At 31.9% G+C, this 72,089-nt stretch overlaps 1 protein-coding gene across 1 annotated transcript; it reads right to left on the reverse strand.

Annotated features, from left to right (window-relative positions):
• Window positions 1–20,592: 20,592 nt before the first annotated feature.
• On the reverse strand, window positions 20,593–50,653 carry Smp_123010 (putative cationic amino acid transporter; the record flags this gene model as incomplete). The annotated part of the gene is made up of 15 exons (XM_018795966.1): window positions 20,593–20,654; window positions 25,831–25,939; window positions 27,191–27,375; window positions 29,061–29,221; window positions 30,289–30,429; window positions 31,971–32,075; window positions 33,510–33,612; window positions 35,035–35,174; window positions 39,454–39,676; window positions 40,912–41,047; window positions 42,698–42,837; window positions 44,438–44,593; window positions 45,510–45,638; window positions 50,366–50,485; window positions 50,524–50,653. The coding sequence occupies 15 exons, from the start codon at window positions 50,651–50,653 to the stop codon at window positions 20,593–20,595; spliced, it is 2,040 nt and encodes a 679-aa protein (XP_018650225.1).
• Between the last annotated feature and the right edge of the window lie 21,436 nt (window positions 50,654–72,089).

A 72,089-nucleotide genomic window follows, 5' to 3' on the forward strand; every position in this document is an offset into this window, starting at 1 on the left:
TTAACTGAATCAAGGTTGCTTGTTGCTTCGGTAAATATGACAGTAGAAAGTTACGAGTTATTTCAGTATAAAAACAGAACTGTATTTTTCATGATATGCTATTAAGTCCAGCTACATTGTAAGCCATTTAATTAGCTCAACTAAAATGAACACAGTACTTATTCTTCACAAGTGTTTATAGTTAGACAAACTTACATTGGTAGGAATATTTTAGAAAAAATAGCTTTGTAGAGGTGATTAATCCATTTGATTCACTACCGCTTGCCCAAGTATACATCCTTTTATAATCTAAACTTGAGAACTCATTTAATTTGTCTGATTTTGTTCAGTATATCAAAACTAAAACTATTAGCCTGATGCAACAACAACTCAAATTGAAAATACAATGTTTGAATAAGTGGCTTATTGTTAAGCTATTAAAATATAAGATTAGTGAGGCTGAATTCTAGCTCAAGTGATTTATAATTTTATTTTAATAGCTTCTGGTTATCAGAAAGAGAATGATATTTTTCCATAGAGTGTCTTTAACTGTTATAGTTTAAATTCAATTAATATTATTTGTTTGAATCTTCCCATTGATGCTTAGGACTGCAACTGGTCAGTCTCTTATTGGCCATATATGCATACTGTGCGTATTGGGTTCGAGTTCCAGAGTGAACATCAACTCTGAGATGCAGATACGTCCAGCTGACGAGTCCCAAATATGACGAAACGCGCGTCCTGGATTTCACTGCTAGCCACTATCCATATTTGCTTACAATGTTATAGTTTAGTTTGTTATCCACTAAATATATCTTAAGTAGATTTTGGTGAAATATATACAATGTATCACTTATTATCATTTCAACATGTTTAATCAGACAAATGTAATAAATTGTAATGCGTTTTTAATGGTATTTTTGTGTTCAGAATGTCATAAAGTAACATTTTAAGTACATCATAATAAATTTTTTATTACTACATGTACACAAATCTGTTTTATAGAATAGATAATCTATGGTAGAAGAATTGCTATATTCACTCGTTCGTTGTAGATGATACCTGAACCAAAAAAACGGACTAATCGAATGTATAGACAATTCCTAATGTTTAAAGTCTGACTAGATACATACAACGCACTACTCTATAGTAAGTATCTACGGGTTAAGAACCTAGGATATTACTATCTTTCAGCAAGCAGTGACCTTTGAAGTTCAATGAATTCCTAGTGACATAACACTAAATGAGTCATACAAAAAATATGTAGAGTCATATTTTCTCATTGTCGGACATTGACAGGAAAACTCTCAATTTCTGTTGGATATTGAATGATTATTCAACTAATATTAGTTCATCAGTAAAACTGTCTAGAAATTATACCTATTTTAATAAAAACATTTAAGTAAATAATATGGGAAGGAGTTTTGTGAATATTATAGTAATGTTAATAGTTGAGTTTATGAATCTATTGAAGCTAGACCACCATGGAAAACCTGGAAGTACTGGACGGCCGTTTCGTCCTAGTGTGGGACTCCTCACGAGATTCGAACCCATGACCTATCAGTCTCGCGCGCGAACGCCTAACGTTTAGACCACTGAGCCGGCATCCAACAGTGTTACTGTCTAACTTCAGCCGATCCACGAAATTGAGCAACACATATGGAACGAATAAGAACAAACTCAAATAAAGAAAAATCGACACAGGATACCATTTACTTATTCATCAATCCATATTTACCATCTCTAACAATTCATTGATATGTCAAAATATGACTGACATTTCATTTCTTTTCCAATTGAAGGATTGTCAATTTAATTAGTGCGACAAATTCAATGTGCACGTTCTCTCTCCCTATACAGATATATACCTTTAGTCAACATATAATTTCACTTAATCATTTAATTAAATCAAATCTAAATTTATTTCAATGTATACACCAAATAGCTGTCAAATATCAAAATCACATTAAAATGAATAATTGAACATATCATAGTTAACTACATTTTTATGTCTCTTTTGGAACTCAGTATATATGAATGCTTGTACGTGTGTGTGTGTTTGTATGGGCACAAATATGTAGCATTTCAGTGGAATAATGATATTTATTTCATTGAATAGAGGTTCATCTTTCTTTATAATTTTGTCTTTCTACATACTGATATTTCGGTAATGACAATAATCATCATGATGTACATCATTATAATCGTCAATACTTTCATTACTACTATTATTGAAGTGTGTGTTCTAAATAACTACCAAATATGACAAATTGAAATCGGATTACACACAGTATGTTTTTTATTTAGAAAAAAGACCAAACTCATACCCTTTTCAAAGGATAATGATAATAGGTATACAAGAATACAATTATTCTTTTGAAATAAATAATTAATGTTATTGCTTTGTAGCTATGTACCATTTGAATTGATCAGAATTCTAATTAAAAGTTGTAGACAATTGAAAAAACTTACTAAAATTAATTAATATGAACATTTTACAAAAAATAAGATTGATTAGTAATTTCATAGTTGAAATCATGAGTCAGTTAAAGCTAGACTAACATTGGAAACCTGGAAGCACTGGACGGCCGTTTTGTCCTAGTAAGGGACTCCTCAGCGGTGCGCATCCACGATCCAGCTCGCGTGATTGGAACCCAGGACTTAGAATTGATTAGATCATAGAAAACTAATGTTAGAAAAATGCAAACGGTAGTAAAAATTAAGATCCGTTGACTATTACTGCTTTTTAGTAAAAAAAACAAAACGTTTGAAATGATTAGGGTCAAGCGAAACGCTCACAAAAATATGATTAGATTCAGCGAATTAAGCAATATTTAGCTGAAATTTGAATTATAAATTTTATCCTTAGTTACCAGGTCTTATTGATGCATTCTTCCAAGTAACTCATACTATAAACGAACGTCTTTTGATTTAGTCTTTTAAAAACCAATAGAGATAAATTCTGAACTTGAAAGAACAAATTTTCTTTTGGTTAGTTACTGTTTATCAATGTATATTTGGTACATAGTCAAGAATAAAACCAAGAATGCTTCTTTGGGAGTCTAATGTATATCATGAAAAATGAGTATTACTCTGTTAGGTTACCGGTGAACTTTATCAAAGGTCAGTACCTTTTCGCTGTAGATTTTAATGGAAATTTTTAATATCTGAGTCAGTGTAAATACTTTAAAACAATATTATAGGTCAATTAGGACACATCATAAATAACCTGGTTATTAGAAAATAAAATCTGATACATTTCATGCAGTGATAAAAGAAATCTGATTTTGCCAGAAAAGTTAATCTAATCTTATCATCCCCAATAAGTTTTGTAGAACGATTAAATCTTTATCTGGGTTCCATTGATCATTTAAGTGGTATCAGTAAATTACGAAAACTGCTATCAATTATTCATTGGTTAGTAGCACAATCGTCATGTAATGAAATCGATTAAGTTACGATTGACACAATAAATCATAGATGATGTTTAACTAAAGGTTACACTGTATTATACAGAAAGTGAAAGTACTAACTGTTAAATATTCATTTATTCGCTTCACAACACATTGGACTTATTAAGTCTAATTGTTCTGGGTTGGACTTCATAAAAAGTTAGGTACATGTGTTAAGTAGGAGCTTTGGTCGAATCCCAGTGTAAACGAACTGTAATCAATAAACAAATTTTTCCATCTTTCGGATCTTATGTATTATCCGGATTATTTTGACAACCTACAAAAGCCTATAAGAGGAATACAATATGCTCTACATAGAGCATCTTAAGCTATTTGTTTGGTATCCTTTGTTTATCTGAGTTGATCAAATGTCAAGAACACACTTTTATAGCTGAATTAGATAGACGCTTAGATCAAAGCTATAAATTTACAACTTAAATACGGAAGAGTGTAAGTAACACTTATGAGAATTGGTGATATCAACAGGTTTCTCTGACAGGGATCTGTAGCGTATTGGCTAAAAGGAGAACCCATTAGGTCTAACGATGTTCAAGTCACCTACTCTCTATTGTAAAATATTAACAAGTTTCTAAGTTTCTTTCTACTCTGCGCGGTCCTCTAATATATATTAGTAGATATTAAGTAAATTAGACGTTTGCTGATTGAACTGGCTAGTGTTATAAATTATTTAAACCTTTTATATTCTAAATATGAAATAATTATGTTGAAATTATATGAAACGTAGTTAGCTGATATATATTCCAATTGCCTGATGGTCGAGGAATTATGAAATAACAAAAACTCATAAGCTTGTCGGCATTATCGGAACTTCTGAAAATGAAGTAGTACTTCTGAAGTGGCAATAATATTATTCATATCGGTATGTCACGAACTCATTTTATTACCTAGTTTCATCCCATTCAGTTATTATGCTAGATTGGTTTTAGATTTCCTAACTAGTGACTAGATTAGTGAATCATAAAGAATTTACACGCTTGTGAAGAATTTATAAGCTCAGTTATGAGATTAGTAAGTAATATGTAGGTAAATAGGTCGAAAATTGGATTTTCGTGTATCGTGTATTATACTACCGAAGGACACATTTTGTCCAGATTTCAGATAAAAAAAACAAACCAGCATCGGATTTCATCAGCTAAATCATAATGATCTAAATACTAGATAACTATTCAGTCTACTTATAACTCACTTTATCGGCTAAACAATGAGTGGATAGGTTTGTTTCATACAATTGACCACCTACCAACTAGTGCAAGTGATATTGCATTACTCATTTAGTTTAGTAGTATGTTTTCGGTTAGATTATATTTTCTGATTTTTTATGTGTCAAATAGCACTTTTCAGTACCAGTGAGGCAGTTATCAGGAGAGGCGCCTAAGTCAAATAATTCAGCTACGAGAAATATTATGACCACATTAAAAAAAATTGGTGATGGAGAAAATTATCTCATCTATCACCGACCTCTTTTCGTTTCAAACTCCATTGATTGTGGTTTAGTCAAAATATTAGTAACTTAGCAATTTAAACCATTTCAAACAGAATACTGATTTTCTTTTCGAAAAAAAACCAAACGATTTAAGTACTATCCTAATCTAAACCAAGCATATAACCATGATGTAAATTGTAAATTTATACAGAATTTGGCAGGAAGATTTATTTATTATAATACTGTCTATTTGTTTGTCTTTACTGTTCTTTATTTAATGTCTATCTAATGACCTTAACTCATGATTTGAAATGACTGATATATTTTCGTTTGTCATTACAATGTAATTCAGGTTAAATTTATGATTCAATGGATTTCTCTCTTTTATTCAATTTAATCATTTTAAATTATTCAAGAGAAAACAATCAATTGATTAAACTGTGTACTTTACATTGAATCTCTTCAGTTAAATCTGGATCACTTTACATTGAATCTCTTCAGTTAAATCTGGATCAAGTGAATGTAGTCAAGATTTTGAATTTGGTATATCGGTAAAAAAAAAAGTTGTTCTATGCTTTGTGTGTGCGTTGATAAATGTTATATATATATATATATATATATATGCGTCTTTGCATGTTTGCCTTAAGAATTTTAGCAAAACTTACGAATATATCGTGTTCTATTTAATGGTTATCAACCTACTTAAAATCTATCATCATATTGTTAGACTATTCTGCTATAACTTTAGTTAACAGACTTTTTTGAAAAGACAGTTATATAGTCGAATTTCAGTAGTAGATTAAAGCTAGATTAGCAAAATTTCTTAGACTTATTAATGAGTTGTTGATTCATAAATCAACTTAATAAATTCTGTAATTAATGATACAATAGATTCATTTTATTTAACTTGCTATAATACAAATATAATGTGAATGAAATATAATTAAATATATGACCACGAAAGTGAAAACAGGCGGAATTCAAACGATCAAGAAGAAGTCCCTGTTCATGAGCCTACAATTCAGAGGGGATGCGGCAAGTGAAATACTAACACAGAGATTACGCAAAACAATCCAAAAATCTTACAACTCCGGTGAACTACGTTCAGTGTTTTCTAAGCGCCCAATGGTGACATCAAGGCTAAAAGATGAATTACCTAGAATGACCACCTCATTTTGTATTTATCAGTTCGAATGCTCCTGTGGAGCAAGTTATATTGGTCGAAGTTCTAGGAATTCATATTGTCGTGCTCACGAACACCTCCCAGCGTGGCTAAGCAAAAGTCTGGCGAAGAAAGTGAACAGCTCAGTATTGACCTATTTAGTCCAAACTAGTCATACTGCCAGTATGAACCAATCCTTTTCAATTATTTATAGGGTCACTAATTTTTGCCAAGGCTTGTTGGGCTTAAAGTCCTTCAAACGGCTGAGGCAGTGGCCATCACGATGAAGAAACCGGAGCTATGTGTACAGAATAAATATCTCCAACCCCTGCTCCTCACTTGGCCGACCACAAGACCAATTAATCAATAGTAATCTTAGCTATTGGATGACCTAATTTGACTATGTACTTACGACCTTTAGTAGTCAAATGTAATCGTCTCTCCTATCTTTATTCACAAATCTTTGTATTATTATTATTATTAATAGTTAAACATCATTATTAATCTCCCCCATACATGGTCCATTTGGAGGACAGCTGACAGATGCATTTCCAGTAAGGACCGGAGTCAGACAAGGCTGTCTACTCTTCCCATTCCTCTTCCTTCTGGTGATTGACTGGATTATGAAGAATTCGACATCTGAAGGGAAATACAGAATACAATAGACTTCTCAGAATCAATTAGATGATTTGAACTTCTCAGATGACCTAGCCCTCCTCTCTCATGCACACGAACAAATGCAGATGAAGACAACAAATGTAGCAGCAGCCTCTGCATCGATAGGCCTCCACATTCACAAAGGAAAATGCAAGATTCTCAAATGAGACACGGAGAACACCAACCCAATCATACTGGATGGCGAAACTCTGGAAGAGGTGGAAACATTCACGTACCTGGGGAGCATCGTTGATAAACAAGGAGGATCGGATGCAGATGTAAAGGCGAGGATTGGCAAAGCAAGGGCAGCATTTCTACAATTGAAGAACATATGGAACTCAAAACAACTCTCAACTAAATTCAAAGTCAGAATCTTCAATACGAACGTCAAGACAGTCCTACTGTATGGAGCTGAAACGTGGAGAACTACTACGACCATCATCAGGAAGGTACAAGCATTTATAAACAGTTGTCTACGCAAAATACTCAACATCAATTGGTCGGATACCATCAGCAACAGCGTTTTATGGGAGAGAACAAACCAGCTTCCAGCTGAAGAGGAAATTAGGAAAAGACGTTGGAAGTGGATAGGACATACATTAAGGAAATCACCAATGTGCATTACAAGCCAATCCCTAACTTGGAATACGAAAGGGAAGAGGAAAGGAGGAAGGCCAAAGAACACATTATGCCGAGAAATAGAAGCAGATATGAAAAGGATGAATGTGAACTGGAAAGAACTGTAAAGGAAGGCTCAGGACAGAGTTGGATGGAGAATACTGGTGAGCGGCCTATGCTCCTCGACGAGGGGTAACAGGCGTAAGTAAGTAAGTAATACATGATCCATTCACTTCGCATTGATCTCTCCTTATTACGTCTTACCAATTTTTCACACAATTTAGTCTTCCACTCGATCGAATTGTAATTGCACTATCATATCTCTCTCATCCTATCTGACCCATATTTATTCTGATCACAGATCTTAAATTTTCACTTAACATATATACATATTCAAGTTAACCTCCTACATGAATCATATCAACAATAACAATCTTATTCTATTCTGTTTGTTAATCGTAAGTTTACATGCTTTAAACTATGTACTTTGCCTTTAACCTGACCATTTTTCGGATTATTAATTTGTATATATAATTGTAGAACCTGAAGAGAATTTATCGAAAAGAATATTCTTCGTTCAAATATTGGTCTTTGAATGAAATATATTTATCGATCTTTGTAATTACAGTGCATTAATAGATAGATTCGAAGATGTATATAAGTCCTTTCATAAATCATTTGATCTTTGTTTTAAACAATACTTCACTATCTATTTATTTGTTAGACCACAGTATCGAAAATTCTAACGTACCTAGAAAGGGTTAGGTTGGTTTAGTGCAAAATGGTTCTATTCCAGTGAATGAATTATCATGAAGCAATAAAAAGTTTGGTCAATATCTGAAGTTGTAAATCTAAATTTTTATTGAGCTTATCTATCACTAACACATATGTTTATGCAATAGTATAGTAGTAGGTGATAACAGTAACATTTAATTGTTAGAGACATATGAGGTCGAATATATGAACTTGACTAATGACACTTATGATAACTCTACATGTCATCATAAGTCATAAAATATTAGTAGAATCCCTGTTATATGAAACGAAAGTTTCGGAAAAGTGACTTCTATCACTACATTGCTATCAGTAATATGTATAATACTGGTTGTTAGATACTTTATATCACTCGCTTTTTTTAACTTCTAAATCTTTCACACAAGTAAGTTCGATTTACTAGTTAATAGTCTAATATATTCTAATTTGAACTTGAAAGAATCTAGGTCTTGTTCAGCGAAATGTGATATAGTTATTGTTATGTAAAGGATGAAAATAGATAAAAGAAAGTATATATATTAGGTGTTCGAGAGTTTCTTAATTGTACCAGCTTGATTACTGTTAAGATACTATTAATCATAAACTATTCTATAGACTGACTGGTAAAATCTGTAAGTAGATGAAAGCCCGTTCTGTTGTATTTGATGAATTATGATTTTTCAAACATTTTGTGAGTATTTGAGTTGATATTCTTTTTTGTTCGTCAATTGCTTTCTCATTCTTTATCAAATCAATAGTATCATATGATGATTGCAATGTAATGAAACGAGTTAATTTCATTGCTTTGCTAAATGTAATTTAAGTGTATATACAAATAGAAATACATTAATAGAAATAATAATTATGCATATAGTACTTTTTACAAAATAATCAGTTGTAAGACGTTGAATTATTTAACTTATTAAACCTATGCTTATTTTATTTAAAATGTATTTCTGGCTCTCTCTCTTTCTCCCTCCTTCATTCGCTCACTCTCACAATCTTCTATTTATAATTCACCAATCTCACATTAACCCACCTTTAAACCAAAGCATTAAATGTATTCAGGTAAAGAGAGTATGATTTATGACAGGAATGATAGATAATATAGTAAGATGTAAAAGAAAGGTCAATGCTGTTTGCCTTGAATAGTTCGTCGAGTATGTATATGTATTGATGCATGTGCTTTAGTGTATTACTTTTCGTTTCCAAGAACTATGAGGAGTAAATAAATTATAGAGATAAATAATAGAAAAAAATGTGGAAAAAACACTTGACTTTTGCTTGTGATTTATTACGATTTCTATGATTACGATATTCTATGTTATCTCCCTCCATTTTCATTGTAAATTATTACGATGTATATAATTGAATAATAAATTTTTGAAGTTATTTCAATACCTGGATTTGAAATATATTTTGCTTTTAGAATGTGCCTACTTAAACAAAATAAAGTAGGTAAGTAAGTTTAACTCAATTTCGTGAGTAAATTTTTCAAACTGTATTCAATATAACAAACAGTTACCAATATATATATCATATGGAGTTTGAATTTTTAGAGGAATAAGCATTTGAAGTGTGATTTTTATTTAAATAACAGTGGTGGAACTTAATAAAAAGACTGTTTGTGTAAAGTATTTTTAGATTCCATGTTGGAAAGTTTAATAATAACAGTATGAAAAACAGTAATAATTACAAAAGATCCCAAAGATTATCAAAGAATAAAGACCGATTTGCAGATATGGTCAGATTGATATAAAAGGAGAGGTAACATTAAAAGTAAGGATGGATCATATACATATGTATTGTTAATTTGAAGTACCCAACATTAGATTTGCAAGAAAGTGGCATAACTGTAATATATGTGTTGACGAATGACAACTATTATACGAATGCAAGGAAATTTATATTAAGCAGTCTAAACCCTTAAGTGATCAGTTTTTACATCACGTTGTTTCTGTGTCCAGCATTTGCAATTTATCTGTAGTGAATAGCAATTGGTTGAGTTAATTAACGAAGAGACAACGAGTGTCACTATTCTGGGTAAAGTATCAGTATATTAGTGTAGGTTTCGCAATTCGACTCACTTCCATCGTCTAAGTATACTTTGAATGATATCGTTTTCTTACAAACAAGGAATTAGGGAATAAACGATGTTCACATAAGTATGAAACGTGTAGAGTCTGGCTAGTTTATTAGAATAAAGCTATAAACAAATTTATGATATCTATAACAAGATTTCTATCAAGATGCTAACTATTTCTATGATTAGATAGAAAAAACCCTATCAGATAACTATTACTTACCTTTTTATCACCATTATTTCTGTTATCTTTGAGAATATCATTTTAAAGATCTCGGAAGTATTCTACTTACTCTTGAATATTCTTTTAAATTCAGTAATATCCTAGTTACCAGGTCTTTTCCTAAACGAAATATTGAATAATAAGATAATCAGTAAGCGGTTTAAAGTTTATATTACAATTCATTCCTGATGTTAGATAACTTTTAAAAAATATTTTCTCCTAAAAGCATAGTATGTGTTAAATCTATCGAAGCGTACAAATCACTTAATTGAGATTCTCGTAAAATCGAAGTTCACAAAACAATGATTTGTCCGAAATAGCGGTTCTTTATTGAATAATATACATAAACTAGTCACAAGCATCAAAGTGTGAGGTGTATTTGGCGTTTACCGCTTCCTTATGTCAGAAATCAAAAGGGGCTTCGATAGTGCAACTGACACCCGTTATCTGTGTCTAAACTTGATAACGGTTTATCAGCAAACAAAATTTGGACTAAGAGCAAGCAATATGGAAACTGTTGCATTTAAAAAAGGATCAAGTGATCGCACAAAATTGCGAACGACTGCTACAAGGATTCTAAGAATTTAATTATAATGATGAGTACAATAAACGTTATGACAATATGTAAATATTTTACAATATTGCACGATAAACTTGCGCTACAACATACGTGTAAAAGTTGTTAGGAATACAACTGTTTACTCAATAATAATAAGTAGTATAAAACAATACATAAAAGAGCCGGAGGGAAGTGAATGAAGACAGAGAACGTAAAACAGTATGATTTACTTTTCAATAAGAACTTCACATTACTATTATCTTAAAAGTGGATGAAATAGCTGAAATTTAATTGTTATTTACAGTCATTAGATTATAACAATCAATTTGGCTGATCACTCCACCTAAACTGAAATTCGATGAAGGTTACATTTCCTTTCTTCTCGTTTTCACAAATAATTTAATAGTAATTATTTGTTATTTTCAACTTGACGAATAAATATCATTGTGTAATAATAATTGCTAAGCATCAAATTTGTATGGCAAATTGTATAGCTTAATCATAAAAGTGTCATTTTAATAAATTTTGTACACTATAAACGTGTAGACTCTTAATTTCAATTGATAGTTAAAACAGTTAATTAAAGCTTAATCTGTGAAAACAATAAATTCAACTCGTGATGTAAATACTTATTGATTAATGAACTATGAATTGAACGTGTAATAAAATAAAAAAGATATCTCATTTAGAGAAGCTGGTGGTTACAGCTTCCAAATGACTGGATATATTTTATGAACAACTGAAAAGATCACCTTTGATATTTGGTCACTAGTGTACCGTCTGCAAAATCATTCATTGACGTACATAAAGTTCAAAATATCTTATTTATTTGAAGAAGTTAGAAATTTAATCAAGTGCCTTTATTATTTGTCATGTTGATAATGGCCATTTACAAGATAGAGAAAAATATTTAGTGAATAATGAAGCTTCAACCTTGAAGCTCCGTTAATTAGTTATAGTAATGAAAATTAAGATTATGCATAAGATATGTTGATCTACTCCTTTAAATGCCATTGTTTATGAAAGTTACGCCGTATCTAACTGTTTTCTTCTGTACTACATAAAACTGGCTCATTATTGGTCTCTTTTTTATTACACTACCTATATTCCATATTGTTTTGAAAAGCTATCAAAATCAAAATCCCAACTTTTGGTTTTTAAAACGAACCTGATCAATAAACCTCTTATTACCAATCTCTCTTCCAGACGAAGTTAAAACTCTTCTATTTCGCTTTTTAAAATCTCTGAGCTTTGCGTGACACTCAGCAGGGGTTTAACTGACGACGTTCTTCTCATTATATCCTTTTCATTTCTAAGATATCATGGGTGAGAATCAAACTCGACAATTGAATTTTAATTTCACTTGACCAGTTGGTAACCAACAAAACTTGTTTCATATGTTTCACATGACTTTTAATCTTATAGATTGTGATCAACAATGCAAATCAGAAACTACGTATTGTCACATTTGGGACTCATCTCCTAAATGGATTTGTAAACTAGGGTTTCAACAAACGAGCTATATCGAGGCCATTCGCCGATGACAAAAATGCCAAAAATTCAGACATGAAAAAGTTCAAACTTTTAAAACTTTTAGTTATGTTTGTTTTGCGTGAATGTTTGTATATTGTAAAATGTTTGATCCTTTGCCAGCCAGTTGTACTTTTGGTACCAGTTTAATTGTAATGCTTGAACTAATGATTCAGAGTTTTGATCATTTGGCAGTTGATTTCACTGCATTATGGAATGTCATCTATCAATCAGCATTATATGCATAACTTTAACAATAGAGATCCAATATATGTTCATAAAAATTTTATAATCGTCCTTCATGGCATTTTTTTCAAATAATCATGAAAACTATTAATTTTTTTGAACTAGGTTGGTCATCATCAGTCATTTAAACACTTGGTAAAATTGTAGGAATATATTATTTGTTTTGTAAAACTAAGGAACTATAAGAAATCAAGTAATGTTAAAAATATTAACGATTCAATATCAACTCAGTGGTTCTCTTACTTCCTCAGATGGATTCAACCAGTTGAAAGAGTGGTCGGTGTGCACTACTATGTAGTTTTATACCAAAATCGAAAAAACTACTGAATGATGTTCAATTTTGATTGGTTATCTAGTTAATTTTCATTCGTAATGTAGTTTAACTTGAAAAGAAATCATTTGTTATGGATTTTTTAATTGTAACCTTAGTCCAACCAATCTTCAGACATCTGTTACTCAGAGAGGTTTTAGATAGATATAATCTACATAACTACTAGAAATCTATCTTAAAACAGCCATCTGACAGATAAACAAATTGGTTAAAACTGTATAATTTTATTATGTATTATGTAAAATAAATTTGTAACCTGTTGATAAGGTTACCTAAACTAAACGTGTTACTTAGATTGTTTTCTTTATATCTATCATAATTCTCAGTAAAGAACATATACAGACGATGAGAAAAGCCTAGCACAATTTTATATTTCGATAAAAAGTTGATTACATTAATATCTGCCGGTAAAATACGATACAGCTAGTTAAACTACCTGATTTTCACGATAGTTAATATATAAAATATAGAAATATCCATAAAACACGTTTACATAATAATACTATTTTAGCTTGTTGACTGTTGAAAATCGACATGTATCAAGTTACTCTTCAAAATGGACATAAATTGCCTAGTTAACAAATTATCGTTTATTGTAATTAACTCTTGTTAAGTGACATACATCTGACGCGAAGCTTAGGATGCCGAGGTCAGTCCAACTGAGAGTGGAGGTTGGTGTATAAAACAATAGTGAGTGATCACCATGTCGTATTTTAAAATAACTAGGGATAAACTATGTTGAGCATCCTGTCCAGAATAAGTCTAAATAGAAGCCTAACGATTTTAACGGGTTTCTGCGGTTTATATTTATATTCACCGATCACTTAACAACAACTAATCACATGCTATTTACTCCCTAGTAGTCTTTTAATATTATCAATGCATTTGCAATGTAATCACTAGACGAAATGACTCAACAATATCTTGCCATATATTAGTAGTTTAGTAGTTGAGTAAAAATAATGGAAGCTCAATCTCTAGGTTTCATGTTAGTTGAAATTTTTCAATGAACCGTTTTTGAAATCTTCTGGTAAATGATAACTAAAATTCATCCTCTTACTATGGATAATTCGATAATGGAAATGATCTATGTAACGACAGGTTAAACAAAAGAGCTGGTGATAAGTATAGACTTGATAATTAAAGGGAAATTAAATTTCTAAAAGTTATTGTTCAGGTTTATTGAACCAGTTAATAAATCCGTCAATAACCTAGAAAATATTTACGTTTATCCGATAGGGGGTTTTCAGCAGTTGGTTTTTTTTCTATTCATGGGATATTGCAGTTTCTATGTCAAGAGCAGCCAAACGGGGACCTTCTAGAACCTCAGGTCACAAGCTAGTATGATTGTGAAAAGGAGTATTACCGGATGTAAGTTGGCCATATATACTACTTTCTATTAAATTAAATATTTATACTACACCCCAATGAATCTTTTCCAGTGTGTTGATATATGTACATCAAAACTGATTTTTCAGTACAAAGGATTTTGAGATCTTTTGTTATTCACTTGATAATGAAAGTTATCCACTGTCACCTGATTTATTATTTGATTAATCTCACTCACGAATTTTACGCGTTCAGTAAATGACAAAATGATGACCGATACTGTAAGAAAATGTAGTCTTCAGTAGCACTACGACTATTGATCTTCGTATTACTTGTGAGTGGTTTCGTAATATCAACCGACTGTTAATTCCACTTTAGTTATCCACTGTCATACCCAGATTTTAAAGACGTATTGTAGTGTGGTCTACTTATATCCATATAAGTAGTATATGATGGTCAGACATAGGATGTATTTTGACAGAAGACCGATAAAGAAAGGACTGAAAGGAAGAGCAATTGGTAGGAAAATACACAGACAATGAAATTAGAGAAGATGAACTGATATTTAGAGGGGAAACAGTGAAGATTGAGACAATTGGTTGTTAATTTACAAATTAACTGTTCATTGAATGGTTATCAGATATTAGTAAGATAGTTTGTAATTTGAACTTAAATACATTCGATTGTCCTCCAACTGGTGTTCTGTTCACTACAGTATAATCACGTGCGTAATTAATTAATATAATTTACCCTTTAGCTCATTATTCCTGTATCCAAAACAATTGTTAGTTTGAGATAATAATAGTCGTATCGTCAAATTACTGCATCTTTTTTTCTATCTCAATCTTAATAATGAGATGTTTTATTATTCTTACTGACTTATAAAATATCAATCTACTCTTTCACAATATCTAACACAGAAAATCGATTTCATGTGTACAGACATAAAGCTAATGAACTTAAACGATTTTTCCGATTTCATAAAGTTCATTTTACAGATTTTCTATTATATCTCTGAAGGGAAGTAAAGTAAGACAAAATTCTAATAAATTTTTCGTCATTCAATTGTACATATATTGCTATTGATTAGAGCAATTGTGAAAAAAGATATTCTGTATGATGCCTCTTAGACTATAGCTTAACAAAGTATACTTTTTAACACAGGAGACAGGATAAAATTCAATTTTATTAAGATTGCTTTTTGAACTACTTAGAAGTAGGTATGTTTAAAATGAGGTATTATTTATATATATACCCTTATTATTAACATAAGGGTTTGTGGAGATTTTTGAGTCTCTTCGTTTGCATTACAGATTAATCTTAGTTGGACAACCGATCAAAACCAGTAAGAAGTGGGCAGATATTTAGTCGTGACATTTAACAGTGATCATCCACGACTTCACCAGGGATTGAAATCAAGACCTTCGGTCTCGCTGTACGCACTCAACTTTTAGGCTTCCGATCAGACATTTAACGGTTTACATGTCTAATAATAGGGAGAAACATTTATTCAGTCCCCCTTGATTTTCAGTGTTAGTTTAAATAAAATCAGTCCGTGATGAAAGCCCGAAAATACCTCATTATGTTAATTTTTACATCAAGATTTTTAGTACTTAACCAGTACGACTGATTAATAGAGTCATATCAATTATCACAAATGACTAGTTTTTCATCTGAATTCATTGTGCCAATAATCTAGGTGGTTTACATCTAAAAGATTTCATGGAGTCAATGAAATCAATTCCTCATTTATCATAATCGAGTTCAAAGTGAAATAACAGCCTGTGAAATGTACATGAAAATTTTTTCAGACGACAAAATTCAATATGTTAATTTCTAAACTGTCACTATAACATCATAAGATACCATTTAAAGCGTCTATAAACCTAGATCATGTGAATTTAGGTTCTGACCATATATATATCTTGTAACTTGATAACAACGAAGTTTCAGTGTCTAGTTAACTGTTACATACTTGTAAATTGAAACTTGTTTTAAATGTTCTAAAATGTAAATGTTGAGAAATATACCGGATGTATGACGTGAAAGCTACGCTATAAATGCAATTATGTTTTATATACGATAAACATTAATTTTAGGTATACGCATTCCAATCAATATGTAGATTGTGCATTCTCAGAAAGGGACAGAATTCCTAATTCAAATATCAAAATGTTGAAAAAAATGTAAATCTCACAGATATGACAAAATAATTGAACAGGCAAACTAATAATATATTGATATGTGATCATACATTTTAAGCAGGTATGGGCCTCATAGCTTCAATCCAGGCTGTTTTACCTACTACCTTATTTTATTTAATGGATACAAGATAAACTATGTGAAAATATAGAGTTAAACCATCAACCACAGTTTCTAATACTTGTGTGGTTGGCCTAAAGGATCGAGCTTTTCCGTCCAGCCTGTTAAGAAGCCAAGATGAACTCTAGTTCTCCTGAAAAATAATATAAAATCACCCTTATTGTAGGATATATATATATATACTTGTGAATAAACTAATCGATCCTGGCAACAGTCATATGCTTGCCTCAGAAATTAAACCACGTATATAGAAGTAAATACATTATATTTGTTAACGAAGATCAACTTGTAACTTTTGTTCTTTTTAAATTTCAAAAACTTTACTGTAGTTTTTTTTGACTGATTGAAATTCTTTGTGTTTAACAAAATTAAACAGGTGAATTTATTATAAAAAAATTCTGTGGTATAAATAAAACTATATCACAACTATGGATGTAAATAGTAAATGAGAGGATAACAATAAAATCACAATAACAGCATGTTCATGTCAAAATGATTAGGGTTTGTAATGAAAGTAAATTACAGAGCTAAACCGATAAAATCTAACATATCAAATCTTAGATCGTTAATTGATATTCAAAACTGATTGACGAATAACTTGGAAATTATCATAAGCTGTGTAAGAAATCAGTAGATAGTACCTTGATGATAAAAATTTATAGTCATGACAAGAACAAGTAACAGAAACTAACTTGACCAACGGTTAAAATGACAAAATATTCGTTAGTGTTCCAGAGAAAAATAGATTTAAAGTTCACATGGTATATCAAAGGTGTTTATGAAATTTTAAAAGTAACTTGAAAGTGTTCGAGATTTAAATGACAGCAACTATATATATAAGTACTAGCTAATGTAAATTCAAAGAAATCTGTTGCTCTAACCCAAACTTCTGGACTTAATCATTTTCTATTGGGAATAATTGTTATATCGAACACAATTGGTGGAGGGTTGAGCTGTTAGAGCTATCCTACGGGAAATTAATGCCTATATTTTATTAAATAATTATTAGATTCTTAAGTTGTATATTAATACTTTCCTGTTTCTAGGCTCCCTTTAAACCATAAATAACTACTTGATCAAACAGGCCGTGATAAAAAGCAAGCACTCGTTTATTTTACGTTTATATCAATAATTCAACATGTAAAGTCATTAATCACGTTCATAATGTCTATTCGTTCTAATTTTATTATAAATTGTTCCATAACTGAACTTTGGTTTCTGATCAGCTGATAGGTCGCTCAAAGTCACCTATATAGCCTACTTCTACTAATTTATTTAGTAACAGATGTTTGTCAGATTTTATAGTTGAATTCATGAGTCTCGCGCGCGAGACTGATAGGTCCTGGGTTCAAGTCTCACAAGGCGGGATTGTAGATGCGCACTGCTGAGGAATCCAACAATAGGACGAAGCGGTCGTTCAGTGATCCCACGTTTTCCATGGTGGTGCAGCTTGAATTGACTCACGAATTCAACTATAAAATTACTAAAATCTCCACAAAACCCCTTCTGATGTTTGTCAGATGACAAAGCTCAAAAAAATACTTCAGCATGTTCTGAATATGGTATAGCAAATAAGTAATGTCTGTAGTAAAACGAACATCAATTTTCAAGATATTTCAGCATGATAAAAAATGTAATAGTAGTTGTTTTACTATGTTATTTATATTCCTAAACTACTACTAAGGGAATGAAACAAATGATAAAGATTTGGCTCTTATTCTTCGTTATACTATACTCGACCACATTAGAACAATCAACGAAATATATCATAAGAAACTAGCCAAACTATTTTTAAATTCAGTCGCTTGTTGGAATTTTTTACTATTACACGATGACTTTATTCACTGAATCATAAAAATACCTAATGTAACTCAATCCAATTTGGCTTTCATTTTTATACTTCACAGCAAACACCATTTCGGATAGACTATTGATTTGGTTAACTATTTTATCACCAATACATAAACTAGCCTACAGGACATTATTTACCAGTGATCAGTAAACATTTGTTGATAATGTATTTTGATCCAGTTAAAAAATAAAATCTCAACGTAATTTTTTACTATGATTGATCGTATATATTCATGGAATCCTGAAATTATAAGGAGGAGTACTTTTTTATCACTTTGTATGTTGATCTATGTAATTCTACATATGAAGTAAGATTTTCAGCCCAAATGTGATCTGGCAGTATAATTTAGGGTTTATTCATAATTATGAATGTGAAGAAAACCATGCAGTGATGACACTGTATTTAAATTACTCAAGCTTTAACTCGTGCTGATTTAAATCTCATTATATTTATCTCATTTCGAACAGTAAATTAATATTACCACGTCACCCAATGAATGCCTAGTTCAAAGCCGGTCACACAAAATTGTACTTAGTTACAGATTCACATGATGAACTAAGGACTTTTAAAGTAGTTGTTTATCTAACTGTTATTTAAATCTTCCAATGTCACATATCTCTTTCTTCACTGATACACTCGGGAATCAATCTTTGTCAATGAATAAGTATGAAAGGTGAAATTATATTTTGAAGATAAAAAAATCATTTGTTTCCATCCTTATTTTATAGATTTATATTTTAATTGGTGCAAAGTAGAAATCATTTGTTGTTTAGACTTCAAATAAAAACAAATTGTTCATAGGGTATTGTTTCATAAGAGAATCAAATATTGGATAGAAAAATTCATACAAATGTGCAAGAATATTAGTAACAGTAATTAAAATAATCAAAAAAAATATGTAAAATAAACTCTATTACTTCTGTGAATTGATAAGATGCTTCTATATTATGAATAGTTGCTTTAAGAAAATGGTTATCTAGAAATGAAAATAAATAAATAAATATGAATTAATAACCTGACAACTATATAACTAAAGAACATTTGACAAAATAGTTCGGTACAATAGATTCGTCTTCAAACACTGTAGTTACAAATTCATAATTTATGACGATAAAATGGACCATATAAGATATGATAGGATATGATCTATGATTGCGTTAGTCAACTACATATATTAGAAATACTAGATATTACGTCAATTGCATATTAAACACATTAAACACACCATTAACGAAGTTGAAAGATCAGATAAAAATTGAAAAAAAAACAATGTATGATCCAAAGTGGTATGTTGTGGTTAAAACACGTGAATCCGATTCACTAAAGGATACTTATAGAGTAAATTAGAAGACATACAAACGAACAATATTATGTTTTATATAGATCTACTATATATTAGGGCAAAGCCTAAGTGAGCAAAAGACTATACCACAGTAATTGTGACAATCGTGATGACAAAACCATATAGATTACCAAAAAATGGATGTAAAGTTAGTATTCTTACTATATATATATATATATATATATACTTTCGATAAGATATATTAGTTCAGTTTCTGAAATACATTAATTAATAGAGAAGAACAATGATGAAGTCGAATTGTTTATTTTTAAAAGAAACATTCGTATTTATTTCAATACATTTAATTTATCAAACTGGGTTTAATCATACGAATAAACCTATGTTTTAGATTAGGTAAACACCAAATAGGTTGATTAGAATAATCCATAAGTTGTATTGATTAACAAATCTTAATTTTTTATATATAGTTGAAATCATGAGTCAATTGAAGCTAGACCACCATGGAAAACCTGGAAGCACTGGACGGCCGTTTCGTCCTATTGTGGGACTCCTCTTAATTTTCTTAATTCAGTTTACATAGGTAAAAATCATCTTGAAGAATAAGAATTTAGATTTAATATTCCGTTCAAAGTGCAATATTTTTCACTCTGACATGAAACTGACTGAATTACTATGTATAAATATATTCTTCAACGTGAAAACAAGCAGTTATTAGTAGATGGTCAGAAAAAATTCATACTTACAACAAATTACTTCTTTCTTTTTCTCTCTCTACTGTGCCAGTATCCATAACCAAAGTAGATTGCGAAACCTAGTTATAAAAATGAAGAAGAATATACTTCTGTAATTAACTCTAGAAAACTGGTGAAATATTTATGCTAAAAGGTGAGGATGTACGTCTTGTGTAATGTAATAGTTTAAATCAGAATATTTATGTTATTTGATGACTTAAGCATTTTAACAGTAGAAATTTATGCTAAAAATATTGGTGATTCATCGACAGAATGTACTATGGAATCACGAAGATTATTACACTATCGAAATTTATAAAAGGGACTAATTGCTTTAAATCCTATATTTCTACTACATCTTATTTATTGAGTTTTCAGTTCTGTAGGACTTTATGCATTCAATAGTTAACATTATGATCAAAGAAGTTATGTGACCGAAACAGTTTTCTGCGACAAAATTATTAGGATATCTCAAATATAAAAAACTTAACAGACATTACTATATTGCATCCGTAAACTCATGTAAGCTAGTGTGTCACTAAAACTAAAATTTGATTTCGATGAAACATTGATTTAAGTTTGATAATAATCAGTTGTATTTCAGTACTAGTAAATGTGGAACCTGGTACGAAGTATATAATTTCATTTTACATCGATACAAACAGATGCAGAGAATTAACAAGATAAAAAGCAAAGGAAGATAAATAACACTATTCGCCGCGGTGGAAAACTAAATATAAAAAAGATAATGTAAAGGCAAATTATATTAAACATGAAGAAAGCAATGACGGTAAAAAAAATTTAGAAGATAATTAGTGAATGTATCTGTGGCACTGAAAATAATTTTAAATCAAACACCATAAATTACGATGATATGGCGTGAAAGGAAATCAACAACTCTCAAACAGTTCAAGCTAACTTTTTAGTTTGTACAGTACTAAGCAAGTGTACAACCTACTTGATTTAAATTCGTTCCAGATAACCGTTAGATCATTATAAGAACAAACATTATAAAATCTATTTTGACCTATTTGATTCTGTCGTGGTTATCGCAAAATGATTTTGAGCCTTTCCTATAAACTACGATAATACGTTATTGCAAACAGTCCTACAACCAGCTACTAAACTTTAGTTGATAACCTAGTGCTGAACTATAATTATTAAAGACCTCAAGGTCTGTTAATTATGTACTTAGTTAGCAGTGTCCTTTATAAATTAAATGAGTTGGAAACCGGATACCAATCTTTCGTTAGTATTTACGATCTCAAAGTAAGTAATACTTATTGTGGGATTTGAACCTGATTCGCTTTACGTCAAGATTTTTAAAACGCTTCAACAAAAATAATAGACTGATTACTTCCGACTAACTGAATAGAAGACTAGTGATTACTACGTTCTACTTGAAGCAATAAGTGACGTGTCATTCTCATTTATTTCAGTGGCCAAATGTTAACTCTTACCGTCAATTTGAGTGATTTCACACTTTCCAGATCATAGTTAAAATCTTGAGTTTTTTCTTACAAAAAAGTTTATTTATGTGAATGTTTTGCTAAGAATCGATAATTCCTCAAAATTTAACAAGACAATCATCTAGATCCTAATGGTTTTCCAAAGCTATTCAGCTGAATAATGAAAGAATTACAGTAATCATGGATCGGTTGAAGTTAGACATTAACATCGTTGGATTCCGGCCCAGTGGTCTGGAGGTTAAGCATTCACTCGCGAGACCGAAGGTCCTGGGTTCAAGTCCTGAATACGGGATCGTGGATACGCACTGCTGATGGGTCCCACACTAGGACAGAATGGCCGTCTAATGCTCCCTTGTTTTCAGTTGTGGTCTAGCTTAAATAGACTAATGAATTCAACGATTAAAAGTCATGAATTTGTTTTTACGAAAGGAATGTTTTCTGACATTCAAAACAAAAGTTTATCTCAAAGTTAATATGTATTCACTGAATCGATAAACATAATGTATGTAAACAATGAAATAAACAAAGTGTGCTTACTCCTCTCAAATCTAAAGAATTCCCTCCCTCCTCAATAATCTCTTCATACTCGTGTGAATGAAAATATCAATAAATTAGTAACCAGGTGTTTGCTATCTTAAGAATATGATAATAGAAAAACATTCTAAATATATATCTTTCATAATTTATTAGTAGGTTCAAGTGTTCAAAGACAGGTAAATTTATTAATTACTTATCAAATGATATGAGAAGTATATACCATTTTTTCTATTCGTTTGTGAATGCACATTTAATTTTAGCTAAAACGAGTTTTCATCAAAGAACAGTGAAAAACCAAGTAGCCATAATTATTTGTTTTTTCGTCTCGGCTTAAAGATTCTCTTTAGTGAAAATACTTGGTTTACACTCATTTCGAATGAAACTTATCCACATTATGCAACAAATGGAATAATAATATCAATAAATGAACCACCTAGTTCGAATGTATTATTTGGTTGTTCTTGCGCTCAAATAGTTATTGATATTGATGAATTAGTATTGGTGATTACAATTTCTTTTCACCATCCTATCGTTACCTTCAGTTCAGTTAGTTAACAGGTAAATCACTAATAATCAGCGAATTATTTTTAATCCAGTCCCCTCCACCATGGATGAATAACTTGACTGTCTTTTTCATGAAGGTTTAGTGAATACACTGTCAATGAATCTCAACCAAACAGAGAATGACTTTTGATAGACTATCAGTTTTATTAATTCTTACGTAAATTTTTCTTTTTCAATAAAAAAGAAAGTATCCTATTGTTCTCAGTTTATCAAAAAGTAAAAAAGACGATTTTTATTTCTTCGTCAATATAGACCTTTTTCTAAAAAAAATCATACTGAAATTGAACCTTGATGTTTCTCTAGGTAGTGAATAAATCGATTTGCAGCAAGGTATAACTTCTGCTTGAAGTAAAATAATGAACTTCGTTCGTCCTGATTTACTGTGATCAGTGTAGATATAGACATTGCAGTTTGCTTTTTATTGTTGTCAAAGACTGCCTTAGAGCTAGAATATATTCAAGTTATCCTAGTCTAATCAATTGTGTCTAGTTTCCAACATTAAATGAAATTTATTATTTAAAGGTTACTGTATGGCCGAAGTATTAGGCAAGTTGGTATAGCAGTATATTGTATTTAATTTCTAAACGTTTATTAAACCTGATGACTAAACGTCAGGAAGTCATCTACTGTACCGGTAACTGGTACAGTCATTACTACGGTAGGGATTTGTGGTGAATGTTGAATCTGCATAGTTTACATCATAGATAGATCTACGTTAGACAACAATCGAAAACTAGAAAGAATTAGTTATTTCGTCCTAATATGAGGCATCTATGACCTCAAGAAAGAACGAACCCAGGATATTCAGGTTTCCCGACGAGCTCTTAACTTTTCAATTCATGAATCAACATACAATTTTTAAATGTTGAACTTCAACTAATTTGTACTATTGTGAGACCATTACCCATCAACATTGTTGAACTCCGGGAATTGCACCTCGAAATTAGCCATGGAACACATGATAATTAATAATAGAAGGGGGTTGTGGATATTGTTGTATTTAATAGTTCGCGTCACGTAGCGATTTAAGTCAAACGAAACAGTTGTCTAGCGCTTCCTGATTTTCATTATTCGTCTAAGTTCATTCAGCGATGTAAACTATGAATCATTTATATTGGATTTTAATGTTTAAATATACAAACTACTGTAAGAATATATTTTCTTCTTGATGTTTTAAACAATTATATAAACTATGAGTTTAAACTTCAGAGCAATTATCTTGAAAACATCTTTTCAATCAAATTCATTTACTTACATTGTACACAAAATTTAATTCAAATGATTTATTACACAGGATTTTAGAAATTTACCTGCACTAAATTTTTTTGGATTATATTTTGACGAAACATTGATTTATTGATACGTCGAAATCCTTTCTTGCACTACATGAAGTGCAATTTGTTGTCTATTGTTTACTTACATGAGAGTCGTGCAAAATCTAGGTGATCAATCTTCATTAGCATAGAATAAAGTATGTACGTTGGCTCAAAACAACTAATACCATTGTTTCGAGACTGGAAACAGTTTCAAAAAGTTCATGAAATAACTGAACTCACACTATTCTTCTACATTCGTTGTCCTTGTTTTAGTGACCTATCTGACTGTTAAGTATTGTATATCAGTTAGTTAAGCCTATCCGAATAAGGAAAGATAGTAGAATCACGCAGTGACTCAGTTCATCTTTGAACATCAAACCCAAATTAAAGTACAGAAAGCAAATCTAATTTTTTAGTTATGAAAACGAATTTGTTTAAGTCTCTTAAGTATTACGGTCAATTTAAATACTATAAATGTAAAATAGTTTAGGAGTGAATGAATCGCATTTTAATTAATTTCCTATTCCATTTGTCTAGATTTTAACTGAAAACTAACCAAGTCCATCATGATTGACTAATCAGACTAACTAAAGTGGTAAGGAAAGTAAGAAACTGGTTTAGAAACAACTCAAACAAAGAAATATTTGAATAGATTTGGTAGTTAGGAGTTAAGTCAATACAAGTAGTAACTAAAAACGGAAATTCGTTAATTAGGGATTCGATTGTAACCACCAGTTCATTCTTTATATAAAAATGTGCAGAACAATTTGCTATTTTCCGAATAACATAGAAGTAATAGTTCTTAATGTTATATCAACTAATGATTATTTAACATTTCACTGAAGTATTTGCTTTAGGTAGGATTAACGAAAAATTGACCGGTCATTTGATAGACTCTGAATAATTTAATAAAAAGTTTAATCATCAATGTGTTGTATAACCAATGAGTCTTCCTAATATTACATATTCGTCTTTAATCAGTAAAATCTGAATAAAGGTGTAGCATTGTAACAAACACTTAGATGGGTAATATATTACAAAACACATAAATCGACCTCTGTTGTCGTTAATTTTATTAATTTAGACGATAAATTCATTTGGAAGAAAATTAGTTGAAATACAGTCCCAACAAAATGTGATTATACGTCGATTTATGTAATATTGTCAAGTTTATATTTTGAAATATTTGATCAAAGATACTTGCTATTTAAGGTTTTGTATAAGTCATCTGTGGCTTAAAGTACACAAAGAAAAATAAACATGATTCCCAATAACAAATAAAGACATAAATGTGGTAAATATTGTGATATGTCATGAACTTTTTCATATGGACATAGTCAAAAGCTGAACAAATCAACAAGGATTCTTACCAATAATCATCCAAACTAAGAATCTAATCCACGTAGCCCCCGATAATTTAACCATTAGATATGCATTGATAAATATACTAATAGCGGGTATCCATGGAACCCCAGGGACCTGTAAAAATAATGAATGTTGTTTGAAGTTACAGCTTCGATAAACCATTAATATTGGGGAGCTTATTTTTAATAAGTGTTCTTGAAATTTTACAGAACTTGTCTCACGAATTCTTATTGGACTCATACATCGTTCTTCCTCAGATTCATCACGAATATGTTGCAACAAGTTATTTCTGCAGTACGTTTTTCACCAACTAAACAGTTGATCGACTGATTGAGTTCGAGATAGCTCAACAACACGTTCCGAGCCTTACAGGATCTATTGAAAGAAAAAACTACTATCAAGGACAAACGGAGAGGGATCAAAGAAGCATTAACCACAACTTGTCAGAAGGCTCTGGGGCGTAAGAAGCATCATCATAAGGGATAGATCTCTATCGAAACCCTTAGACAAGATTCAAGAAAGGAAGAGCAAGAAGACAGCAATTAATAACAGCCAAACAGGAACAGAGAAATTCAAGGCACAAGCAGACTACGCAGAAGCAAACAAGCAAGCGAAGAGAAGCATTAGAGCGGACAATCAGAAATATATGGAAAGCAAGCAAAGACTGTGGAAAAAGCTGCAGGAGAAGGGATTATGAGACAAGTATATGACACAACGAAGAAACTAGCAGGGAAATATAGAAACCAAAGAGACCGGGTAAGGACGAACAAGGCAATCAATCATTAAAATTCAAGGACAGAGGAACAGGTAGGTAGAACACTATGAGGAACTTTTGAATAGGTCATCTCCACTAAACCTACCGGACATCGAAGCAGCACCTAAAGACCTTACTACAGATGTAACTCCACGAACGATTGATCTAACAGCGACGTCAATGAATACTGGTGTTACCATCATTACTAAATAAATATTCAAGTGAAAATAAGGTAAACCGCCTAGGAGTCTCATAGTCTGTAAATATCTCCGTATAATCTGAAGCATTGCGTTTACATGTACTTGTATAGATAAGGTGTAAAAGCTATAAAAATATATGTATAGTAGTAATGAACATCTGATTGTCAAAACTAATTTTTTGATTGAGTATAAAATAAAATATTTGCATAATGCCTGCAGATATTAATGAAGAAGTATCTAAATAAAACTAATTTAAATACATTGTCCATCTGTTGCTCAAACTTTGAAATTAGTTACAGGAAGCAACAAGTTTTCTAACCAGCTGTTTGCAACAAACATCAAATTCTAAAGCACTTACACTAAATAAAAATTAACAATAAGGAACATTATACATGAGAATATAATACGTACTTTGAATGCCACAGGTGTTTGATTTTCTGGTTGTCTGGCTAATGCTGAACAAATGATGATACTGACCAGTATCATTAATCCAACAAACGTCCATATTGGGACCGTGACTATCATATTTTTTGTTGCCTCTTCAGGTAGTTTATCTAACAGTAATATACCCAGATTGCCAAGAAAAATGAAGCAAACTAGAAAGTATACGTTAAATACGTCAAACAAAAAATAATAAATTTACATTAGAAAGTGATGTAGTTCATAATTGCTTTTAAAGATTAAGTGAATATTTTGTTAATGACGGTGGTGTAGCCGAAATTGTACACTATGCTAAATCAACTAGTAAGCTTTATGTCCAAGTAGATCGTACAGCTATTTCAAAAAATTACTCAGAATTCATTATTCCTTCTCTAGCAAGGAATTATCATTGACTTGATGGAGTAACACTTTTAAAAAATACCACGTATTTTAGAAGCTATAAATATAATTAATTATAGCCTAAATTTCAAATGTCTTATATTTTAAGTTTATTGTTTGCTAAAACGTTTAATTTCACACTAATTTGGAAAAAAGTAAGAGCTGTTGTCAAATAGCACATTATCTAGGCTCTTTGAAAACATAGGCAAAGTATTGTGATTCATTTTCTCTTCGAGTTAATTAAATTTACATTAAGAATAATTCTGAAATTAGATTCTGGGGGATTCATGAAGTAAGAGTTCAAGAACTGAATTGCTAATTTATCCACGTTTTATTTTCGTGAGACGGATAATGCATTGCTTAGATATATGTTTGAACGTTGTGCACTTTGTATGGTCATTATAAGTTACTCCCAACAGCAAGCAAACTGTAAAATACACAACTATAAATACGAATGTATAGCTTAAGTTAATGATTTCATCGTAAATAAAAAATTTCCTCTCTGAATTCTCTTTGCGTTTGATCAAAAGTAGTAGTTCATCTTTAACTCATTCAGGTTCCGTATAGAGATAACTCAATATTCCACAAAAGTACCATTTCTCACGGACTTTTTAAAAGTTCCTTCTTCAGTATCGCTGCTTTAAGCTCATTATTCATCAACGAAATTTTTTCGGCACCTTAATGGATCTTTCAGTTTATTTAATTGGTTTTATATTTCTCTCACTTAACCAAAGAAGATAGATATTTATGATAGATATTCCCTGGAGCTTACTCAAAACATTGCTGTTAATGTCTTCAATATGTACTCAACTAATGGTAGAGAAATGTTTGGTTCGTTTGTGGAACTTGTTATCAAAATATAAGTCAAATTACAAAACGGTAACACAAGACTAATTTCTTTGGTTAGATTTTCGGATCACAGATGTCACGTAAGAAGGTGACTGTCGATGTAAGAGAAACTCTTTTAAAGGTCGATACAACATTCAATCATAATATTTAAATTTCGAATACACTGATGATGGTTATTGGATTAAAAATCAACAAGATCAAAAATACTACAACTATTGATTTAATTCATATGTATACACAATCGTCCTTGCGTGCAAACTGAACATTAGATACAACAAAAAGCAAGCCTTGAATTTCACAATAAATATTTACTAAATACATTTCTACTATATATTGCTAATTAAGTAAACCGCAGCATGACATATTAGCTAAGGTGAAATACCAAACATTCACATATAATTTCAGTTATAATAAAAGCCTTTAGATAAACGTCGTTAAATTAAGTGGTGCGAACTTTCTAGTACCGTCAGTAATTTGTGAACATTATGACATTGTATTTAATAAGATCTACACCAACTGTTAGAAACCATTATTTTTCTTTTAATTGATGAAAACCATGATATAAAATTAGCATCCATTTATTTACCTATTAGTTGAAGAAATTATCACTTACGTAATAAGTAACTATTTATTTTATAGATTAATTCAGTAGTTTTAGATGGTTTATCTAGACCAGGTTCAAGCTTGAAACATCTTTGGAAGTAACTTGAAATGTTGAGATGAATATTATCCGTAAGTGATGAATTGTTTGTTTGTTTCAAGGCCTTTGATAAACTAGAAAGACATGAGAGAAAAACGGTGTTTATAGACTGAAAGAATAACCACTTCATATAGTTCTTTAAGGGAGTAATAAAAGTTACAAAAACCTAAACAAAATATACCTTGACCAAGAATTCTAAGATGAGTGGTTATGAGTTAATAAGTAAACATAAGTCATGTGAAAAGATTTCAGTCAGTTTTTCAACATGGCTCTCCCCTAATATTTAGTCTTTACAATTTAATTTACAATCATTTCCAATTTTTAAGGGCATCATATACTTATTCGTAGCCTTTAGGTTGATTAGCACTGAATTTTTACCTTACTCAGTGCGGAAGGACGAAATATCTCTTTGCTTGTTACATGCAACATATTTCCATGAATTCTTATGAAACACTGTTTAGTAAATATTAAATTTCAACTTTATAGATTGGTAAACGATCCATAAGACCTATATGATATAATCACTTATGGCTTTTAATACGTTTTACTCATTTTTACTTTTCCGTTTAACATCACTAAAAAATTGTTTTATTGGTCAATCTGTCGGTCATTTGTATTTTGGTACCGCCTCATTTGAGGATAATAAATACACAAATCGATTCATGTAAGTGATCATCAGCCCTTCATAATCCCATCAATTGATCAAACACCCACACATCTATACAAAATTACTTCCTTATAGCAGCTAGTAAGGTAACATTTCCTAAGTGTATAATTATGGTTTACTTAGTAACAGGGAAGGAAAACATTATCGAATGTGGTAAGTAGCTACTATTTCTTTCAAAACATAAATGAATTCAGAAAACTTACAAAACTATTACATTAATGATAAATTTTGAAATGAAGTTTAACAATCATTGTTTTATTATTTCTTCCCATCATGAACAATTACCGTGAAAAAAAACTAGTTTATTCAATGTTTGAAAATAGACAAGAATTGTTTCATTTTCCAAGATTTAAACACTCAATGATTAACGAGTATCATGATTATGCATTTAGGATTGTAATAAAAGTCAAATTAACATTAAAATTAAAAAATTGATTAAGAATTAAAAAATGCAGTTTGAAAATAACCACCTACCTTGGATTATCAATGTTATTTGGGGAAACAGAGAGTTTATCACGATCGGAATATTCATCAAAACCATTCGATCGTTCTTTATTACTACTAAGTGTATTGTCTGTCATTTTATTCAAAATCTTGAGTGGATATAATTTTTCACTAGTGATAAATTAAAATATATATAAAGATGAAAAAAACTTTGTTTTTCAATTTTAGTAAGATGTTCCGAACACGCAAACAAATAAACTTTAGCATTAACACTAAGTTTTAACTTAATGGTACACGGTGATTGTAATATTGAAAGGGATATATTTAAAGGAAATAAATAACTCAAATCTAAGATTTTCATCTTTACACAATTGATTTTAATTTTAAGGGACAAACTGTAATATTTATGATTTTGAACATAGCTATATCTATCTTATGTTTAACGAGTATGTATCAGCAAATAAATGTTTCGTACATATTAAAATTTATCCAAGATGTTTGTAAAACCCTATGTCATTTTTAAAAGTAAATAACTCCGAAGCGCTTTAGGTCTAAAAGGAGATGCATACCATGAGTTTTTTTTTATGATAATAAGAAAATCATAAAAGAATATATACATATAAATGGTTGTAAGAACATAAAGATGTAAATTTCCACGAGTTCTACAATGGATTTCTGAAAAGTGACATTTTTGATAAAATGAGAAAAACTTATGAAATATTAATACAGCATTATTTTGTCGAAACTAAGGTCGAATCGAATAGAGGAAAAATGTCAAAGATGAAGTCTATAGTACATATATAATTCCCTTAAAATTGTGTTCATTACGCGCCGGACAATAAACATCTTTAAATAAAGCTGATTTAAAATTTATCAGTGAGGAAAATTGTATAAAATAAACTGACATACCCTCAAATTTAATCGTATAATATTTTTATCAGTTAGATTGACTGCATGAGCATATTCACACAAGGCAAAACGTTTTTTAAAGATGTTTTTCATGATGTCTAGTGGACTAATTAATCACTATTAATTAAATATAAGAGTAATATAAACAATTAGTTGTTACGATAAGCAGGATTTAAGCCGTACAGTCAGGTCTTAATTTGTCGGAGATCGGGTGACCTTCAAAGATGGCTTCCTACAATCGTTTACGTCGACTAATCGTATTTATTTTTTTTGTCATTAATCTGTAAACATGCGTGTTATTTTGTTCATTCTTCTGTCTGGTAATCTTGCTTTTCACTAGTTCATTTGGGCGTTTAAATCGATAATCCGGTTTTGTGAGCAATCAGCTTCCGGCCACAAGGAAGCCTACGCCGCGAAATTAATATTTGAAGTATTTGATTAAAAATCAATACAAAGTCTACAGACATTCGTCGAATTTACTGAAGATTTGAGGAAATCACTCATATAAGACAGAATTGAATTAAACTTATAGTACAGGTTTGACTTCCCCGTTAAATATTTTTAAAACTGTAAATATTGGTACCTACTATTAGGTCATTTTATATTTTATTTGCTTATGTTATCGTCTCTAATTAATTTGCAGTTTACTAATTAGTGTACAAATGTCTTAATTAAAATTAATTAACAGTTTCTGGCCATCACATGGCATCTACATCTATGCCTGTTTATAAAATTAATCGTGATAGTTATACATTGAATATTGGGTGGGATTTTAAATAATTCTTAACGTTCTAGAGACTTACTCAGATAAGGATAATTTACCACCTGGCCATTTTTCATCGTCCATCAATACTTCTGTACAATCTTTAATGTTATTAAGGCAATATCCAATGGACATTTGTTGTCCTCTACAATGTGAATTTTGTTGGAAAGGAAAACAGAATAGCTATAAATAAATCTAAACAGTTATTAGTTTATTATATGCTTAGCGAAAGTCTATGTTGTTTAAGAATGGATTTTTCTACAAGCTTCGTTAAATGGAGAATTACTGGAAACGGACGTGTACTGGATCATTGATTTTTTCCTGTTCAAGACTCTTAAGTGGTGGCCTTGTACCGAGTGTAACGCATGGTCTTTAGGCATCACGATTATTGGGGAATATGTGGACCATTAAATTAGATTATAGTGGTTGGTATTTTCAACTCGTCATTTATTCCCCAAAGTAAAACCCCAACCATCCGATAACATTATTATCTGTAGAAATAAAATTTTCAGCGACAAATAGAGGCCAGATGAGTGTAAGACTTGAAAGTATGGAATATTTCTAAAATTATATTGCATTGTAAATACTTCAAAGTTTACGCTACGGATACCTGAATGTGATAAAACAGATATGCAAACTCTATTCCAAAAATGGTACTATTCATTTTTGTTATCACTCATCTGTCTATTGTAGATAACCGTAATTTTAAGTTGCAAACATTGCTTTATGTGTTACACAACAGCAATGCTAATAGTGAATATACGATATTAAATAACTAATTAAAGTAAAAAGTAAAACTTCATATGTTATCGAGTGATACACACGCCAGTTGATTAACTTTCTGTGCGAAAACTCACTTTGCAAGTGGAATTGTTATACACCACAATGTTAGTTAGTGATGTAATAGTTTACACTTTATTTCATTCGTATAATAAAACATAAGTAAGCTAAATACTATGTGTTCTGTATAGGTTTGTTTGGGAAGTGATTTGACTTGATTTGATACAAATTGTCTCTCTCTCGACCTTAAAAAATGAAATAGTTGAAAGCTTTAGATTTAACTCCAACTCCGATAATAATGATAAATATTTTTGAAATATGAAATTCACTCTTGGCACTAAAATCAACAATCTCACTTTGATAGCTGCGATAGACATTTTGGTAAAATACCATCATCGTTATCCTTATTATCATAATACTTTATGGGATCTGTAACGTGTTTAAAAATGGTTGCCGAAGATATTGAATTGAACATATGTTGTTTTCATTCCGAATATATTTTACAGGCATTTTCTCTTTCTTAACATGGATAGTGCATAGAGGCTTTGACTAGGTATTGGAAATTTTGTTTTACAGGATTCCTGAGGTCACTGAATATCTTTCATTAAAACTTTAATAGAGTTTTATTCTAACTATAAATAGTTGTTGACGACTAAGTATGAAAATAAAAGCAACAGTTTGAATGCTCATCCAAAAAAATAATTTGAACGATAAAGTATTTAAAATTTAAATGAACAATTATACGATCAAAATTTACAGTCTGTTTATAAAATAATATTTCGTAGAACGTATAAGTTACCTCAAAAGAAGCACAGAAACAGACACTAGAGTATAAGCAAGAAGTGTTCCGATTGACATCATATCAACTAGATCTTGTAAACTGAATACTGCTGCCATTATGCCTGGAATCATTACATATAGAAGTAGGTAGATAAGCATAATTTGTTAATAAGCCATTTATTAATAAGTTATTACTAAGAGAAGTTGAATAATAAGTGACATTATAATTCTAGATGATCAAATATATGATGAATCTGCATCAAAATAAGTATTCAAACTGCACGATTACTTGTTGTTGTATGGAACTGAGGATGAGAAATTCAACCTGTCGTTAATTTTTTTGGCGATAATTAAGCCACAATATGATAGATGATCAAAATGTACAACTTGTGGTCATCATTTGTAAAAAGCGCAAATGAAATGAGTTTAGGGTCTACTGTTTTCGAACAGTACAACGTACAATTTTATAATATCCTGAAATTTACTATTAGATATTTGAAACCTATCAGCCAAAACAAACTTCGGTAATTCATACGATTTCTGTCACTCACGACATAAAGAAAATATATCTATAACATTACGCAACAAGGTATTCAGCCATGCAAATTGATTTTGTAGGGTTTCATCCCTCATTGTTTAATAAAACCCAACCTTATCATAGTAGTGAGACGTATTGCGTGCTAATATTATCTTGAGTGAAGAAAAGTGAATTACCTAAATAGCCATCTAGTTATTGCTTAGTGTATATATTTTATATCTATGGTATAATTCAAGATGGTTTACTTTTTTATTCAAACTTAAACATTTTCGATTGAGATCATGATCACAATCAAAAACTTAACAATCTCCACAACCTCGTACTCTTAATCATTTTCCTTACTCTGAATAAATATCACAAATGATAGAAATAAATGAAATTTAAAAATGAACATAACAGTGATGGAAAAAACATAATGAATAATGTCATATTGAAATAAAAGAGATATCCTGAATAATCATCCGACTGGATTAAAAATGTGAGCAATACTGAACAAGATTTCATGTTTTTATTCAATCCTAACTCTAACGTACAGAGGCTATTTTCATATTGAGATGGTGGAGAAGATTTGTAGCTCAGGTGGATGATTTTGATGTTGGTTTGTTCTCTGAGCTGGATGGTTTGGTCGTGGAGCTTTCATCGTCCTTCTGAACGACATCATCAGCACAAACAAAGAAATAAACAATAACAGATTTAGGGTCGATAAGAATCAATCAACATCGAGGTGCAGAGGACAAGCTGTGAATCACATGTGGAGAAATTCAAACACTTCACTTCTACCCGAAGTTTGTGCTGATGATGTCGTTCAGAAGGACGATGAAAGCTCCACGACCAAACCATCCAGCTATTTTCATATCGTTTTTCAGAAGTACATTTGTACACTCAAAGTGATAGTGGTGGATTGCTTCATTTAGCCACTGATTTCCAAAAAACACCATTTTAGCCTAATGATTAAAGCTATGATATATATGTGTACGCATAAACATGGATATTCAAAAATACTTACATCCAATAACACCTGATACAACAGTACCCACAAGTGGAGTTTTAACTTTTGAATTTATTCGATTTAAAAACCCAAATAACAACCCATCAGTTGCCATAGCATACAAAATGCGTGGCAATGGGAACATTGAACCTAAAAGGCTAAAAATACATATAATTCACTAAAGTAATTAAAATGTTAATGAAATTAGGAAAAAATTTTATTGGTGCATAAATGATTCACATAAGTTTGAATAATTTTTTTCATGATACTAGCACAAACTCATAAACAGTTAGAATTCAAGGTACTAGATGTTAAAAAGAAATGGCTTTCACATTTGTCGATGCTCATCAAATTAACCTTTATCAAACCTGGTTAAGTTAATGTTGTATCCTTAGCTTATACGATTATCGCGAAATACGTTTGTCAATTTACAAACTCTGACTTATATGACTAAACAAATGACGCATACACCAGTACAGGCAGCCTACAGTTCCAAATGGTCGTTTCTCCACCTAACCCTCCCTGCCTATTATGTACAGAACGTCAATCTCAGAGTCCGCGATACAAATCATATATTTTAAACATATTGGATTTATATACATCCAAATCAGGCCACACCATACCATAAAATAAGAAATCACATTTGTACAAGATCAAGCTAAAAGTGGTTGTGATTGTGAAAAACTGTGACCAATAGATTATGAACAACTTGAGAATAGTAAAACATATAACAATAACCAATAGATCAAATAAAAGCTTACAATGAAAGGAATATGAATATACCTATAATGTGATGAGTTCTTCTTATATCCAAATAAGTAGTATATGATGAGGGTAAGATATAGAATGTATTTTGACAGAAGATCGATAAGGAACGAACAGAAACGAAGCGCGATCGGTACAAAAATGCATGAACAATGAAATCAGAGAAGAAGGACTGATATTTGCAGAAGAAACAGTTAAGATTGAGACAATTGATTGTTAACTGTTGACTGTATGGTTATCAGAATTCAGTGAGATAGTCTGTAATTTGTGCTTAAATACATTCGATTGTCCCCACTCGTGTTCTCATTCACTACAATAATATAGTTACTTAATAGTCATACAAGAAGAATATTCGTATAATATTAGTCCATAAGTAATTCTTAAAGGTTACCATTCATTTATTCTCGTCTGGATATAACAGTTTTGTCGATTGATTTCAAGCAATCGAAAGCACATTAGTTTGCAAAATGCTTAAAGTGTTGAGCGAATACATTTTACTTAATAACCGGTGAATAAGTATAACTGACCTCATTTAAATAAGATTATTGTAAATGCATAACATTTCCCAATTTATACATTGAGCAAAGTTTTGAATTGGTTAGTTTGCATTAAGAAATGTTAATTTGCTAGTCAAATGTATTATAATAGAGCGGGGATAGAAAAATACACAAATTAGTCTTGGGTTATATGAGTAGAATAACGGATAAACCGTTAATTCCAACAGAGAACATATGCAGGGGATTTCAAGTTTTATTTACAAAAGTAAATAAGTATTGTTTGAGAGAAATCTTCTTCCTTCGAAATAATAATGAAAGATCACAAAAGCAAATATCGTGATGCGATTATTAAGAACTTTCATTCAACCTGTAACTAGTGAAAATCATTTGACCGATTTACTGAGTAACATGAGAAAACGAGTGCTAATAATTCTGTTATAACAAATTCCAATTAACATACAACAAACAGTGACGGAGATTACAATACTGTATTCAAAATTATCATGGAAAAGAACAGTATGTCAATTATTAAATAGTTACATTTATTTTGCCCCCAAATGCCCTGGTATGGCCGAGAGTGGGGAGAGTCTGCTCTCCCTCTCCAAATGCTCTCATACGGCCACGCGTATATAGCCCCTGCCAGGGAAGTCCTACTCACTGCCTTCTCGTGGCGGGGGTGTTGTTTACAAAATTGAGAGGACGAAAAGCTAATGTCCGGCGCCTTAACCGGGTTGGTGGATGTGGAGTGTCCACCTAGGGGAGTTGGAAAACCCTCATTCCCAAACCAATGGTGCACATGGGCTCCGGTATCTCGAGGGAACAAATGGCGTATGAATCAATCGTTGGTCACCGGTTACCATGGGACTGCATCTCCTTACGATGCTCCACTGCCTTGTGGATCAGACCTTTAGGTCAAAGGCTCCGGGTGTGGCCCCTAAGAAAACCACCTGCTTTGGTTTGGGCATCTGGGCAGTATCACAGCCCTCACACAGAGCGAATGAGATTTGTGCGGCGCATGTGTATCTGGTGCTTCCTTGTACCAATATTTATGTGTTCAAATAATAATAATTTTTCACGATTACTTTATTTTAGAAAACCTTAAATACTGGATTTGTGGAGTAATAAAATGATATATTTATGTACAAATTAATAACAAAAAAATAAATATGAATATATGTCATGGACAATCAATGAAAATTATATTTGTAGGATATTTACTGTCCAGTAACCTAAGATTTTCCAGTTATAGCAGTAAATGGAACATTCATTTCAAAATCGAAAGAAGAAAATATAAAATTTAGAACAGACTTATTTCACGGCAAATAAGTTTGGAAGACAATGTACCTTCTTAGTATAAATTCCAAGTTGCTAAAACTATGCTAGCTTTAGGTCTAGTGCTTTATGCAACGAAGACAAATTAGTTAATATGGTAATGAACTACCACTACTAAACATTGGTAAAATACGCGTCAAACTTAAATTGTTATTGACTATTTAGAATATCATTTTCAATTACGTTAGTGGACTTATAGTGATAAACATTTAGAGGTTGTAAGTAGAATATATCACACCATATCAATTGAGTTGAAATTTTAATAGTGTAAGCTTTATTGTCGAACTAGTAGCTTTGACAGTTAAATGACCGAAAACAAGATGTATTCACTTTTTATTTTGGCTCGAAACATTTAAGTCATGTTATCCTATTGCTTTTCACGTTTGATTGCATATCTTTTTCTTGTTTCTCTTGTTGTGTTGACAAAAAGATATGGTAGTCTTAATCAACAATCTAATTAAATAGATGTTTCATTATCTATTCATTTACTAGAATATCCAATCGTAGATAGGATCAGGTAGCAAGGAAAAACATGATATTCATTTTATTTCATTCATGTACTGTCTTATATACAAGTTAATGTAATTAAATAGGTTAGAAATAACCATCTGTTTCTTCTGCAGTTTGACTGATATACATTAGAATACTGATTTAAGATCATCTGTTCTGCATCATAGAGACAGAATACTTTAGGATATTGTAAAGGTAAGCAGTTTCCAGCATACATCGTATAAGAAGCTTCTAAGCCAAATGAATTGCTTTGCTCAACTGAGAATACAACCGAATCGCTTTGACATATAAATCAGTTTTTACGACTTATTATATTTTAAAAAATATTCGTGGAAAGCATGCGGTGGCAGGGACAAGATTATTTAAAAAGAGTGACTAGCCAAGCTAAATATAGTGTTTATCGCATTAAACAAAACACTCAATTCAACAATAACAATATAAAAATTGTTAGTAAATTCCATTAGCATTGCACTTACAAAAATGTAAAAATGGTAATGACATCTAATTAAAGTGCATCTTTGATAATAAAGTCATAAAAATGCTGATATTTTCACAGCCACCAAACAACGTTTTCATGTATTATTTGTTCCGGTAAAGCTATTTTCAACTCAGTTTAGTTTCCACTCTACATGTTAGTAAGATGTTTAAGCTGTACCAACCAAATGAAAATAGTATTGATTGTAGTCAAAGATTTTCAATGGCCTAAGAAATACCGGTTGGAAAAGCTGTGTGACTAAAAACAATCTTAAGTGTATTCTTTGAACGAAAGCTAAATTAAGTACCTAATTCATGTTCAGAACTTTTGAGTCAGTAATCTAAAGCTTTTACCGATTACTAACAAGTATATCAATTAACTGAATGTAGATAAAGATACGGTAAATGATGTGTGAATTATGATCCGTATTCTTGTGATAAGACAGTTTTGTTGTGAAATCTACCAGCCTGTCACAAATTAATGGATTTATTCAGTCATTTTTAGATAGATCTTCAATCATGAGACTATATTGATTCAGTATCTTTTACGAGTCATAGGATAATAAATAACTGCAATTTCTTAATCTGGAATATTTCCGGGAACCCATGAAATATGAAGACAATAACTGTTGGTTTACAACTTGATAATTTATCGATAAAATAAGAAATTACACCCGTGCTTTCTCTGACTTGAATTCGATATAAATAGGATAACAAAACTAAGATTAAATGGACTCCTACTGGTAATTTATTTCTAATACTGTCTCAGCAAATATTGATACATAGTTGCAATATATTCCAGTCACATCGATTGTTATTATTTCTGAAGTGTTATAAAGTTAAAGCATTGTTAACAAACCTAGTAGTCAGAGCACACAAAGCCCCAGTAGAAATAATGTATTTTGCCCATTGTAAGCCATGACGACTAAATGCAAGTGGTAAAGCAGCAACAGAAGAGATAGCATAGTATGGTACCATTAATGTAAGTGTAACAGATATAAGACCATATGCCAAGAAACATATTAGCAGGCATCCGATAATACTTATGGGAATCGCTGTTTGTGGATTACGCACTTCCTCACCTTAGAAATAATAAAATAGAAAGTTGAAAAAAAGTAAATGAACCTTTATGTACAGTTTGTGATTAAGAGAAACTAGAAAAAATAATTTGTCACTATTTACCTAAATAAATTCAGAGCAGCATGCCCAGAACTTAATATGTGACTGTAAGTTTTAAATGACTTATTTCTGGAGTTCCTTTTTATGCTGTTGACAAAATATTGTTCAAGTATCAAAAATAACAACATGTAGATGATTGTATAGAAGAAGATATTTGAGAACAAAAAGAGATCAATTTAAAAAAAAACAATAAGTCACAATGAAACCTAAAAATCATCTAAATAGGATGGCAGTTTTTTATCAGTATCTTTATCAAAAATACCTAAGCTTTTAGAATGTGAGACGTTAGGTTCGAGTCTCAGTCAAATTATCGTCAATTAGTAAAGTATATATTACGCTTACTGATCAAAAATAAATAAGACAAAACACGAATGTCCATACTGTAAAACTGAACAGATAATCCAGTTTGATCACGTGATTTAAAGTTATATATTTTCAAAAAAGTTAATATAAGCAGATAATGAACTGGTAAATGTTCATCTTGTTATCCTAATTAGTCTGATAACATCAAAAAGTTCTGGTTGAACTTCCGATTTTCTGTTCCTATTAGACTTATCTTTGCCAGTAACTATGTATGTCGTTAAGGTGCTAATTTTTTTTTAAATTGTGGACCAATGATTACCTAAATATGATTGATATTTTGCTATTCATTTCGGATAACTTATTCTGGTAGATCAAGCTTTTTTAAGTTTTACTTTTTATCACTAGACTTTGATCTCTTGAATTTGCTAAAGCTCATAACTACCAAACCCTTTTAATTTGACAGCCAAATGTAATTGTAACTTTTATCCAATTATTTTAAGATCAATGTCACCTGTGAATTAAAATTTATCATGCACGATTATAGTAGTAAGATGAACATTCGACTAAACAGAATCTAGATTTTTTCCTTTTGATCAATCTTCATATTTGGACATTTGCTTAACAGGATTTCTCATATGAGTTCATAAAAGAGACTAATTTATATAATCAGAGATATAGACATTCCATATTCACTTTTAAAGGAATGAGAACTTCATGTGGTATGTAAAATAACACTACAAAGTGAACTTACAACAAAATCCATAAATGAATCCATTAATTCTTTCATTTTACATAAATATTAGTCAAAGACATGAACAATAATTAAAGTAACTACCTGTTGTAGCAATAATATCGAATCCGACAAATGCAAAAAAACACGTTCCGGCCCCAGAAAGTACGCCATTCAAACCAAAAGGAAAAAATCCACCATTTCCTAAATTCGCATGTTTTGCAGTATTATTGTCCAGAACCTGACGATCGAAAAATACGTTTGATTAATTTGAACAATAACTTCGGAAATATGACCGTCAAATTTTCAAGCAAATATATTGTTTTTATTCCTTTTAGCTTGTACATTTAACAGATGCTTATTAATCCAGAAACAGTAAGGGTTTACAACTGGTCATTAGTTAAGGAGTCTAGAAAGTATATTACTGACGTGATAGACAACTGAGTGACTTTAAGATCCCATATCACGAAGTTGATTAAATTTCGGACTACATTAATATCATTGTTTAGTTTGAGAATGCCATTCCGGGCTAATATAATAACCTGAAGGCCAAACTAATTATCTCTCAATATTTAAACTAAATTTATATATTCCCTATGATTATTGAACTTTAGTTTTGGACTTTTACGACTTACTGCAAACAAATTTTTTTTTCAATTTTCTTATTCAAAGGAAGTTCTCCAGTAATAAATCGTAGTTTTCACTTAAAACAAAAAATAGTGAATGTTGCTTTCAATATTCTGGTCTTCAAACTATAGTTATTTCAATACTGTTAAAATTCAAAGTAACTGGAAGTCTCTAATGAGATATTAAGCCATGGTTGACTCTATTTAGTTTATTTGAGAGTATTTTATTAAAATGGTTTACAGTATCATATCCATTTTAAATGACACATTGTTTACTGAAATAGTGTTTATTTCAGCTTTCTGATTCAGTATAAAAAATTCTTTTACGTATAAAAGCTATTGGTAATACATTTAACAGTAGTAATCCGTCCACAGAGAAGAGTAATCTAGCTCCTGCTGAAAGAATCTTCATGGAAATATTTCTTGTGATTTTAGTGAATAGCGCTGTGATTACATTTTTACTTTTGAGGTTTCTCAACAAATTGAGTAATCCTCCTGTTCACTTAATATTGAATCAATCGATTATAAACGATAAATAACAAAAGAAAACAAAAAAAACAATTGAACTAACATTAAATGTTTCGTAATTTATTAATGTACATATCTAAAGAGAAAATATGTACTCAGTAGTGATATTAGATGGTTAGTGTAACACAATAGTCAGGTATTGGTTCATATACACGGCTTTAAGTCGCACTGAATGCGAAGACGAATGAAACTAAACTTGTAATTTCATCAAAAGAGGTGCGACAGACTTCATCCATGATACGAATGGTTGAAAATTTGGTAATCATACAATTCGGAAGTAAGCATTAAGCAAAACGTTGTTAGTAAATAACTGTATCTTAACTGGTATTCAAACACATCAAACATCTGTCTACAATCAATAGTCTTAGGATATTAACGTTAAACAATCTGAAGATTTTGAATAGACTCTCAGAATTACCTAAGTATCAGGACATTTAATGACCCCAGCGGTTTTCCATTTCATCTTAAGCTTAGATATATATATATTTTTAGGGATTACTATGAGCATTGTATTCCGTCAATTATACAATAAAACGAATATTCACATTGCTAACTGACAACTTTGGTTAACATGAAATAATGATAATGATGAAAGTGGAATATAACGAATAACCAGTACTGAGTTACTTCCTGTTTTTTACGCAATAATTATTTCAAATAGTTAATAAAAACATAGAGTATGAATAAATTCAATCAAGGAAATATATTTTTCCGCTAATTCAAAGAAACACACTTACATTCTCTGGAATAACTTTCCAGTTATCAATATTTGCATAGATCAACCCAGTTACAATTACAAATATGATGACACACAAGTTGACTATTGTGAACACATTGTTAATTATTGCGGATTCTCGTACACCGATACTTAAAAGAACTGAAATAAATACATCAAATGAAAAGTGGTAGACAGAAGACAGTTTTTTGTTAGGTGAAATAAAATTGTAGAAAAATTGGTGAGACAATAAATTATAGACGAACCAATCAGATTTAGGATAACAGGTCATGGATTTTAGAGTGGAATCCATTCATACATTTGGCTAAATAGCGTTTTGGCAATTTAGCTGATGACAGTTCGTGATGAAAACCTTAACTGTAAATCATAGTCGTTATTGTTCGCACATGTTTACGAACTTCATTTAGCCCTAGTAAGTAGGTGGACATTCTCAACGTCACTTTGGCGTTGCTCAAAGGTCATCCATAAATTATAGTCTCACCGAAAAGTCTTCTGGGATACTTTCTCAGTTACAAAAGTAGTAGTAGTGTAGTGAACAGAACACTGGTTGGGGACAATCGAATGTATTCAAGCAAAAATTACAGACTATCTCACTAAATTCTGATAACCAAACAATGAACAGTCAATTTGCAAATTAACAACCAATTGTTTCAATCTTCATTGTTTCTTCTCTAATTCCGTTGCTCATGCATTTTCCAAACGATCGCGCTTCATTTCAGTTCTTTCCTCATCGGTCTTCTGCCAAAATACATTCTATGTCTGACCCACACCATATACTACTTATATAGATATAAGTAGACCACACCACAGTAGTAGTAGTAGTAGTAGTAGTAATCTAGATATCGGTTGAGAGCAGAAATCTAAAAGTTGTTCCAAAATTCATGGAAGAGTCCCCAGTTACTCAACAAGGTACTAGGCTCACTATTCGCGGCGAAACCCCCAAAATATTTTCCTGTTGGATACGAATGACCAGTTAAATAATAAACTATTAGTTTCGAAATCCTGAGATCTTAAACGTAAAACTTGTAAAATATATGACTGAAAATAGGATTGCAATTCAAATACTTTAATTGCATTCCTACACATCAATGTTAAAATCCAATCAACGAATATATATATGGATTAAACTTCACCCCGTTGCATAGGCCAGTAGCTATCAGGACTTTATGGATAATTGGATAACGCGATAGTGTCTGGAACGAATGGTGGTGGGTTCGAGTCTTGAATAGGTAGATCCAGCTAACGAATCTCGAATAAGACAAAACGCTCTTTCTGAATTTTACTACTAGCCACCATCTACCTTTGCTTATAATTCTTGCAATTTAACGAAAATATCAAAGCGATCCCTACAGGATGCACATATCTCAAAAGAGACTGACCAATTAGAGTCCTCAACATCGACGGGAGTATTCAAACAACCAATACAAATGAATTAGGATTGTATGAACTTTGATTTTTAAGGAGAATCGTTTTGAAAACTGCTAACTTGATTCGTTTAGATTGATAAGAAAGAATTTCCATTTATCGGTAGTGAAGAACAGTGTCAAGTTAAACTTTTAATTCATTAGGTGAAAGTTGGTGCTATAGTTAGACTTGTTTCACTCAAACAACTAGTGGAATCTACTAAATGGAAGATCCAAGTTCACCGTTAACCGTAATCAGATGTCATATTTTGATATCGCTCCTCATAAGTATAACTGAACAATCAAAATTATGACAATCATAAAGCAAACGTTCTTACTTGTCATTAAAATAATTAATCCAACAGCAAGTGGATCTACATATTCAGCTAAACCAGGAAGATTTAATGCCAAATGCTTTTTAAAAAATTCTTCTATTTGGCCGTTGAGTATACCATCGAAATTGGAGCTCCAAGCTCGTGCAACACTTGCGATGCCTAAAGTAAGAAAATTAATATTTCAAATTTAGATGAGTTTATATATATATAGTTTTCAATTCACTTTTTTGTGTAGTAACTGATTATCATAATAACTAATAATATTAAAGATAAAAAAATATCTAAACTATCAGTTTCCCCTCATATTTCTTACAATACTTTAGGAGTTGCGAGTTATTCTCCAAACCTATTCATATTACAAGAATTACGCAAGTAGTTAGTGAAAGTTCATTCAACCTGGATTTAGTAAAATGTTGTGCAGAATCTCTTGAAACTAATATGTTTACTTAAGTTTGCATTATTGTTCAACTTTCTAGGTGACAACTGTTTTCGCATATCTTCGTTTGGTTGAATTATGGTACCACTTAACATCTGATTCATGCAAAACAAATATATCTACGATGTCCCGTGTCACGAGAGCATGTTATCATACAAAAATTGTAGTCATTATAGAACACTGACTTGAAAAACAGGCGTAACTCATGTGCTCTAATTCCTCAGGCATTAAGTACATCAATATTTATGAAGGTTTCGGTTTTATACACATAACCCTAATTGATGGAATCCTGCTCACGTTAAGTACTTGTTGATACGTCCTAACTACCCACTTGATGTCTCGGAGATCAGAAGAAATAGCTGTTAGGGCTCAAAACCGTTTGGAATAATGTACCTGACATAAAATATTTCGATTTCCACATAAATTACTACAAACCTATAATACACAGTAACAATTTTTCAATTACATGTTTAGTATTGATTTCAAATTTTTGTTACTAATTCCATTATTCTTCACCTCTCCTATCTCTTTAGATTACTGTATCATACTACTTTACATCAAATTTCTGTTTTCGGAGCAAAGAAAAATAATATTTGAAAATTATCCACGGTGATCTCACAAGTTACTATGTGAACATACCGATTACATATTCTAGTATCAGATTCCAACCAATTGTAAACGCCATTATTTCTCCAACAGCAATGTAGCTATATACATAAGCTGATCCACTTTGTGGTACACGGGCTCCAAACTCGGCGTAACATAATCCTTAGCAAAAAGAGAAGAATATTCGACTAATATTTCGTCAGACGTAAGCTACTTTACTCAAGAAAGTTGGAAACTTTGATGCATAAAAGGGCCTTTCATCATTAAAATTTTGTTTGAGTGTAACTTTCACAACGTATATTCTGTCAGAAGCGGTATTTTCAGGAATCTGTTTAACTTCCATTTTAGTAATAAAAAAATCTAAATGAATTTTTCAATATAAACACTTATGTCCATTATCCTGTTTATATAAAGACACAATACTTCATTTGATAAACTTATGACGTAAATTGGATTTTCAGACAATTAAAAAAGAGTGAAAATATTACAAGATATGGTACGATACAAACCTTGAATGAAATGCTTAATAAGTAAATAATTAAACAGACACTGCATTTCATGATTATGGAGCGCAGTCTGATCACTAGGTTTTGTGTATTGCATTCTGCAGTCATATAGTACATTTCCCGCTAGTCAACATTGATATTACACACACCAGATGGCTGAAGAGAACGTCGGGGTTAGTGGTTCTGTTTTTGACCGTTATGCTGGAAAACTGGAGTTTGAAATTTAGCCGGAGGTTAAGTTTCTCTTAATTTCGACTTTGAAGAATCTACACTGAGAATCAACTAAACCTCATCAACTCTATTTACATCTTTTTCTATTTATGCTACCGGACAAAACAAGCATTTAAAAATTATCAGTCTTCAACGATTATATCATGATGATACAAATATCATGAAAAGTTAGGTTCATCAGTCGTACAACTGCTCGATAGTCCGTGGATTGTATTTTCATAACTATGATGGTTTAGCATGAGTCATATTTTCACTTTATTTGTTTATTACGCGTAAATGTTTCACAAGGATAGAGGAAAGTTGCTGTCACCCTTGAGTTGTAAGCCCTAACTTTCACAACCAGACTAATTTCACAGCAGCGTCAAAGATACAGATAAGCTTCTCTGACTCCCACTGTACATATATCAATTTTGAAGGGCACGTGAACATCAGCACCCACACAATCATTAATGTGCATGAACTTTTCGACTACTTCTAGCGAGTCACCACAAAGAGCACCGGTACAGGACCCTTGCAATCATTTAAAAGTTTTTTTGCATTTAAAAGGTGAAAAGTACATACGATACCGATGGACGATAGTTGTCAACAAGTTAAGTGCGGACTGCGCAGCTTGAGTGTCATGGCATAGTAAGACAGTATCATCAGAATGCATGAGATCAAAAAGTCTTTCTACAGGTTCAAAATCTACACTGCCACTATGTACTTTAATCATAGCTGTATTTTCAATGTTATCGATGTCAAATTTAAAGTAGAACTCCTAAACCTTCCCAAATTATTCGCTCATTTCTCTGATCAGAAGCCCACCAATATTCTTAAAATAGTCAATGGGTGACTCGTCTGGGCCTGGCGAGTTGTGACACCTAAGAAGATGGCGTTTCTAGCAGACCTCAACTTCGTTAGGTGGATCAATCGTCATCTTCCATGGAGGGATGGATAGTTTCATTGGGACTGAAGACGGGACAAACCAGGTGGAGTATTTCTAAAAAAAACTCGCCGTCTAGGACGTCATAAAATGTTGTTGATTGGGGTTCCATCAGCTTCACAGATTTTTCCATCTATATTATAGTTCTTCTTGCCAGTATCTTGTAAAAATTAAAATAATCTTCAGTAGCTCTCAGATGTAGCTGCTGTTTCTGGACCATTAGAGTATTTAGATTTCGACGTTCCTCGATTCGCGAGATTAAGCCGTAGTTTTATCAGATCCAAACAACGATCTTGAAAAAATGATAATTTATGTTCATTTTGAAGGTATTTTGATGACATTTCATAATATCTAAGTACAAAATCAAAACTTGCAGTCAAAGCATTTACTGAAGAAGAAAAAATTGAAACCCAACACCTGGCACTTAATATTCTAAAACAGCTTCAATGTCGTGCTGGCGAAATGTTGATAAGCTGAATATTAGATCTAAAAAAAGGACAAACATGCTTACAAATTTTATCGAAACTCATTATTAAATGTTGTTCAACTTTGATCCATACAAAGAACGTTCATATTAATAGGCGTTTTCACGAAGATTATTAATTGTGTATAAGCCCCAAATAAAAGTCAAGGAAGATGAGGAATGTGTTTATTTTAAGGAAAACCTCCGACAAGCACTGTTGCTAATGGTATTTAGCTTCATTTCTAGACCAAGCAGTTCTAAAGTTGAATTTCGTTTTACACAGAATCGTTTACTTTAAAATACTTATAAAGTCATGTTATCAGTAACAGACTGCTTTCCTAATGAAAAAAACAACTAATGTTTATCTGAGCAGAAACCACTTCATTATATTATAAGATGTCCTATAATCAACTACTCGGTGGTTTTTCAAAACTCAAGAAAGTTGTATAGTTTTCGGCAGTCGTACTGTGAACTACAGGCATCATATTCAGTATTTTAACTAGATTTTCATGGTTTAGTCACACACAATATACTTTCCAAAGTTAATTTTACAAAATATGACTGATTTTAATCCAGAATAATTACTCATAACGAACGATGTAAAGGACATTTTAAACAGTACTGCTCATGAAGATTGGTTTTAACCAGTACCTCAGAAGGTTAACCAGGGATAACTCTTTTTCATCAAGGGATCACAGTGAATGACAAAATGATGAACACGTTGCTATTACTAGAGCTTTCACCCTCTTCTGTATCATATTTGATAGTGCAAAAAGAACATTGTGAAGCAAATAGATTTATGGTGATCCACTAGTTACATGCAGCATGATATAAAGTATTTTTTCATAGGAGTTTACTGTGCAATAGATATATATTTAAGGCAAATACAGAGATAATACTCGACATTTGCCGATATTATGAGTAGAAGGGGCATTCACTCTTTAATAGAATATGAAATATCTGCTAGGTAAATGCCCATATTATTTGGGAATCCACTTATAAAATGTTCCCATACCTAATAAATACTCCAGACATTAACATGTGCCCTATGAATAAGGGAAAATACAACGTGAGACATGTGATAATTATGCGATTTTTTAATAGCGTATCTTCATACAAAAATGTTGAGTGCATAATTTTTGGCACTACCGATGGCATAGTAGTTATTCTAAGTGGAAAACATCAAAGAAGTATTAGTCGGCACTTTATTATCATCTAGAGGGTAACAAATGTGATTTATTCACATTTTAAAAGCGAAAAGTACAGAAGATATTCATGTGCGGAACAAAAGCCTAGAAAATTAGGTTTGAACTTGAATCAAGTGTACTAAGTAATATTACTAAACTAAGTCATATCAGCTTGTAAGATAGTTTCACTGAGTTCTTATGGTTCTCATCAGCATAAAGTAAAACGTCATAAAACCGTGTGAATATAACATGTATTTTCTATAAAATTTAAGCTTATTTACAAGTCTCGCCTTTTTTATCATCATCTTACTACCAGCCCTTAGATAAAGCGGATAGCTTATCACCACGAACTGTTTGTCATTTTGACGACTTACTTTCACTGAAGATCTTAGCGGTTTTGCTCACAACAACATTACTATTGGAAAAATTCAAATTGGTGATTGTACTTTAAAAAGGGCAGACTAGAATACCATCACGTTTTGCAGTAGTTTCTTTATTATTAGGCATATTTAGGCTGGTAACTTACTTTATCGGTTAATTGCAAAAGATGACTATGAGTAATAATTTCAGTTATACATTATTAAGTTAGTATGACTGTAGTCTACTAAAAGCTGAATTGTTGTTTCGTTGGTTAGGTAACAGGAACACAGGATAACTACTGACAAATGCCAAATTTTCCGTTAAACAATCTATTTGAAGTTAAAGTTTTAACAATATAGTTTTATTCAACAAAGTCACTATAGGTTCAACTACAACAATACAGTTAAAGTGTTCCGAGTAGTCATAATCAGTGCTTGGTTTGCATTCATAACAAACTCTGTATTTTACTGTTGGTTAAACATCAGATAAAAAGCAAATAACCATTTGAAAGTTATGAACCTATTATGAAGTTAATTTAGCAAGACCAATTTCTCTTATCTGACATACCACAAATTTTTTTAGCAACTGTTTCTAAAGGTGTAAATTCTAAAAATATAAAACAGTTAAAACGTTTGTCAGATACTGTTTTTAATAGTTCTAAAGTATATGTATTACTCAGTGAACACTAGATTTTCCGTTTCATAGATAACTCACAATATAAACGATGAAAATGTCATTCCACATAATTCAGAATATCATTGTTTAACAATTCCTTGATTAGGGTGCTTAAAAATATAAGCTGGAGTAGGGGTGATTTAAAACAAATCTCTGAGTTCTGGAAAAAGTGATTATTAGTTTCGATAACATACATGCCTAATTCACTGAACAATGCTTGTATTACTTATCCGTGGTGAACAGGTTTTTTCGAAACAATGATATATAGTTCACTTAATTCCAACAAATAGCTTTCATAATGACTGAGAGAACAAATAACCTAGAGACTTTTATCTGGATTATACCCAAAATTTAAACTTATAAAATATGCTGCTATGAAGTCTCAAAATCTGTTATAATGAGACACCAAAGGCGAAACCCTATTCAACATTTTTTTAAAAGCAAGGGATGATAGTCAAAGATGAACATTCTAGTGCATATTTAGAAGGCAGTAAAAAGAAAGAATAACATGACCATGAGTGTTCATCAATTGCGGAGTAAATTACCTGATAGAACAGAAGCTACTGCTGCGATTAAGAACGATATTATAACACCAGGACCAGCTGTGAACTTAGCAACGTCGCCAACAAGAATATACACTCCAGCACCTAAAGTTGTGCCAACTCCTATGATATAGGCATGTTACAAAGACTAGACATAATACCTAGAGCAGTAAGATCAAATATAGTTAGACATCTTCGCAACTCTTCCTTTGACAACTCGCTTTTGCAGATCACCTTTTTCCTGTTGAGGCTTATAAAAAAGTCTTTCGCTGTTCGGGAACATGAACTCATTGCAACCAATTAAAATTCCGCCGTATCCGTATTATAAACTAACGATGTGGAAGAACTATTTCAACACCTTTTCAAGTTAAGATGATTCAGCGAAATAACAACCTTTTATCACCAAGTGAAAAGTTCAACTGATGTCTTCTTTGATTAAAAAGGTACAAATTGATGAATGAGACCTCAAAATAGAAAGGAGTAAAGAATGAAAATTGTCTGACTCGAGAAGAAAAACTAGACATTTAAAGGCGAAATGACGAGTATTGGATTTAATTTTATCACTGTATTTCTGTAAGTTCATCAGTTTCGTCCATCAAATCAGAGACTTTCAGGCGATTAAATTGTCCTGATGGTAAGTACGAACACTGGTTTCTAAACACAAAGGCTTGATATATATTATATATATATATATATATATAATCATTTACCCCTGTTCCCCCTCGCAGATGAGCAGAGGCCTCCCACTAGCATTCTCTGGGTTAACTCTGTCCCCGGCAACCCTTTCCAGTTCTTCTCAGTTGCTATTCATCCTTTGCATGTCTGCTTCCCATTCCCGACACAGTGCGTTCTTTGGCCTTCCTATTTTTCGTTCCCCATCAGGATTCCAGGTAAGCGCTCGCCTCGTGACGCAGTTTTGTGATTTCTGTAATGTATGTTCTATCCACTTCCAACGTCTTTTCCTAATTTCCTCTTCAGATGGAAGTTGGTTTGTTCCTTCCCATAGTAGGCTGTTGCTGATGGTATCCGGCCAAAAGACATTCAGTATATTGAGTAGACAATTGTTTATAAATACTTGTCGTTTTTTTGATGATAGTTATAATACTTCTACACGTTTCAGCTTCCTACAATAGGACCGTCGTGACGTTCGTATTCAAGGTCTTGGCTTTGATATTGGTTGACAGTTGGTTTGAATTCATATGTTCTTCAAGTGTAGGAATGAGGCACTTCCTTTGCCAATCCTCGTCTTTACGTCTGCATCAGATTCTCCACGTTCATCGACGATGCTACCCAGATAACTGAAACTTTACACCTCTTCAAGGGTTTCTCCATCAAGTGTGAATGTGTGGGTGTTCTCTGTGTTGAGTTCGAGGATCTTGCTTTTTCCTTTGCGTATCTGAGGCCTACTGCTGCAGTGGCTGCTGCTACACTAATTGTTTTCACCTGCATTTGTTCGTGTATATGGGGTAGAACGGCCAGGTCATCTTCAAAGTCCAAATCATCTAGTTGCATACAGGCTGTCCGTTGTATTCTGTGCTTTCCCTCAGAGGTCGAGGTCTTCATCATCCAGTCATCGACCAGAAGAAAGAGAAAAGGAGATAGTAAGCATCCTTGTCTAATTCCGGTCTTTGCTTGGAACGCGTCTGTCAGCTGTCTTTCACGAACCCCTTTGCAGTGTAGTCCGTCGTATGAGTCCCGTATGATGTTGACGATCTTCTAAGGTAAACCATAGTGTCGAAGAAGTTTGCATAATGTTCTCCTATCCACTTTGTTAAATGCTTTCTCACAGTCAAGGAAGTTTATGTATGGTGGTAAGTTTCGTCTAATTGATTGTTCAACGATGATCCGTAGTTTAATAATTTGCTCTGCGCATGAACGATCCTTACTGAATCTGGTTTCTTAACCTCGGAACTGGATGTCTGCTGAATCTTTCATCCAGTTCAGCAAAACTCTAATGAAAAACTTTCCTGGTACTGACAACAGTGTGAAGCCTTTGTAGTTCCCATACTTACTTGGATATACTTTCTTTGGTATATTGATGCGGTGTCCTTCTTTCTAGTCCGTCTGCATTTCCTCCTCCCAAGTCTTCTTCAATAGCAGGTGACGCATATTTGCAGTTTCTTCCATGTCTGACTTTCGTGCTTCATCTGATATATTGTCCGATCCTGCTGCCTTCCCATTCTTGATTTGTCTGATGGCCATCTTGATTTCTTCGAACGATGTTCAGGTGACATCAATAGGAAAGGTCTGTAGGTGCTGCGACGATGTCCAGTAGGTTCATTGCAGCTGTCCTATTCAAACGTTCCTCAAAATGTTCTGACAATCTGTTCTGTTCTCAGATTCCGGTGATTGTCTCGCCTTCTTGTCCCTTGAACAGTCTCACTGATTTACTATATTTCCCTGCTGGTTTCTTCGTTGTATCATGTAGTTGTCTCATAATTCCTTCTCTTGCAGCTTTTTCCACTCTCTTTGCTTGCTCTTCCACACATTTCTGCCTGTCAGCTCTAATTCGCCTCTTCACTCGCTTGTTTGCTTCTGTGTATTCAGCTTGTCCCATGACTTTCTCCGTTCCTGTTTGGCTGTTGTTAACTGCTCTTTTCTTGTTCACACATTCTCAGATCTTGTTCAGGGTCTCGATAGAGATCTATCCCTTATGATGATGCTTCTTGCTGCCCAGAACCTCCTGACAAGTTGAAGTTAATGCTTATTCGATCCCTCTCGATTTGTCCTTCATAGTAGTTTCTTCTTTCAGTAAATCCTATAGAGCTTGGAACCTGTTGTTCAGAATATTTTTGAATTCTTTGAGTTTGTATGTGTCTCGTTGGAAGGCTGTATTGAGCCTCTATAATGGTGTTTCCCCATCTGTCCAGTGCTACTTCAGTTTCATCTTGGCCACAACCAGGTGGTGATATTTAGCTTTATCATATCCTCTCCTAGTTTTCACGTCTTCCACTGTTCTTTGAAATTTTTTATTGATACAAATATGATCCACCTGGTTCTCCGTGATTTCATCCGGTATGTTTGTGTGGGGATATTGTGCCGCCTATAACGAACTTGCTGAATGCGCATAGGTTTGCAAATCCCTCCCTATTTTCGTTTCTTTCTCTCAGTCAGTCCATGTCATCTCATGATATCTTCATATTCGAGGAGATAGAACGAGACGAGCACAAATGAACGTATTGTATTTGGAGTTCGATATCAGCGGGTAAACAGGTACAAAAGAACCATTAGTTCGTACAAACACCACATCTTTCCCGTCTGAGTGCTCGATCGCTACATATATGTATCTTGAACACAATTAAATCGCTGGTTTAATGGCTGTTTGAACTGTCATGCCTACTAGTCTAGAGTGTGCGCTGACGGTTGGATATGCGTCGTATCTGTTGTTTGCTGATTTTTACAGCTTAAAGTTTCGTTCAACTCGTGATTTTATTTCGGTTTATCAGGTTTTTGACACATCTAGATATTTTATAGAGTTGAGATCATGAGTCAATTGAAGCTAGACCACCATGGAAAACCTGGAAGCACATCTAGATATGCTTATTTATATTGCGTCTATATTGTTTATGGTATTTTTTTCGAACAGAATAAATTCTTCTGATTTTTTCCGTGGAACCACCACTCGAAGTAGAATGATAAAGTAAGTAGCTGGTTTGACTTCTCAAGTTCCCATTATCCAAAGGCTTAGTTTTTCTTGTAAAACACTGCGTTGCACTTTCGATTTTTAGCTATAATTTTGCTTTCATGGCTATCGTTTCTCCCAGCACTAAACCTCACTACCATTTGGGATACTACTCTGCTCACCAGTTTCGTTCTTGATCTCATGCTAGTTTTGAGAACGGTTTCAGTTGTGAACATACCATTTATTAACTACTAGTCGTGTGCTTTGACTTCTTTAGGAGCGGTCAAACGGGAACGTATGAGATGCGGTGATTGTCACCGTTTGGGGGGTAATCAGCATGCTATTAGAAGCTAAAGTGAAGTAGAAAAACCAGTGGATCATGAAGAAATTCTACGTGTCCTGAAACTTCCGTAAGATACAAGAATGACTGAGCGAACCTTATTTTCTCAACCAAACCTGGGATATTGAGTGATCATAGTTTCCTTATTGCTTGGCAACTTAGCTTATCTTCTTCCTTGTATTTTGGAATGGCACTTAGACATAATTGCTACAAATCGACTGACTTAATATCGAGCTGTCAACTACTGAAACAAAGTAGTTACAACTATCTCGCTGGATATATTTGCAGGGAACTTGAATAGGAGACAGGTTTTTTCAACAAGCTCTCTCAGTCACTAGAACCCTACTGTCTAGCTGCACGAGACTGATACATTTATATAACTATTCCTAAAATAAGAGTTTGAAAAATCATGCAGTTTACCTCACTCAAAAATGTTTTTCCACGTACAATTTTTGACACTTTTTACGAGCAGTCATTCGTCTTTTATTAGTTATATATATGATTTTCACTGAATATTCTGACAAATTGTTGTGATAAAAAGACTGGTGAAGATACGACTAGTATTCTGATTTTACAACCTGCTACCAGTAGCACCTTCTATATACGTAGCTTTCCCCAACCCAAGGAAATCAGAAGTCAGACGAGAAGAGGTAGGAAAGATATATTTGATACGTTATATACGTAATAAACATTAGCGCAATACACTTGGAACAATCTGATCTCATATATACTTGTTAAGAACTTTATTGTATAAAAATTACAGTTAAGCTATCACACAAATATTTAAAACAATTAAGCATAAGCATATATATATATATATATGTGAAGGATGTGCTAGTGATATGTGATAATGAATGTATAAATTGTGTTGGTGAGGCAACAGTCCTTACTCCTATGGTAAAACCCTAGGGATATGGACAAAAGTAAGACATTTGATCTGGAATGATATTGAGGATACGACTAGTATTCTAGTTTAACAACTAGCAACCAGTAGTATCTTCTATATTCGATCGTTCCCGGCCAAAGGAAATCAGAAGTCAGACGAGAAGAGGTAGGAAAGATATATTTGATACGTTATCAATATATCGCGAAGCGTTTATTGTAAGCTGACTAGTGAACGTAGGAGCTGTGTCCCACGCCGTTGCAACGTGATCTGGTACAGATGCATGACCGAAAGCCTTCAGCTAAACAAGTCCACTTAAACAACGTGGTCAGCATCCAATGTCGAACACTTAGAAAGCTATTGATTTTGGGGATTTATTTACAGCTACAATATGAAAGCAATACACCTTTCGGCATATTTCGCCTCAGTGTAATTTATTCTGATATACGTTTGTTTTGTCATTCCCTAACAAACTGCTTGAACCAAAAATTACTGCATCACTTTTGAATACACCTCGAGCGTATAATAACGTTGGTGGATCTTGAGATATTCTTGTTCTCTGTCATATAGTCATTAGTGAGCTACACACCAAACTCCAACGGTTACAGGAAGATCGTCTGTCGTGCTCAGTTTCACTGATTGCCTGTTATGGGTCTTAACCTGCCTAAAATGAGAAAGAAATTTTCTTCAGTTCTCATCCGTTCTACGCCGAATTTTTACCTTTCAAATAATGTAAGTGTGTCCATGATGCATGTTGTCGAACACAAATTATAAGTCATGGGGAAATTTGTGGGAAGAAATTACAGCGGAATTTAAGATACCAGGAATTCTAGTACATCAGTGGCTTTTATTGTTCCTGTGACGCGCTTCTGAGTTCAAATAGATCGGAAACATAAAAATGGCCGACAACGTCTTCGAAATAATGTGATAAAACCTGCTGGAAATTAGTGAAGGGGTACCATCAGAGAAAATCCAAGTACGAATAAAACTAAATGTACTGAACATTACGTCATGACATAAGTACAGATAACCATTATAATAACACTGTATAAAACTAGACTGTTAAAATATCAGAGGTTTACCTGATGCTCATGAAACAATACTCTAGCGAAAGCAGGAGGTTAGGTTAATACAGTTTTCTTCAAGGGTGATAAATCAACCGAATCTTGGACACATGCAACAACTTACCACTGTCAACTGAAAACATTCTAAAATAAGGAGATGGCAGTATAGTCTCTGCAATTTCGAACAGAAGCGACCAGTTTACACAGCAAGCACCAAAGTACAGCTGTAGCAGTTTGCGTCCAGCCACAATGTGCTTTTTGTATTAGAAAAGCGTCCAGAGTAGGTTGAGTGCGGAGATCTGGAAAAAATAAGAACTAAAGTCAAGGTAAACTGGTGATGAAGCCAGAGCACAAACTGCGTTTACGTACAAAATGTAACAATCAGCGACTGACAATCCTCAGATTAAGACAGTCTGGAAATTAGAACAGAAGTAAATAGTTTAAACCGTTTCTCAGTAATGCGATATATCAACAGCCCAGAGGCAATGTTCAGCAATACAAAAACGAAACATATTGAAAAAATACTCAGACGTTATAATAACGTGATAACTGCTAGCAAATAAAAACTATGAACGCAATGCACGTGAATAGAGGGAGATGGATGGATTACGTATTAAGGGATACAGAAAGACTTTGCTACGTCGAGTATATACATGGGGGTTTTTCAACACACACAAAAATATACATACAAGAAGTCTGTTAACATCAAATTTCTTTATAGTTTTATATTCCAGTGGGGCTCGAGTCCTGAAATGTTGCACCCGGACAGACAGTCAAGGTTTAATTCAACGTCATCAGTCACAGTTGTATAATTCACTCCTCATGTTTGCGATAGTATTCATAGTGTCCACAGGCTGCATTAGATTTCATGTCATTCGTCCGTCAGTGATGATAAAATTTTATTTTGTTCAAGTGAGCATCTGTCAAGTTAATATCTTTCAGCTTTATTGCGAACCTTGTCCGGTACTCAGAGATGTTAATCAAGTATCCATTTGATATAATTCCATGAGCCGTCCGTCATTAACAGATGTTGAGGTTATAGCATACTCCTTTTCAGTCAGTCATATAAAGCAACGGCGGTAGGCATGAATCAAGAGATATATGGTTCAGACCTAATGCATACCAAGAATGAACGATTGCAAGACAATACAACTGACTGAAATGTCAGCCTCTATCGTCATCGTCGTTTTCGTAGACAGTTTTATCGAAATTAAGCCAGTTATAGTTTCGTTAAGGATCAAAATTTATTTTACACTCCCAAGGTATTGATCTCAGATGTTTTATGAAAAATTGCATGTTCAAAAAGAAAAGCCAATACTGATATAACATGCTGTTCAACATGTAAAGGTTTGTCTCCTACATTACATTATTTTCAGTAAGCATTTATCTGAGACGATTAAGTCCAGTAAGTTTGTTCGGAATTCTTATTTATAGATCTCCCTAGTATTGTTGACGCCTCAATAATCGAGACAAGTCGTTTTCTTTTTACCTGGCTTTAACTCATTTTTCCAGCTAAATTAGATGCGTAAATTTAAATGATTCCATATGCAAATCACCCCTACATTCAAATTCCTTTCTTGTTTCTTTTATTGTATTTCTTTACATTGTAATCTTTGTATTACAATTAAACTGAGACTTACCCAACACTCAGTAGTAAATAAAACAGGTACCGTTTGTTATGTATTTCTGTCAGAAGTAGAAAATCACATATGGATTTGCATATCTATTCAATCGAGTAATAAAGCTAAAATATGTATGATGTTTTGGCCACATCCCAGAATCGAAGGACAAAACAATGGTTACGATCAGGTGAAGTGGATGCAGGATAAGTGGACCTAACTTAAACTGATTCAAAGATGCCATAACGCTTTTACACATACTACCTCTATAATCGAAGTGCACCAGCTCAGTCAAATGAGAAGCCAGAAATGAAGCGTTTCGAAGATATATTTAGAAGGCTATTATTATGCTGAAAAATGTATGATCTAAGTTGGTTAGCAGTTGCAAGGAATGGGTAGAACAGCCTACCTACTAGCGATCTGGTGCGGACGCGTGACCTGGAGCCTTCAGCTATGCGTGTCCAGTAAAACTAACGAATTTAAACTTCACCCCATGGCACAAGCAAGTGGCTATCAGCACTCAGCAGCTGAGTGGATAACGCGATGGCGTTTGAAGCTGATGATACTAGGTTCGAGTTCTAGAGAGAATCTCAACTTTGAGATACAGGTACATCCAGCTGACGAGTCCCAAATAGGACGAAACGCGCGTCCTAGATTTCACTGCTAGCCACTATCCATCTTCGCTTACTACATTGATGATTGAAAAACAACTAGTCTGTAAATAATAGGTAATCATGTTTACCGTAATTTCATCTTCAGGGCGTACAGTTATTAATCCATAATTATTATATTATATTAAATAAAATATTAAGACATAAATGTTAATGTTTTAGTCGTAAGAATCAGTATTATGAATTAAATAGTAAATCTTAAGTCCATTGAATCCTAATTAATAACAAAAAATATGTCATTGTTACAGTTCAGAAGGTCATACAGATGTGGTAAAAAATTATAAGACAATATAATGAATGCTAAACCCTGGTTAAAGATAGGATAACATAAATTATGTTTTAGGTGTTCTGATAACAATAATAATTATTATTATTATTATTATTAAATTCGACTTAGTAGTGTTTGTTTGAATCTTCCCATCGATGTGTTAGGACTTCAACTGGTCAGTCTCTCATTGGCATATGTACATACTATGCGTATTGCCTCAATATAGCCTAAATTCACAAGCATGGTAAGCAAAGATGGATAGTGGCTAACAGTGGAATCCAAGAAGCGCGTTTCGTCCTATTTGGGACTCGTCAGCTAATTATTATTATTATTATTATTATTATCATTAGTGGTAGTAGTACCAAGAATATTACGTAAAATAAGGACAGAAGTATAATTAAGAATAAGGAGAACATCATAAGAGGAAATAGAAGTATTCATCAACAATTAAAAAAATTTCTTTTCAATTAGTTTTTCATCATGGCTCTACACTAATATATATATATGATTTACAATAATTAAATAACACTCATGGAGTAGATACGTTACGTAATAATTATATAATGACATCGATTATAAACTAACATTAATTGGAAGAGAAGGATTAATACTAATCAAAGTTATTATTCGAAAATCAATCAAATTTGCCACATGGTTTACGAGCTCGTCTATTGCACATAGCTGAATCCATCGCAATTCATATTCACAAACCGAACCTTTGTATCCAAAAGAAGTTTGTACAACCACTCTCGCTACCTTGGCCATCGGTATAGCGGAGCTTGTAGCATAATTTCGGTAAACAATTATCTTATTCCTTCCATTTTTGTATTTTGTATTTTACTTATTCTCTTCATCCGTCTCTTGATTCTTACATAACCACTATATTATTGACTATTCATCAAAATATTTTGTTAGTTCTTTCTTCTCTTTTTTTTTATATATTATGCAACGTAGCAACTGATTGATTTTCGAATAATAACTTTGATTAGTATTAATCCTTCTCTTCCAATTAATGTTAGTTTATAATCGATGTCATTATATAATTATTACGTAACGTATCTACTCCATGAGTGTTATTTAATTATTGTAAATCATATATATATATTAGTGTAGAGCCATGATGAAAAACTAATTGAAAAGAAATTTCTTCGCTCGATTCGTTCCTTTTTAATTAAGAAATGTCAAAATGGGAATTTTCACTTAATTAAAAAAATGGATGAAGATTTGAAAGACGCTGTTGTGGGCTAAGGTAAATAAATAGTTTAAATATAGCTCTTTTTGTACATTTAGTTTAGGCTTCTTTGGGTTGACGCCAATCGTATGAGTATGCGGAATCTCACCCATTTTGGCCAACCATTCGAAACTTGATATAACTGAGAATGCGTCTTCAATCTCGAGATTATATGCACAGTCATTTAGGTGGGAAAGAACTAAAGACACCTTTTCTAACCATAACTGTGTGTTTTCATTAGTGTGCGAGGATAATATAATTTGGGTAAGGCCTACGCAACTTTCCTTACACAAGTAGTTAAATTGACAAGCCCAAACACATAACCTTATCATTGGTGTCTTATACTTAATTTGCTGTATCAGTATTGGCTTGTTTGGTGAAGTCACGTGAGGCTCGGAAGCATTGAACGTTGTTTTAATCGACCCATTCAGTCGATAAATTCAAATGCCGCTCGTTACATAGTCTTCGGAACCAAGTTCTAGGCAAATAATTTCCAGTCTACTAAGGCAACCCATACTTTGTTTTTGGTCCAGCCACGTATTTCTTTATGAAATTACCATGGTCTCCATTTTGAAGTGATGCTGTCTTCAGTTTGTCTAGTTTTTCTTTACTCTATCTTAAAGCGTAGTGATTGTATTCTATGGGTCAAAAATTTAGCCACAATAACTTTGTGTTTATGAGGCGTTAAACTATGGAAGTTGATATATCGTTCCGTCGAATTTTCTCTTCCAAACACATTCGTCATTACGGAACTAATAAACCTTTTGGAGAAAAGAACTTCAAAAAATACTTTCTTTACTAATACACTTTTCTTGAAATGTGTAACCAATTAATTGATGTGTAGTATTAAGGGCTTCTAAAAGTAACCGTGGACTGACTGTTTTGCTGTAGATGATTAGCATATCGTCTGCATACCAAAAACAGTATTCTAGCTTATTAAAAGTATCATGTATTAGTTCATCTTTCAGTTTGACTAGAAGAATGTCAGTATATAAGCAGAAATCCCTTCATTTTCTTTAATGAACTAGGTTAATAAAAGTGATAAAGTTATCTAAACAACATGCTAATTTCTATTCTAAACATATCACTGGAAAATTGGGATAGAATGAAATAAAGGCTCATTATAGTTTGACTTTTAAAGTTGGTCATCGGAAACGGAATTTGTTTTCATGTATTCATGGAAATGAAAGAATATCACGTCTACCAAACATAACAATACAGATTTATTCATTAGTAATATTGTTAGTTTTTTATTATTTATTTTTAATCATGGAGTTTGAATAGTTGAGTTATGACAAATTTTTCAGTTGACTCAATTTCTAGGATGAATAAGGTCTTCACACTGTTAATTCACTTATGGAACCAATCCTCAGGTCCTAACCGAACAGATTGCAGAAGATAGATTCACTAGCTAAGTCCTTGAATTTATAATAGAAACAAAATTGTCGTTTGTCCCCAAATTTTCGACTTTGAAACCATAATTAATCAGATAAATGGTTAACCAAGAATCGCGACGAAGGTCAGAAAACAATCAATTTTTTTTGCTTCCGCTCACTTTATCGAAATATAAATGATTAGGGTTTTACAGTTCACAAAAATTAAAATATATGCAGATATCTAAAATGATCGGAACAGATTTAAACTTTATGTTTTCTTCCTTTCTCGTATTGTCCATAGGAACCAGGAGATTGACTGCTAATGTCTGTCCAAGCTTTGTGTATACTAATGTTTGACTTATAATAGGCAAGATGGAATGAAAATGATTTAGTCAATCACCGTTGTTATTGTTGTGCTATAACATGATGTACACTATTTTTCTCAAACACTCTTTACACCTAAATAACTAAACAGTTTCATGTTCCTCAACTCCATTAGTACATTTTTTCCTTACACGCTTGGTATAAACGACGTCTACTAGTATGGAATACTAGGAGACTGGCATCTGAAAATGGAAATTGAATGTCTATAGCCTATCATAAATAATAAATGGAGATGAAAGAAAGAAACAAAAAGAATGAACTTGTGAAGTAGAACGTACATTATAATGCTAGATAGACAGACCGTTTCGCAGAAAGTTATTTATGAACTAGGTTTTATATTCATTATCAAAGTGAACTGTGGTATTATTAAGTATTACGAAGTATGATTCCAAAAGAGCTGGATATATATATTCATAATATTTAAAAGTTACTTACATTAACAACTTATCCCTTGAGTCATCACTTTAAAAGTAGATTTCATTACGAACAAATATCATTTCAAAATATTTATAGTTTGGAACTTCTTAGAAGTGCACACGGACTACCCCAATATGAACATTCGAATTTTTCTTTGAATCACCTGTGCAAAATCCAAACGTCAATATTTTTTAATTTCAGTCTATCCATGAAATAACCTAATTTTATCCAATACCATCAGTAAGTAACTTGTCTAATTTCCACACAATTATCTCTATAGATCACATGGGGTTTCAAACCATGATAAAAATAACAATAAAAGTATAAGAAAAATCTTTTTGTGAAATTAACTTGTCTCAATTTTCTATCATAAAACTTCATTTAAATCTGTACTTTGTTTAAAATAACAAACTAATAATGATGATCATTTAAACATCAATTTTCACTGAGTGTCTTTAATCTTTTCATGATTGTCAAGAATCTATTGTCAAATTTCAATTTATATCTTCAATGGAATATTTTTTTGTCTTTTCTAGTTGATCATTTAATTTAATGATGAAATTTGATAAATGTTTTGTTAAGATAGATTATGTATTAAAATGAAACTGTTAAATTTTGGTTAGATACTATTTTGATTGAGATTTTATTGATCAGTCAATGAAATAAAACTATTATAATGTGTACTAAAACTAATAGGGTTGAGTGTTAGTCCTCTAATAGGTTACTGATGTGGTGTGAGCTACTTATATCCACACAAGTAGTTTATAACGATGGTCAGGTATTGAATGTATTTCAGTAAGAGATCGATAAGTAAAGAACGGAAACGAAACGCGATTGGTATGAAAATGCATGAACAATTATAATCAGAGACTATGAACTGATATGTTCAGAAGGAATGGTCAAGATTGAGACAATTGATTGATAGTTTGCAAATTAACTGTTTCCTGTATGTTTGTCAGATTTGAATGAGATAGTCAATAATTTTCGTGTAAAATACATTCGATTGTCCTCACTCATGTTCTTGTCCACTACAACACAACCGTGATCGTTTTTGGTTAAATGAATAAATTACCGACTTTTCGTAGCCGGTCCACACTGGTAATCGATTTACTAGCTTATCTCATAGTTTCGTAAATAATAACAATAAAAGCAAAACTTCCATAATTCTCAATGCACCACAGAGAGTGAAAGGAATTGATCTATGGAAAAGAGGTTTTGATGTCTAGAGGTAATAATAATCTTAATGACAAATAGCCGATTAAATACAGTTTAAATGACCTTGGAATATAACGAATGAAATAGTCTAGTAAAAAAGCATCATAGAGTGTAGAAATAAAGATTTCTGTTTAAATGGACACATAAATGTGATAATTCAAACAAAGATCAAAATGTTTGGCGTAACTTCTGTTATGACTGACAAATGTGATTAGTCTATGTTTAAATCTCCATTAATTATTTGACAAGTATCTTCCAGTCATCTTATTTTGTGTACAGGTAATAATTTAATTTACCTGGTACATAGTTATACAGAGTTTTAGAATATACTAGAATCTAACGGTTAATTACTAAGAATTATTATTATAGTGAATAGATTCCTCTGATTTTAAAAGCAGTTATGGCAAGGAATTCTAGATATCTTATAGACGGTCGAGACTAAAATTTCAGAGTGAATTCCAAGACCATCAACAACATTTGAGTTTACCAACGACAAAGTTTTTGTTTTTATTATCCAAAGACGTTTGTACTAAAACGCCTGAAAATAAACCACTTTCTAGCTAATTTGCTATCATTTATACGAGTTATTGTATAGTAGTTCGAAAATGACTTTCTAAGATGTTGATTAGTTGAAGGTGATAGACAAGAAGCCTCAAACCTAGATGTCACACAACATCACAGTCAGAAACGTCAATACTTAGGCTGCTACTGATTCAAGATATTTGCACTAAACGATCATTGGGTAATAAGCAGTTTTATTATTTTCTTCAGTCACTGGTGCTCATCAAATATCATTGGTTCAGTTGAACTGTAATTTTTAGTCAAGATTACAGGCACAATTTAGTTAGATGCGCCGGTCTGGACGAAACGAAGCTCCAAGGCTTTTTGTCAATTACTATCATTTTTATGACATTAGAACAGTGATATATCATTCGGATTGAAGGTCATACTGCAACTTGGTAAATAAACCACTCGATGAACAATACGGATTAGATAATGATATGATAAATGTTACTGAATGATCGATCAGTAAGTAGTTGTAAATGAGTTTTGAGTATTTCCTTCACATGAGATATTTTGTTTGTTCATAATAAATGAGACTGTGATTGAAGATGATATTTTGCTTACAAAATTTGATCATATATTGTTTATCCAGTCCTTCCCTACTCTGGCTCTATTCTACATATTCTTGGTTTCTCGGTATAGAACGTTTCGGAGAACTTTGATTCCTCGTATGGTAGGAGATATTCACTGTTAAGAAGTCGCACAGTGAAATAAACAAGCTTTTCAATACTTCCTGAATTTAGTGGCTGTTTAACTAAGGTCAGTCCGTGATATTAACATACCAAGCAGTTATTTACTTATCAATATAAATAAATCAAAATTCGATTATAAGAACCGAACTATTTTTACGTATTAGTGTAACCAACAAAACTACTAATTTAAATGAAGCCACTTATTTACTTTAAAATCTGAATAATCCTCTGATCAAATATTAGTCTAATTTTATTTTTTGTTGCTTCCTACAAATTACAGATTTGATTACGGAACCATTGAAATTTATATATGACATCGCAATCATGAAAACTATAACAAAACAGACAATCATTGGTTAAATAGTTTTCATGGGTGTTTTTGAAAACATTACATCATAACTCATCATATTTATAAATTTTTATAATGTTTCCTCCATGACATGTATGATATTGAATATAAACAAGCCGAACACGGGAACGAAATTTGAATGAGTATATTTCATACAAACGTTGATTGGAAAGCGAAGCAAAACGAAATGACGCGCTATGAAGAAGGCGAGTGAGCCGACTCTATCTAACCAAGCGTGAATCGATATACATAGTAGAAGAAAAACTAGTTACGAGCATGTGATAAATAAGATAAGAAGTGCACACACATACTATCATAAGAGAACAATTAACAAGGTCAAAATTTGACTCAAGAAGAATGAATAAACTGGTCTGTCCGTAAGTTAGAATATACTGTGTGGGCTTAACATAGCAACTGACACTACAAGCTCATAGCTGAGTCATTTGGTTCAGTGATCACTTTGTAAATATGATAGGTATAAGTGATTCATTATCAAGATCTATAAAAAAGTGATGATATTGATTTACTCTCTGATGATTGAGTATGTAAACTTCCAAGATCATAAGAACCTTTTAGTGTAAAACTGAAACTATCTTAGCCAATTTCACTCCGTCTCCCAGTTAAAACTGGTGTAAGATTGTCCATTCTTTGTTCATTGTTGAATTAAGGTGTAACATTTAGCATTTTCAAGTATTTTTCTGTTCATTAAGTTAATGAATGTTATATATACAATTATAATTTTCATCAAGGATTTCATTTCTACCCTGTAAAGGTATATACTACATTAACTTCCATGAACACACCACTGTAGTTCATTACAACTAACCAAATCAAAAAGCAAATGAAATGTGAGTTAAAGCTTAAAATACAACTCTTAGAAAAAATTATTCTCTTACATAATCTTTCATTCACTGAATGAACAGGAAATAATTAAAAATAGGTTCTTGGTCCGAATCTCGCGGGGCAGGATCGTGGATTTGCACTGCTGAGGAGTCCCACAATAGGACGAAACGGCTGTCCCATGCTTCCAGGTTTTCCATGGTGGTCTAGCTTCAGTTGACTCATGATTTCAACTACATAAACTAATTAAAAATGTTTGATACATTACATAAATTAAATACTGTTAAAAATGGATCAACTACAAATTCATAGACATATATCCTATTTCAAGTTTGAAAACTGAAATACTTAGATTGATGTTAGTCTCCTTAAATCAAAATGGATCGTTCATTTTTTTATGTACAATGAATAAATGAAAACACTGAAATATTTCACTTTTATATTTTATCATGTTTCAAGGTCACTTTTAAATAATTAAATTTAAATGATTATGAATAAATGAAATTCAATTGAAATAATCTTTTTACTAAATTTAATTATAATTTATAATAAATAATAGTAATTGTTTTATTATTCATTTTATTTTCATTTTTATCATAGAGAAAAATTGTAGGTATGGCTCGTTGGCAAACTCAAGGAAACCTCAAGAAGCCCAGAAATAGTCGGAGACATTCCATTCAATCACTGATAGAGGAACATTGTAGAATGTCGACGTGTAGCTTCCCTATTGGATGAATAAGAAGGACCCCTTTTTGTGCCTATACATGAGATTTTTGTACTATATTTGACACTGTGTTGTGAATAACATTCCTACTTACTAGTCTTCTGTCTTTTCTCTTGCGACGTTGCGGATTCGGTCGTTCAAGTAGTCTAGTAGTACGTGGCATAGCAAGAATCTAAAGTTCTAGATATAACAAAAATAAAATTAAAAATTTATATATAAGTTTTATTGAATGGTTGTTAATCTTGAATGAAACTTATTCATCAAAATTAATTAAGAATTAAAAATGAAAATGTCAAGATTAAAAAATTATTCATTAGAATATGATTTATAAATGATTTATTTTAGCAAAGTAATAATAATTAATATTACTACTACTAATAACAATAACAGTAATGATGATAATCACAGATTAGACAAGTATTTAAACTGTTTACATAATATACATGATTAGTGAATGACTGTGAACTAAATTAAATTAGTGACGAAATAATCTGTTAGCATAGTGTAGATATTAGTATAATGAAAAGAATCTATCAAATGAAACTTAGCTAATGTGAATAAAGTAGTGAAATAACTAAATTCTACAAGAAATACTGTTGTGTAGAAGAAGACGACTTTCAGTTTGTAAACTTCTAGTTATGATTCATTTAAATTTGAAGAGTTACTATGTTAGGCAAATATCCGAAGTACACTTCAATAATATATAAGTAATTAAAAGTTTGAGGACGTTTAAAACGGAAATCAATTCACAAGAAATAAACAAACTTTCTATAACGATAACATCATCTAAATAAATATAATTGAATAACTGAAATCAAATGAAACATATCTCTTGAACTATTATTCAAATTATCTGCAATTGTGATAAATATGCCAACTAACACTGTTACTATAATTATGATTCTTAACGTTTTCAGAAACACCATGACTTTGAAACGAAGACTGAAAAGGGTCAAGTACTAGACACGTGACCTGAAAGTTCCGGACTTGAGTTCCAATTGAGTTGTGAATGTACACCATTGAGGAGTTCCATACTAGAATAAAACAGCTACTCAATCTCTTCTTGTTTTCAATGTTTGTCTAGTTAAAGTCAGTTTGAGATGCAAATTATGATAGATACAATTGGCAAACTAATAACTGTTAATAAATTGTAATTACTTATACAATTTATACGTTTATAAATGTTAATAATTAAAATAATTGTATATCATGTGTTTTAATGAATCTCTTCTCTCTAACTCTGGCCCTCCTTACCTGCTAATCTTTAAATTTATTTTTTCTTCTAGTTTACTTTGAGATGAAACTTTTTTTGTTGATACAATTAATTTATAATCAGACAATGTGAATTGTCAGTTTATAAGTGTATACTATTTAAAAGCCATAAAGTAAGAATGAACAAAGAGTTGTTTTTTACTCTTAAAAATTACTAAGCTTAATATCAGTTTGTATCAGAAACTACTTTCAAATATTGTAAAGCTTATAACATCTATTTTCATACAATTTTATTAAGTCATCTGTTTGATTCTGTTTTTTCTATCTTTCTCAATTTGTATTCTTTTCTTTTGTTAATTCAATATTTTCATAGTTGAAATCATGAGTCAATTGAAGCTAGACCACCATGGAAAACCTGGAAGCACTGGACGGCCGTTTCGTCTTATTATGGGACTCCTCAACAGTGCGCATCCACGACCCCGCTTCGCGAGATTCGAACCCAGGAACTACCAGCCTCGCACCAGAACACTTAACCACTAGACCACTGAGCCAGCATCCAACAATGTAAATATCTAACTTCAACCAATCCACGAAGTTTGAGCAGCCGTTCACCGATTGTCTTCAGTGAGTTGATATTTCACAACAGACATGGTTGAACTACACTGGTCACTGCTTCCCACTAGAACTCCAGGACATGTATCTTGAAGTCAGTCACTTTTTTATTTATTTTCTTCAATTGGCATATAGTTCCCATTTAAACATTAAAATTAAAACACCAAGTTCAGCGAAGGGATCTCTTTTCAACGAATTTATTATCAAGCTGTACAATTGTGTATATATATGAAAATGTTTTGTCAAAGTACTAATTCCGTGAGGAAATGTGAACACTAATAACCAAGATTATAATACTAGATTACGTAATACGAATAATAACAATAGATTTAGTGAATAGAATAAGATGATTAAAATGTTTTGGTTACAATAATTAAAGGTCGTTAAAAATCATAGAGATGTAAAACTAAATAAGATGATATGATGAGTATTCATGAATAAAATAATGAGAATTTAAGACATAAGTAAAGGGGAAATGGAGTAATAATAATAATAATAATAAACGTAAACACTTAGATACATTGCAACACGTAGACGTGATTAAGAAGTTTCAAGAACATCCCGAAAATTATGTATTTAATCATTCTTTTATTTTCTTTAACAATCCTAAATTCCCATGCTACAACCTGCTCACTTTTCGGATTATCAATTTGGATATTGTAATTGCAGAACCTAAAAAAAATTTATCGAAAAGAATATTCTTCATTAATATATTACACTTTTATTATTGCTTATTATACATCTAACCGAACAGAAATTTGATTAGTTTCAAGGGTTTTGAATTGGGTATCATTTGTCAACTTTCTACATTTGAAAGAAACTACAAAACTTCAATAACGTAATCATTTTCAGAAACGAAACACTATAAAGTATGAAATGTTTTGGGTGTTGTCAGTGTTCAATGTTCAGTAGTCAAAAATGTTTCATTTATATAGGTTAATTTATTTAAATGATTAGAAACATCTTAGTAGTAATTATTTCTTTATAAAGTTTATAGTGTATACAATGTAAATAAAAGCTTGAATAGTAAGCCAGTAAGTAATGAAACAATATTGAACATTAAACTGTATTTGTTAGATTTAAATTGTTTTAATTTTGTTACGCAGAATTTTTCAGTTTACAAAAGGGCGTAATCAATCTAATAAACATTGATTGGTCGATAAGGAGATAGAAACAAACGTTACAAGTAATAATAATCGAAAAGTATCATTTGATCATTAAATAAAGTGGTGATAGTCATGAATATTCTAGTAAATATCATTAGTTTCTAATTGTTTGTTGGAGCCTGACTTAATTATTCAGCTTAGATTTGATTAACATGGTACGTGAAATCTTCCATCTTTGATTTATTAAGTAATGTATATATTTTGGATAACCTTGACTTTCTTTATCATAGCTAGTTCAGGTCTTTTAGATAAGTTATTTTCAAGCAATGTCTAAATCCCTGGTTTGCCAGTCGATCTGTAAAATAGCAGGTCATTTTAATAAAGCAGTGCAAAATTTTATTTGTTACTATACAATAACGGGTATGTTGTCAGTGTCTACCTATAACTAATTTATTTCCACTAATCAGTTCCAAAGCTTTGTAAGGCCTCATCCTCCAGATTATCTGGCCGATACTTATAGTAAGTTATTATGTGTCTTAGTTTGGAGTGATGAATCAATATAAAACAAGTGTTCATTTTCGGCAGTGTTCCAACACACACAACTGATAAAAAATATTAAACGAAGCAATTCACTTAGTCAGGGACTATGTTACATCACTTTGTTAGTGATACTTTGGACTAGGTGTTCATGCTTCGACCAGAAATATTTTTGAATTCTGATAGTAAGTAAATAAATCGCCAGAAGAACGGCTTTCATATTTTCAATTTATTGAGATCCAATGGTAATATACCTCATTTTCTTCAATAACAATCATATCTTATTATTTGACAGCAATTATTAACTATGGATTAAAATATTTTTTTCAACTACATTATTTAGCCTGTATTAAAATTTGTCCATACAAAAAGTGAGATTATAATCCAGTTTTTGAAAAGAAAAACACTATTCCTTGTTATATACTAGTTTATCATAAATCCAAATCCTTCTTTTCCACCAAATAAATAATCAGGTTAGAGTTAACATCTGTTTGAGTCAATGTTCAATTACTTACTTACTTACGTCTGTTACCCCTCGTGGAGGAGCATAGGCAGCACACCAGCATTCTTCATCCAACCCCTGTCAATTTTCAATAGGTGAATAAATATTCGGTTCAACAGTTAGTTTTTCTTAAAGTTTGATGACAAAGATTTTCAATATTAAATGCTAATCAATTAATCAACAATATATTTACTATGCCATAAATGCTTTCTATAATTCAATAGTGTCAATATAGAAACACACAGAAAACTCTGAATGTATTTATTACAAGAAAGTAAACTTGTTGACCCTATTTGTAAATACTTACAATAATCTTTAATTTCTTAAGTGTAATTAAATGAATTCATGAGCTAACTTAATAGAAACAATAAAATTTGGACACTTCATGTATCTTTATATATACATAAATCATTGAGTCATTTTACATTGTTATATTCTTTCAATAAACATGATGAAGTTTCTTGAAGGTATTCATGTCTGAATTGTACATCAACCTATTTACATATTGATTTCCGCAAGTTATAATTTCTATTATTTCAATATAATACTGAATAGAGTAGAGTAGATAATAATATAAACTGTTCATGAGTGATAATACACAGGCTATTGTGTATGTTTACATGTATTTCATGTAAACATTCATGGTTAAATTTGATATTTGGTTTGTTTAAGTATACAATCTTTTGGTTAATGATTTAATAAAAAACAATGAAAGTTATAATACTCTTTGTCATTTCCACTATTATTAGTAGTAATACTAATTTGATTGATTTTGTTTTTCCATAAAGAGTTCTTTTTCTTTTGACTTGTTTACTATTAGAGAAATTGGTTCTGTGAATTATTTAGAACATATTGTTTACTTATATTTATACTGTTTTCAAATTGTTTAATTAATTTGAAAATTTTCTCTTTAAACAAAATAATTTACATAGCTAACCAGAAATTGGAACCAATCAAAAAGAAAAAAAAAGAAATAGTCCAGTGAATAGTATGTTGAACTTTCAATGACTTGATCAGTTGATTAGCAAGTTAAATATTGAATCTTATTGAGAAAAATGTAGATAAGGTGGATAATAACTTGTGTGGATGACATTTGATAAATATGAAAATAGTTTCTATCACAGAATAATCTTAGGCCTGACACTTGCTGCTACCTTGATGTGGTGTACGGGCTTGCCCATTGTGACGAAGCAATCGAGTTATACTGGCTGGAACAATCATTCCTTAAGGTCCTACCATGCCAGGTAGGTCGACTGAAGAACAATAAGACTAAAAGTAGCAAACTCAAGGTCCGATGACGAAGTCGTACTTCTGTCTGTACAAAGGTGTAACGGCAGTAAGGTGCTTCCCTCGTACAACACGCCTTTCTACAGCGGAAGGGTTGGGCTAGAAAAGGTCGACTCTGAAAATTCACACGCCTTATCCTACAGATTTCCGTCCTTGGCAATAAGGTCCCAAAAAGTGCGGGGCTAACACAAAAATTATCCACAGAAATGTAC

This window comes from Schistosoma mansoni, chromosome 2 (assembly GCF_000237925.1).
Source record: "Schistosoma mansoni strain Puerto Rico chromosome 2, complete genome".
Taxonomy (NCBI): Eukaryota; Metazoa; Platyhelminthes; class Trematoda; order Strigeidida; family Schistosomatidae; genus Schistosoma; species Schistosoma mansoni.